The sequence below is a fragment of the Pecten maximus genome, chromosome 18, assembly GCF_902652985.1.
Source record: "Pecten maximus chromosome 18, xPecMax1.1, whole genome shotgun sequence".
Taxonomy (NCBI): domain Eukaryota; kingdom Metazoa; phylum Mollusca; class Bivalvia; order Pectinida; family Pectinidae; genus Pecten; species Pecten maximus.
The window spans coordinates 7,403,221-7,475,309 of NC_047032.1; the positions used below are offsets into that span (position 1 = coordinate 7,403,221).

Here is a 72,089-nt window from a genome sequence, read left to right on the forward strand (position 1 = left end):
GGAGGCGACTCTCATACTTGACGGAACATGTTTTTATTCCCGAGCTCTTATCACATGTTCCAGAAAATCTCTTACCGTGCCGAGAAGAAGTGGTCATGGGCATAGCCCTACCTAATGGTTACATTCTTTGACTTTTGAATTATGAGCCCATAAAAAATCTGATGTTTTGATTAGTATACCATATGCAGCTGACCTTAAAGTGTCTTCATGTAAAATATTAGCCTAATCACTGATTGACCGAGGAAAGGCCAAAATTTGCACCCCTCCTTTTCAGAAGAAATTGGTCTAATTTCCAATGTCCAAGCTGGCTTTAGAAAAGGTTACTCTACAACTGAAAATATATTTATCTTACACGCTTCAATATCTATATATCTTTCAAAAATAATTATATATACATATATATTGTTCATTAATTGATTTCAAAAAAGCACTCAATAATGTTTTGAAGATAGATTTATGGAAGATATTGTTAAAAAGAAATATTACGGGGGGAATATTTAATGTTATAATTAGTCTTATGACAATACCAAATCGTGTGTAGGTGAAATAGCAATAGTATGACCGATTTCTTCACGTCATGTCGGGGTAAAAAACAAATTCTCCCTATTTTTATTTTCTATACATGTATATCTAAATGATTTAGAAGAATTTTAATGCATAGTAATGTTGAACAATTACAGCATATCGATATCTTATTTCAAGAAAGCATGGGTATATTTGTTAAATTATTTATATTATTTATGCAGACGATAGTGTGGTAATGTCAGAATCAGCTGAAGGTCTACAGAAGGCATTGTATGAATTTGAAATTTGTTGTTAAACCGGGAAACTTAAAGTTAGCATTTTAAGAAAAAACCCGTTTTATGTTTGGTAAATAATTAGAAACATAGGAAAGTTATTCATTTCTAAGATTAGTGTTTCATTACAATGGTAGTTTCTGCAAAATCAGGAAAAACACTTTATGCCTTACATAGAAAGATAAGAAATGTTATTTTACCAAGTGATTTACAATTAAAATTATTTCATGTATTGAATACTCCAAAACTTTTGTATTCCTCAGAAATCTAGGGATTTGAAGATATCAATATGATTGAAAAGTTACATGTACAGTTCTGTAAAAAGTTCTACACAAACGTAATTCCACAGCACATGTCCTAGTGTATGGCCAAACGGGTAGATTTCCCCTAAATATTGAAATTCCATAATGATTATGTTCTGGTATTAATTAATTACAAATTCAAATTCAAATGTTTATTGAACCATAAAGTGGGCCAACGATTGGGCAAGTGGACAATATGATGTGCAACATGCATACTTATACAATACAAACATATTAGAAATTATACAATACAAACAAGTTTGAAGTAACAACATACAGTAAGGCCTTGCTAAGGGTAAAAACTGTGTGTACAGTACTTGCATACATTAGAAGACAATAAGTTATGAATTATAGTTTATTTTTGTGCCCAGGTGGGTCGGCTAAAAGTTTATTCTTTCAATTTACTCCTTTTTTCAAAGGCATTGATTATATACTTGGCAACATTTGTTAAAATAGTTTCGTCTTCATTTGTGACCAGCCATATAAATTTAGAATTATCCGGTAGAGCAACTAAGTTTGGATATCTTTTGAACAATGGCTGCATGGGTTCATTTCTTAGTTCATCATAAAGTATACAGTTGGTGAGAAAATGACTTTCATCTTCCAACTAGATTTGAAGAGCAGTACAAATTCGCTCTGATCTTTCCAATAAGGGCTTTGGGTGCCGCCCTGTTTCAACCCTTAGGCAATGTGCCGAAATCCTTAGTTTACATAATGCCTGTCTATGTCTGAAGTCTTTTATTTTCAGGTAAGGTTCCATTTTGAAACAGTTTTTAATGTTAAAGTAGGTATCAAGTTTGCCACTTTTGGACTCTATGTTATTTTATTTGGTGACATTACATGCAAGTAAAAAACTTTTTCGTAAATTGTTTTGAACATGGCATTTTAGCTTCATGACCGATAATGTAGTTTCCGGTACATTAAGCTGATTTAATAAATAATCAACAGAGGAATACCATGTTTGTATATGGTTATTGTGTAACTGTCTATTACAGGTATATGCATCATACAGAGCTCCTCAAGCCTTTTATAATAATAAATCATGGATAAGATTTTAGTGAAATAAAGGGGAAAGCGACCAGTTTCTGACATAACTGCAATATTACTTGTTGTTTTGTTCACTCCCGATATGTATTTCAGGTATTTTATATGCGATATCTCTGGTTTTATTTTTCCCATATACATTTTCACCAATAAAGTTATTTACTTTGTTACACGCAGCAGAATTTGTTTTGAACATCCCCCAGATTTCACACCCATACAAGAGAATCGGCTTGATTGTATGGTCATATAGGTGTAACAATGTATGTATACTAGGGCTTGAGGATGACATGCATTTTTGTAGATAGTATGTGGCCTTCGTAGCTTGTTTGAACAAATCATTCTGGGCCTCTGAAAAAAGACCACTGGGTGTGAATGTGATGCCAAGATATTTATTATTTTTGACACATTCAATAACTGAACCGTTAAATGAAAAATTATCCTGGAAATATTTACCCGTCTTGTTGAATATTATTATATTAGTTTTTGATATATTAAGGGGCATCTAAACAGCAAATCCAGTCAAAACATTGATATTTTACAGGCCTATAAATCCCTATTATGGTGCAATGTCACAGAAGTAACATGATGAACTTTTAGTATGTATCATGGCAAACCGCGGGACTTGCTGTTGACATGTAATTTGTTAAGCTGTTTGTAAATTTCAACAAAACGTAAGAAAAATGCATGTTTAAGGGGGACATAATTAACTCATTTGTATCCCATATATTACACAAACTTGCCATGTCGTTTTGCTCACAAGTGTCTAAAGCACAAAATAGGAGCATTGGTTTGACCATTTTTGACGTTATTATATGTATAAACGCTGTTTTTATTTTGACCTTGAATTGCAAATGGCGGTCGTGAATGATATCACACAAATACGGCATATAAGGAGGTATTCAAAACATCAAAAATGCTCTTATTAGACAATATAAAGTATTCTTGAAGTGGCAAGAAGACTACTTTTATGAAAAAATGTTCAACCGTTGAGTTTGGGGTAAAATATGCCTATTTCTGAAAAAGGCTGCAAACTCACCAGTTTAACAAATTGACTTTAAAATGTTCTTCTTACTATGATGAGATGTCTTAAATGTATGATATAGGAGTATTGTTATTAACTGAAATGCCCCCCTTTAAGCCATATTTGTGTAAAATTATTCACAGACGCCATTTGCATTCCAAGGTCCAAACAAAATAAGTGTTTATACGTACATACAGTCAAATCCGGTCAAACAAATGCTCCTACCCTGTGCTATAGACACTTGTGATCATAACAGCTTGGCTATTTTTCAGGTTTGGTCATTTGCGTGACTTAGAATTATTCCATGCTACATCTTACCACAAAGTTACTCTATAGAAGAAACTGGTAGCACCTACAGCAAATTATTGGTGATTGTAAGAAGCTACATGTCCAAACAAACATTTTGGTATATTACATGACATTTTTTTGTGCAAATCTTTAGGTATTTATTCGTGTTTGAAATTCAACATTATTCTGCTATATAGATGACCCTTAACATCCATGCACCATTGTTTGCAAATTTTTTTGTTTTAATAATCTTTTCTGTAGGCCTTCACAGGTATTGGATAGGATAACTATGTCATCTGCGTACATTAAATAGTCAATTCGGTGGTCATTGATACTTACATTTGGGTATTTGATAATAAATCAGGTATGTCATTCATAAACAATTTGAATAAGTTTGGACTAAGTACATTACCTTGTCTTACTCCTATGTTAGAGTGGAATGGTTCTGTTATACGACTGTTTACTTTAACACATAAATAATTTTTCCGGTACATGCTCTTTATAATGTCGTAAAATTTACCATTGATATCAAGACTTAGGAGTTTGTGTTTTATGCCAGAATGAATAACCCTGTCAAAGGCCTTCTTGAAATCAACGAAACAGGCATAAAGTTTGCCTTTTGGTATGTTTGTATATTAGTCAATGAGGGTTTTCAGGACAAAGATGTGGTCTGATGTCCTTGACTTCTGTGAGAATCCAATTTGAGATGGATGAATGGTTTTATTGGATTTACAGAAATTGTTAAGTCTGTTGTTTAGGATGGTATTAAACAGTTTCCCAAGCGTTGGGCTTATAGCAATTCCCCTGTAATTTTCTGGTTTTTCTGGGTCTTGGGACTTGAATATTGGGGTTATATATGAAGATGACCATTTAGTTGGATAGTACCCTGATGAAAGAACCAGATTAAATAGTTTTTTTATGGCTGGGTTCAGGTGGTTAATCCCTGCTTTTATCATTTCATTGGAGATTCCATCCAGACCAGGGGATTTGTTATTTTTCAAATTACATACGGCATTTGATATTTCATCTGTAGTGATTCTGAAGTCGAGTTCTCCAAAGGATCTGCTCAGTTCCATCGATTTCACCTGATCATTTATCATTTTTTCTCTTGCCAGGTGAGCCTTAGGTATAGTGTTTAAATTTGTAAAATATTCAGCCCACTTCTCTGGTGGGATTTTATTGGCGACAGAAGTGTTCTCATTATCTTCCTTTAAGGATTTTACCATGGACCAATATTTTTTTCGAATCATTTTCCCGCAAGTTATCAAACTTACTTAGTATCTCTTGTTTAGATGTTCTAAATTTGTATTTGCGTAGCTTATTCTATACTCGGTAACATTTATAGTATCGTCCTCGGATTATTGGGTCATTTGGGGATTTCGAAAGTAGCGCACCCTTGTTTATACGTTCCTTGCGTTTATTTTGAAGGTCCTGGTCAAACCATGTTTTATTTCTGTGCGTTGAGATTGTCCGCAATTGAGATTTCTTTTTTGATTTCACTGATTTAGATGCAGCGGATTTCATCATGTCGCTGAAGCTCCTAACTGCTGAATCAATACCAGAGTCATTGAGTTCAAAATTTGTATTTAGAAATGTGTTGGTCTGGGAGATACAAATGGGATGGATGAGTGCTTGTTGGAATTTCTCAGTAGAGTCATTATTCCATATCAATTTTTTCCGGAAATGGTGTCGTATTTGAGTCGCTTAACATGCTCTCAGAGGATCCACTGTATGCTAGGATACCAAATGTCAACATACAAGGACAGTCGGATAAAGTTGGGACAAAATCTGATACTTTAAAATACAGAGTCTTACATAATAATTCTTCTGACATAATAACATTTCCCCCTTGTATCTAGCTTTCCATCACAATTATTCCGTCTAGAATACGGTATCACTGACATATTGATCAAAGTCATCATTTGTGTCATTAACTATAAAGTCAGGTTCATTACCAGTTCTAGCATTAAGGTCCCCACATAGTATTATTAACGTCAGGGTGCCTTTGGCACCTGCCGTTATAGGCGTGGTGGGAAAATGTTGTTACTGACAGATCTCTTCCGGCTAACTATTCCTCTTTTCTGGCATACAAATGATATACATCCGCAGTCTAATATAGTTCCTATTTTGATAGCAATTATTGACACAATTTAAGTGATGTAAACCGTGTTTACTGCAATTATTTCAAATGAAATGTTAATGTTTGGTGTTCTAGACTATTTTAGAGTATAATTATTAACCTTTTTCCTCGTCAGTATATGCAATTTTGTTGGCGTCGGATTACGTAGTTCTGTCTCGATACTGCCTTGAAAACGAAAGTAGAAAAATCAGTTTGATCGCCGTGGAAATTTACATGCATTCACAGAGAAACTATCCACATATGTTCATCCTGAGTTCATATGCAGGAACATTTGATAGCTTAAAACCAATCTTATTTACGTAGTCAAATGCACCCGAGCATTCCACGAGATAACTTCAGCTGTCACGTGACTCTTCACTAGTCAGCCAAAATGGCGGTTATGTCTACTGTAACTAAACCAACGACCGTTCGCAGTTTCATATTCATTTGTAAGTCTCTAGAATACGCAAGAAATATGACCAGGAATTGAGGGCAAGTTGTAACAAACTACATTGCCGTTTTTCGTGAGGATTTTATTAAATAAGGTTATTATTTGTTGTTTGAAAAGAATCTAATGATTATGATCCGTGACTGATGTACTGGCGGTGTCAAAACTAGATATGTCTCGTCGGACAACGCGACCGCAATTTTCTATCAGAGTTAAAATGTGTTACTTAAGGGGTCATAAAATAGATGTTTGATAGGCCTTATTAATAACTTATAGTATAAATAAAATTAAAAAAAACTTCGGTTGTGTACATCTTGGATTTTATCTTTAGTTGTAGTACTGATTCAGGAGTATATCAATAATCTTCCACAAGCATTACAGAAATGGGGAAAGAACTATACTCAGCTATTGTAAAGTTGTCAGCTGATATATATATTATACATGTTTTCTTGAATATATATAGAATAGAAATACCAGGGCCAGATGAAGACATTTCATCTGATACAAACGTAACTGTCTGACTATAAAATCCAATTTTAAATTTCTTATAATATGACCTCAGACCCTGACGTTTCTCAGGGCCTTTGGCCCTTTGATGTTCCCTTTCCTTTTTATGCTAATCATATCTGTCTCGATTTGGTCCAATACTTCAGTATTAACCTGGTTAGTGTAAGTAGAGTTAGCTGGAATGATATAAGCTAGACATAAACAGATGTCCTGTGAGAAGTTGAAAAATGTCTTGTTTAAAATGACCCATTGATAATCTTTACTAGTGTTCTTTAGAATTTTCACACCACGTCTTATGTCGGTTCTAATTGGGATACCTAAACCTCCGTAGTGTCGGTTATTTGATGATTTTGGCCTGCATATTGGGTAATAGGAGAATCCTGGGATGTTGATATTTGTTTCATACCCAACATGGGTTTCAGTTAGTAGTACAATGTCATATTTACTTATGGTATTGATGAAAAGTTTATCTTTTGTTTTATTCATAGATTTTGAGATAAGGCCACCAACATTGTAACAGTAGGGGAATATGTACCAAGAGGATATATATATATATATATACATGTATATCAACACACTGAATCTCCGTTCAGTGATGGAAAAACACTTACAAATTGTAACAAAAATAAACTATTTAAAGTGAGAAATAACAGAGAGAGAGAGAGAGAGAGAGAGCAGTACATGTGCTATGTTAAGCAAAAGTAATGTAAATGACTACACAACCAGTGCAACACTCAAAGGAAGCTCGAGTTATACTTATCCGGAAGGAAAAAAGTATATATTGTATAAACTTATATACTGTATTACTTCATTAGCCCTTATCAAAACGCATTACCATCAAAAAAATTAATATTGACTAAATACTGTGAACTACAATTTTGTAATATCGAAGTTTAGCTGAGGACACAGGACCTGGGTTGTACAGGAATGTGTACATGTGTATATGGTCTGATAACTGATATAATATACGGCTTGCAACGAATATATCCAATTCAGATTTCATAGATTTGTTAGTTAGGCTTTCATTTTTGGCAATTCAAGGTCCTGTCTAGGTCTTACGTATTGGGTATTCAAATATAGATTTGAGTACTAGTTGTACATGTTGAGTAACTAATATTTTGTTTGCTAATCTTTGTTTAATATACATTAAGAGTGATTAATTAATGTTCAATAACGGTCGTGATATTTTCTTCAGTTCCCGTGAAAGCGATTATTCTGTCTGTATGGCCGTTCATAGGACCAACTGTTAGAGCTAAAGTTTGGCTTGTCCCTGACGCGAGCGTTCATATATGGCGAGGGTTTTGGAAGCCCCAGTTCTATGTCGATTCTGTCGCGGATGCTTGCTGCGAGTATGCTTACCCCGGTCTCTGACTGGTGGTAATTGTCTCTGTGGTCAAGGAATTTCATATTCGGCTCGCCTTTGTACGACAGGTTGCTGTTGTCGCATATTGATACATTATCAATGTTTCTAAGTTGGTCCTTCAACATAATGCCGATAAGCTGAGCCTTGGTGTTCAGACTGGGGCCATCTGCCCTTGGGGTTGGTAGAGATACAATTAACTTGGTCTGGGAGAATTTGGAGGTTGCTTTGTGCACAATTTCCTTCGTGTGATTCACGCAATCATCAGCTTCTCTGTCTTAAGGTCATTCGTCATGGAGTGAAAAACAATGATATCCGCTGGTAATGTTGTTTCTTCTATCACCTTTTCAGTTTCTTTCAAAGTATATGCAATTTGTTTTACACAGTGGAATCGAAATGAAATTTTGTTAGGGTCAATTCCCTTTGTGTTTGATGTACCAATTAGGGTTACTTTGGGTTTTTGTCTATCCTCTTCATCTCTGGAATGCTTTTCCATTCTCTTTGTGCACCTGTTGGTCTTTGATCGGTTTTCTGCCTACTTGCTGGAATTCGACGGTAGATTTTGAGTCATGACTGTACTCTAGTTTTAGATTTACGCTATCCTGTTGTTTTTTCTCAAAGTCCTTCTTTAAGTCAGAACACACTTTTTCGAGTCCTTCAATTTCCTTTTGCTTAGTTTTTAATTTATCTGATTGTTTGAGTCAGTAGTAAGACTTTTCAATGGCCTTTGATTGAAGTTTAACTTTATGCTCAATTTTGGCAGTTTTAGGTCATTTTGTGAGATTAGGCATTCCTTCTCGAGAGTTGCACAACGTTTCATTTCCTGCAGGGATGACTTAAGTTGGGTATTTTCCTTCTCTGTGCTTATTACAGTTGATGTCAAGGCTTCTAATTTGTTGAACATCTTTTCAAATTTCTCCTCGACTTTGTCAAGAGCTTTTGAAAAGTTTGATTCCAAACTTCTGATTACATCGTATGCCTGTATATTTGCATATTAAAAACAGGTGATCATGTCACTCTGAACTTCTTATTGACAGGTCAATTCATTTTGTGATAATTGATTTAAGGGTACATCACTTTGCCTATTCATAGATATACCGCATCCGCAACAATATAATTTCATCATTGAACATTTAAAAGGGACGGAGAAAACATTTTTGACACCGAAAAATATTTCATAAAAAAATTTCTCTAAAGAAAGAGTCCCCATTTTGGAAAAAAATGTTACATTTGTTATTTTCCTTATTTATGTATTCATGCCCCGACTGGCCAAACTGTACAGAGGTGTTTGAAATTACCATGCATTAAGGTCCATGACCAGACCTCCAGTAAATATTATTTGCTATTGAAATAATTTGTACAAACACCAGGGTGTTTGCGAGATTAGCTATGGTTTTACCCGTGTTTCTTTTGAAAATGGAACACTCTTGTATTCACAAATGCCTACCAACTCTTCCTAATAAACCAAATGGTTTGTTCGTTTATTGCGAGAATAAGTAGAAACTTCAAAAAAATCTATCTCAAAACAGGTAACAGGTACGAAATTATACTTTTCTATGGATAATCATATGGTATTTACAAAGGTACTCCTATGCTTGAATTCTAAAAATACATCTTAGATTTTGACTTTCAGTGTTGTAAACTCACCTACCCTATGTATCAACAGACCATTTCAGAGTGGTAGGTACATGTGTTAATGATTTTTTGGTATTTATAATCAATACTCAGGTAAAATATTGATAGCAGTACCTTTCAGATAAATTGATAAACAACTTGTTTTATTTTCGTAATGACGCTAGTTCCAGAAATGGCTCTGGATATTTTGGAAAGGAAATAAATTTTGCCATTGGATTTGCTAATGTTGGGCAATGTATAGGTGAAATACACAGATAGTATGTCCTTGGGTTGTAAAAGTGCAAGGTAACCTGGGGTCCATTGCACTTTTTCAATGGAACAATGTAACAACGTGTTTCAGTTTCGTTAAATACCCAATGCAGTACCTCACCAGCAAAACCTGTTTGGAAGTCGGAAAGGTGTCTGCGGTCAAGCATGACGGTGATACAATGGGATTCACTGAGAGCGTTGTCTCAGTAGCCCTGGGCATAGACGACCAGGTGTGATTACCGTAGTCGCTTCATAAAAAGCCCTGGGTTTACAGGTAAAATAAATCTGAACGGAGATGTTATGTCAGAAGTGTGGACATGTACCTTAATCAACCACATTCATGGACGTTAAAGATAACTGAAATATAGCTACGATCTGTGCAGCTATATTAAAAATAAATAACGATAGTATTTGGAGCGCAACGAACACTTTTCCTTACCTGACCTAATTTCTACCGTTTCCGAATTAACACCCCGTTTAGAAATCCCGAAGAGGAGCCTGGGCAGGAAGTGAGCCAAAGGAAATGTCCACCTAGTACGAAGCTAGAAGGTGACTGTTTCACTTCATTATACACTATTTACAATATGAAGACATGCCACACGAAGATATCTTATAAAAAAGGTATATCCTGAAAAATACAGAAGATATCTCATTTATTATATAGGATATACATATTTATTATATAAGATATATCAAACAGTATATTAGAGTATATAGTTATATTATGTAATTATACATGTAATATAATCATATCAGATATCTTACATAATTTGGTTAATTACTGGATCAAAATTGCTCCAAAAATAAATGACAAGGCTTGTCATTTGTTATAATATACTGCACAGTTGGTTGGGATCTTGCTATTTGTTATAACGTGTTCCAATGATTTGTAAGCCTCCGCTTGCATTGTTGATATCACGATTTGTTCAGCACCACACACAAATTAGTCACTATACACAATATCAGAGCTCAAACATTGTCACAACACTACATGAATTATTATTACAGTCAAAAGGCACCATCAGAGCTATAGGATTCCTCCTCCGATGAAGGAATGGGCTTGTCTGCCCTTGACAGGAAATACGTCACAAGCCTGCCTTTTCCTTTCACTTCTATTGAACCTCTTAACTTGAAATTGTAGTCCAGTCTCTGTAGTATCAGAGCTGTGCTCTTTAGTACCTATAACGATAATCAAAGTACTGAAAGTACTGCAATTGAAAATTGCATCGCAATCTGATATCACATATCATTTCAGTCCAAATAACGACAATATATGTTGTATACTTATGGGGTACTACTTTCCTAAATTTAGTGATAATAATTTAATGAAACCCCTTAGTTTAAACAGTATAACTTAGACAGCTTGCAAAAGGCGATATTACTTAATGAATAAAGTGGTATCACTTAAACAACTAAGTGATACTACTAAGTGGGAATTAAAAGTAAAACGGCGCCCCATACGTACAATGTACTTACTTGTCACTTGTCAACGAACTTATGTCAGGTGTGGAAGCATCTCCGAGCCATTTCGTAATACTTTTTTTCAGATCACATATACCTACCTTTAATTCATATACATAAATTGTACTTCCTATTACCTGTGTTTACCTGCTTATACGGTATTTCTCTATAATTGGTATTTTCTTAACCTGTATTACAATATGCGATGATGTAAATGCAATATGATCTTAATCACACGTGCGTACCTTTGTTTTGGAACCTGTATCTGAACTTTATCACTTGCATGATCTCTCGTTTAGGTAATAATGAAATGTATAGATCGTGAAATTGTTCATATGTGACCGTTCGCTGACAGTCCGATATGTGATCACTTTAATTGTCATTGTTCTGTGAGTATATTTCGAAATCCACACAAGAATCACTAGTTATTTTCCATGAAGCTGTATCCAAATATTTACTTCTTGCGACATGGACGTGAACTAATTCTATCTAATTCGGTCTTTACTGATGCTTTATACCTGTATTTTCCCTATGAAGCCAGTGCTCTCCATACGACTGGCCACATTGACAGTGTTACCGAAGATGTCGTAGTGCGGTTTGTGGGCACCTATCACCCCCGCTATAACTGGGCCATGGTTGATACCTGTAGAAGAATAGAGGGGATTACTAAAACACGGAAAGGTATTTGTTCTCTGAAAACATACGACCGAGTATCCTATATCATTAGAAGTATCACGAATCGTGCATGCAGGTAATTTTGCAATATTCATTTGGATAACGTAACCTCTCCCCATTCTATGTTTGAGCATTTATTATGACCCGTGCCTGATTTTCTAGACTTGCCTTTTAAATTTCCGCAATTTTGGTTACTAACATCACTAATGAGTATCAGAGGAATGAAACAACCGTACGATGTCCCTAACATCAACGACGAATAGCAGAGAAACGAAACAGCTGTATGATGTCCCTACCATCAACGACGAATACCAGAGAAACGAAACAGCTGTATGATGTCCCTAACATCAACGACGAATACCAGAGAAACGAAACAGCTGTATGACGTTTCCTACACCACCAACGAATACTAGAGGAATGAAACAGCTGTATGATGTCCGTAACATCACAGACGAGCCCTAAAAGGACGAAGTAGCTGTATGATGTCCCTAACATCACAGACGAGTCCTAGAAGGACGAAGCAGCCGTATGATGTCATGTACCTAACATCACTGATGAGTACCAGAGGAACAAAAATGCTGTTTAAATCAAATTTATTTTATATTCATTTGATTCCGCATATAATGTATGACGACTATATTGCAAAATATTAGTAAAGTGAGCAGGGCCTCATATAAATATACCCACTCTCTCATCAATAAAAATAGTGTGTCCTTGGGGTTAATGAGATATCTTTAAGTGTTATTTGATATTTAACCTTGATCGATGATCATCAAAATCTAATCAGTAAGTACCAATAAGTATATTTTTCTTGTTATGATATATCTTTGTAGGGGTTCATGTCCACGAGCTATGTAGGTTAAATGAGACGAAGTATAAGGGGCGAGGAAAAAGGATGTCAAATTGAATTAAACATCAAAAATCTTCTCAGGACCCAGATGTGGTAGAATCAAATACTCCTCATAGATGGAAGGGTCTTCGGGTGCTTTTCGAAAATTGTGAATTTCATGACCCTGGAATGTCATGTTTCCCCAGGAGATGAGGTCTGATGAGGGGAATTTTACTGTAGGTTAAGCAGAGAAATCACATACTGTATTTAAGCATTTTTGTTTGATTTCAATTGGAATTAATTCAATATTGGTTTAACATACCGGTATTCATTGACATATCAGCCCTGACTGACCCAAGGGGCTGATGGGCGGAGCTAAAAAGGGTCAAATTAGCCAGATACAGATAAGCTTGATAGATGGAAGGGTCTTCACAAAGTTGTTTATTTTCGGACCTGGGGGTCTTGCGTTTCTACATGGGGAGAGGGTAAAGTTTAGTTTAGTTTATATAAGAAAGCCTCATTTTGACTATCATTTGTTGACTTTCCATTGTCATTAATTAAGGCTTGGTTAGAATTATCAGTATGGGATGACATTTTGATAGTATGCACATATAGGCCCTGACCGACTCGAAAGCAACTGAGGTTCAGGGACCAATGCTAGATATGTGCTAGCATTTTTATTATATCCCAGTTCAGACCACGATTTGATAGCATCAACTACTTAACAATCTCTGTATGATGGATATCAATAGATAAGAATCTGATGCTGTAAATCTGTACAAGGGTTCACGAAAAATCCTGTAAACACACACAAAGTCATTACTGTATACAATTTGACTAATTTCTGGTATTGACAATATGGATATGCGACCAAAGAAAACCAATTTCAGAGATCAAACCCAGCGTAAAAATGAAGAAAAAAACGGCAAAAAGCACTGGGCCAACAGTTACTTCAAACCGCCACGACTAAAGGTTTCCTAGTTGAAATGTTCATATTGATGAAAACTTGGCAGACGTAAATGTTAATTAGAAATAGTATGTATGTGCTTGAGTTTAAAATATGCTCGGACAGTAAATATGAAAAATTAATATTTTCGACGAAGAAAACGAGATTTTTTATGTAATCTGAGAGAACTCATCAGCGGCCTAATTATAGTTAGTGTTATGTTATGGCCAAGAAAAAATATTCCTTATCCGTAATCCTAGCTCAGTCCTTATCGAGGAACTTTGTTGTATTACAGCGGTGCTTTCATCTTTAATTACAAATTAGTCTCGTTATTTTCATATCAAACGACATTACGATGACGCACATAGGCAAAACAGAAACCTCTCATTCCCCAGATATCAATGTCAATATACGACTTTGAAGACGGTTTGGCTCATTAGACAGATAAAATCTATACAGTAAATCAGTTTTTAAGTTAAAATCTTTCATAAACTTAAATAATGGAATCGCCTGAAGCCTTGTTTTATATGTTTCCAGGGAGATGGGCTGATGTTAAGTTATATGATCTACAATAACGACAGTCAGAAACGTCCCTATGGTGACATCACATGTATAAACAGTTACCTATTCTAAGCTGAAAGTTGGTAAAAGATTCTTTGGATATATCCTTTAACACATCCATCATTTTCAACGCAAATTTTACAAGTGTTCCAAGATGCTCCTTTCGTCTGCAGTTTCCACTTTCCTAAATACAAATTAAAAAATATTACAGAGAGAATTATTACATATTTTAATTGCAAATTTCAAATGCATACACAAACATTAAATACAATATATAGTACATACATAATATATAACATACACAATCTATTACATATACAATGTATTACATATCCGATATATATTACATACACCATATGCATGTATTGCATACTTAACATATTACATACGAAATAAAATTAAATATGTAACATGTTTCATACTGTTCATACATAATCCATCAAATTCAGGTCGTAAATAAAGCACAGAATATCGTCGGATTCTGTTGTTTTCTGGCATTGCATAATTACACTTTCAAAAGTAACAGACATGATATTTCATAAACATCAGACATTACATACAATGGTTATTACACATTATTCTACATACAAAAACACTTTCATTAATAGTACTCTATATATATATACTGAAACGAAAAAGAAACGCAACATGGAAAATTGTGATTAATTTTGTATTAAATATACATATCTGTATAAAAATCGCGGAAATAAACATGCACCCTGCCTAACACCCATACCAATCTTCAAAATCACCCAAGTGTGACTAGAGACCTATGCACTTCCGGCGCGGTAAAAACATCAAAAACCGTGCCTGTACAAACATATGCGTTCTTTTTTCATTCAAACCAGTATCAATTCATCACTAACATTGAGCCACATCATCGCCAATACTTTTGCAAACAATAATTCCTTTTACAATTATGCCACGGTTATCAAAGGTTGATAGAGGACGTGCTATAGCGATGCTTCTGGCAGGGAACACGCAACTTCACGTCGCTCGACAATTCAGAGTTCACAAATCGACTATTAGTCGATCAGTTTCACGTCTTAACGCAACAGGAAGAGTCGATGACCAGCCGAGATCAGGACGTCCACGCGTAACGTCGCGACGTCAAGACCGGGTTCTTAGGTTGGCACACCTGCGTAACAGGAGATTAACGGCCGCTGAAACGGCAAGGAATACGATTGGTAATCATAACCGTCGAATTCATCCCCAAACAGTGATCAACAGACTGCGTGAGGCTAATTTGCGTGCAAGGCGACAGTACGTTGGTTTACCACTAACACCGCAACGTCGAGCACGTCGTATGCAATGGGCAACGGCACATATGCCCAGACGTTTTCCTATGAGACGTTGGAGGTCTATGCTCTTCACCGATGAATCTCGATTCACGTTATTTCGAGCAGATGGCCGTCAACGTGTGTACCGGCGTCGAGGCGAACGTTTTGCTGACGCCTGTGTTTTGGAACACGACCGATTTGGGGGTGGATCAGTTATGGTTTGGGCGGGAATCTCCCATGGTTTGAAGACGCCTTTGGTGATAGTCAATGGGAATTTAACGGCCGTACGCTATCGGGATGAGATCCTTAGGCCCCATGTTGTGCCGTTTGTTAGGCAGCATCATCTAACCTTTCAGCAAGATAACGCGAGACCACACGTTGCAAGAGTCTGTAGAGACTTTCTTGCGACACAGAACATTGTTCCTATAGATTGGCCTCCATATAGCCCCGACCTGTCCCCAATCGAGCATTTGTGGGATGAATTAGACAGAAGAATTCGAAATCGCCGTAACCCCCCAAATACCCTCCCTCAGTTAGCAAATGCACTCGTCCAAGAATGGAACGGAAAGTCAATGCCCTGATGAACTCAATGCAACAAAGAATTAGAGATGTGATAACTGTTCGAGGAGGACACACACGATATTAGGGCACGGTTTCAAAACTGCTGCCATTTCAACTTGGATTCACGTAGGGTACTACCAATCATGACCTTCTAGCAAAGTGACCTGTTCTTAAAAATCTCTAAACATTTAAAGGATGTTACATCAATATTCAATATTAACTATTACATATGAAATTTAAACATAATGCTCACAAGTATTATTTTATTAAACCTACAATTTGAAGTTGCGTTTCTTTTTCGTTTCAAAATATATATATATATATATATATATATATATGCATAGCATGTACATAAAAAGTATAACATACAAAATATTACATATATAATACGAATAGCATAAAATAGTACATATATAATACGTATAACATACAAAATATTACATACATAATACGTATAACAAACAAAATATTACATTCATAATACGTATAACATACAAAATATTACATAAATAATACGTATAACATACAACATATTACATACATATTAAATATAACATACAAAATATTACATACATAATACGTATAACATACAACATATTACATATATAATACGAATAGCATAACAATATTACATACATAATACGTATAACATACAAAATATTACATACATAATACGTATAATATACAAAATATTACATATATAATACGTATAACATACAACATATTACATATATAATACGTATAACATACAACATATAACATATATAATACGTATAACATACAAAATATTACATACACAATACGTATAACATACAACATATAACATATATAATACGAATAGCATAAACAATATTACATATATAATACGTATAACATACAAAATATTACATACATATTACGTATAACATACAAAATATTACATACATTTTACGTATAACATACAAAATATTACATACATAATACGTATAACATACAACATATTACATACATAATACGTATAACATACAAAATATTACATACACAATACGTATAACATACAACATATAACATATATTATACGAATAGCATAAACAATATTACATATATAATACGTTTATCATCAAAAATATTAATGCATAATTCGTATAATCAACTGAATATTACATACACAATACATATAGCATACAAAATATTACATACATAACAAGCATCACATACCTAATAGTTGAAATGTATACATGCAATAATCAAAATATTATATATATACATATTTATTATCATCATGATGTCCCCGGAGACCAGTCACAACTATACTTACCTCCATTGAATTTTCACCGTTATGTCTGCGGAACCACTCACAACCATACTTACCTCCATGCAGTTATCACCGATATGTCCCCGAAGTCAAGTCACAACCGTACTTACCTCCATGGAGCTGTCACCGAGATGTCTCCGGAGACTAGTCACAACCATACTTACCTCTATGGAGCTGTCACCCAGATGTATCCGGAGACCACTCACAACCCAACATACCCCAATGGAATTATCACCAAGATGCCTGCAGAGACAACCCGCAACCCTATTAACCACCATGGAATTATCACCGAGATTTCCCCGGAGACCAGTCAAAATCCCATATACCTCCATGGAGTCGTCACCGAGCTGTCCGCGGAGACCACTTACAATCCTACTTACCTTCATGGAGCCGTCACCGAGATGTCCGCGGAGACCACTTACAACCCTACTTACCTCCATGGAGCTGTCACCGAGATGTCTCCGGAGACCACTCACAACCCAACATACCTGCATGGAGCCGTCACCAAGATGTCTCCGGAGACCACTTACAATCCTACTTACCTCCATGGAGCCGTCACCGAGATGTCTCCGGAGACCACTTACAATCCTACTTACCTCCATGGAGCTGTCACCGAGATGTCCGCGGAGACCACTTACAACCCTACTTACCTCCATGGAGCTGTCACCGAGATGTGCGCGGAGACCACTCACAACCCAACATACCTCCATGGAGCTGTCACTGAAATGTCCCCGGAGACCACTCACAACCCAACATACCTCCATGGGGCTGTCACTGAAATGTCCCCGGAGACCACTTATAACCCTACTTACCTCCATGGGGCTGTCACTGAAATGTCCCCGGAGACCACTTATAACCCTACTTACCTCCATGGAGCTATCGCCGAGATGTCTGCGGAGACCACTTGCAACCATGTAGGTAGACCCAATAGTTTTTATCTTACAGAGCGAGACGAATTCCGGCTCCTGCATTAACTGACAAACACAAAAAAATAAAGATGTACAAGAAGGACAACCGATGTATCAAATCAATGTTGAATAACAACATTGTGCACACGTTTTTCCATGATACAATATTGCGTATAAGGTATAAGCAAACACAAATGACCTCACTATAGGTAGCACAAAATCAAAATTAAAGAAAACCTACATAACGGAAATATACAATATTCTAGGATTACATAAAATTAATGGAACGTCGGAGGGAACCCATGATGTTATCTGCTTTCAGAACGAGTGAATATCAAGGAGTATCGTCTTTGAGGCTGAATGAATATGAAAGAACCCGTGAAATTATCTCTTGTCAAACAAAGTTATTGCAAGGAAATTCGTGAAGGGATCTATTCCAAATCGAGTAGTTCTGAAGGAATATGTGAATTTATCTCGAGTCACAAACACACGTGTCCAGAGAAACCCGCTAGTCTTTAAACAGAACCCACCGGAGATATACGCTTATCTACTACGTTATCGTGTAACTTTGAATAAACGTGATAATTTCAATCGTTAATTTTCCATTTCTGGATAGTTATACCCTTGCTTCTAATATAATATCCACTGTGTTTACAATTCCCAGTTGATTCTATATCCAACGACTAACCATTACTATTTCCGTGACAAATATAAACTACTGACGAAAAAATAACAACACAATCTTTCGAGAGATGGGGGTTGATTAAGAACACGTGAAAATTGTATGGTCGACATCGGGATCTCATTTTGAAATATTCTGTTCCCTGATGCGATATGACGTCAGCAGTGTGAGCTGTTTGCTGATATGCCTGGTGGTTCCATTGTCACCTCCCTTGCTCCTATTTTGTGGTCCGTATTTTACCTAGATTAGTATGACGGGTGTTGTCAGACGACTCTTTGTTTTATTTTCCTTGAATTTTTTAATGGTTTCCATGACAATGTATTTTTTGTTCATGTTTTGCCTCACTTTCAGCGAGTTTGAGGTTTTTAGGTTACGTGGTTATTATATTGTTATTGAGTTTTTTTAAGTTATCGTCCCAGGTGACGTTGACCTGCTGAAGAACGGGACAAATTGTTCAAGGGGTGAAAGTAGATCTGAAGTTAGTTAAGCACTGAACACATGATTATGGAAATTAGTGAAAACAGGACCCAACGTCATAAGAATATCTAAAAGCAGTTATCAACAAATGCAGGTGGCATCATTATAAACCTTCCTACCTCGTCGTAGTCCGAAATGATTTCGTTGAGAAAGCGCAGACATCCCAAACCGTCTTCATAGTTACAATTTTCTGTGTAGAATTCTTCAAAATGGGGGCACGCAGCGAACATTACTCCGACATCATCATGGGTCCTACTAAGGGCATACTGAGAATTCAAAATAATGGAATATTATCAACAACACACTTTTATTGACTGATTCCTTATTCAGTTAAGGAAGAAAATGGAAAGGAAGTTTATTGTATCTAAACATTCTATTTATAGTATTGAATACAGTAAGCATCAAAAAGGTACAATAATGTATTGAATCAGACTAATTATTGAATTCCAATGTATTTATTAGGTAAGTGAATTTACTCCTCATGTAGGATTATGTATTTAATCAGACTAAGTAATGAATTAGACATTAGTAGTGTATTCATCAGGCAAGGAAATATATTCGTGGGATAATTTAAAGAGGGAAACTTTAAAAATAAAAATATTTATCAGATAAGATAAAGTATTTATCAGTTAACGTAAAATATTTGTCCGGTAGGATAATGTATTTATCCTGTAAGGTAATGTATTTTTCGGGCAGGATAGGATACTGTATTGGATCTGATATTGTAATTATCTAAGAATTGATAATTTGGAATGTAGCCTAAGACATGGTAGCTGGAATTAATGTGTTTTTATTATACTAAAACAAAGGTCTAGTGATCACATCCGGCTTTGTATGGTTAGGTGAGACAATCAACAATTGTAATTATGTGAACAATTATGCAAAATGTACACACTACAAGCAGCTGTTAAAAGGACATATAGACATTTTATTAACAATAATATAAATATTTAAAGGAAATATAAAGCTCTATCATAACAACCGTTATATATCCGCAAGCATATATATTTCATTACCATTTTTTCTTATACATAGGCGGATCAAGGAAGGGGGGAGGGACGCAGCCAGCACGTGCCGAAAGTAAAAATTGGCAAGTGACCTTTTTGCAAGAGTTAAATCTAAGAAGTTCCTCAGAACACCCTATAGACCCACACAGAAGTTCATTCCGGAAAAAATGTTCTCTTACGTTAAAGCATCTGATAATGCATTATATTACATACATAGATAGCATTATAACAATAAAACTTTATTATTGATATCATTGTTTCATAACTAAGAAATGAATTACAGAAAACAATAGTTTATAGTTGTTCCGCCTTAATTGATATGATACATTGTATAGTTTATGTACAATTCATACCGTTTTGTCGTGATCGTAAAGAAGGTCTCTCGCTATATCAGGTAGTACCAAATTATACAGCAATGTCTTGTTTTTTCTCCTTAGTTTTCTCAGTTTTGCATGGCTATTTATCGTTTCGGATCTACGGAGAAACGTCTTCCTCTTCAGCATTTCAACCTTGAATACAAACAGTTTATTTAAGGATCAACTTTGAAAAACTTGAAATTATATTATTTAGGATTTTCTTTAATTCCTAACTTGCATTATTTAATGCATTTGTTAGCGTTTGAGACACACATCTTCCAAAATCATATTTATAGCAAACTGGTGATTCTCACTAGCTACAGGGCTACGACACGTCGCAATCTTCGGGAAACTGTTCAGCGGGTTGTTTCAAACACCGACGGGGGAAAGTTTTGACTGTTGAATGATATTAAAGGCATGAAATAAGTATGTGTTACCCGATGAACTAAAAATAATCAGATATAAGCCATTCAAATATATGATCCAGAAGACCTTTGTCTGTGTCATCAAACTGTCCTGTAGCAGAGATCGGCAATCACGATCAGAAAAACGCTTCATCATAATTATTTGGATGCTTCAGTGCGGTTCAAATATTCTACGTTAGTGAACTTTTCGAACTGTTAACTGGCTCGAGTTCTAGCAATTTTCCTTGTAAACAGCCGAATACTTCATTCACATTTACAGTTAGGTAACAAAAGAAATGTACTGTAACTGGATCAACAAGGGTAGTTCATCAAAATCATTTTTGTTGTATGACTACCATTTGCCATTCAATAAAGCCAATTCATACGTATGTTTATTACACACGTGTAATATTACCTAACTCTGCTGTGATTGGTTCATTGTGTGGATTGTATTCCTACACTTGGAAATGACCTCCTTTATTTACTACGAAACGTAACTACTTATTTGCGATCCAAAATGGCGCCTAACATTCAAAACGGGAAGAAATAAATGTAGATGCGAATCATATGAAGAATATTTTGAAAATAAAATTCTTCTTACAAGCATGATTAAATAAAGTTACAGCAACAGAATATCAACAGAAATGAACACTCAACGTTATACTGCTTTACTTACCTTTCTATCCAACAAAATGATGAAGATGAGCAGGCTCGTCACAGTGATGGCAGGGAGTGACATGTCTATCGCTGTGCTGTAAAGTGGTATCAGTTATAGGTATGCTATAGTATCATGATGTAACATTTACTGTACATGCGTTTACCCTTCTGGAACGTCTGGTCGGGTTCTCCCTGTACGTGTTTGAGGGTCGCCACGCAAATATCTATATACATTTATATATATTCATGTTTGTGCTCTTTTTCGATATTGCGGAGTTAGAACTAATATTTCGTTATTCTCTGTGTTGATTGGTGCTTGTGTTTTCATTGTCTTTTGTAGAGTACTTTGCATGATGCTACACATGAAAAGGACAATATTGATGCAATTCCAAAGTAAAAGGTTATAAATTCTGCTCTTTCTGGCTTGGTTTCCTATATAGCAAATTATAACTGTATGCTTAAATTCAAATTAAACTGATAAACTAAAACCAGCCATTCTAATAAATCAAGATTTAATCTATCTCCCTCAATAATTTGGATCTAAAAATAGCCACAAATCAAACAAGTATTTTTGAAGGCTTTTTTTCTGAAATCTAAAATTAAATATCTCTTTCCCAAAGAGAGAATTAATCTTATTTAGACAAATGCTCATCAATAAGTTTTTCTACTATCTTACCTCGTCTACTACGTCCCACTTTTTTTTTCTGAAGGCAAAACAAACTTTCCGGTCAAAAGGGCTCAAACAACTAAATATTTTATTATATGTTATTACAAGGGACTCCATCCCTGTGTCTCGTTCATTTGAAGTTCAAATGATGTGAATTTTGTATCATATTAAAGTGTGAAGTTTTCGATTTCTGATTAATGACGTTATTGTATAGGGTTGATGGCAAATAAGACCACACGGGTACTCAAAAGAGAGTAGCCCTGGCATTTGCAGTGTACTGGGGGAACCCCAACCTGGGGAATCCCCGACTTTTTACACATGGAATCCACATTTCTTCTAAGTGGGAACAGTTTAAAGTGTTACTTTTACATTTCTGAGTAACAGCAACATCAGCGCATTGATTTCACCTAAGTCTACTTTCAGAAATGATCACTATGACTATAGTCATGCCTGACAAGACATGATTGGCTAAAATGGCATCATAATAAATGACTTACTCTATACCATTTTCACGCGGATGAGAATATAAAAGCAGGGCAAGGAGACTTAGGGCGAAGAAAACCATGATGACACACTTGACAGTGTGCCTAAATGTCAACGCTTCGTTGATACCAATAATCAGCAACAAGAACTGTAAAAGCACATATTCTGGCATGAAGTATGTCACCGGTGATGTCATATCCGGTTGGAGATCAACTGTAGCATTGCAAAGAGGTGTCGTTTCATTTTGAGATGTCCACACATCCTGGAATATGCATTATTATTAGTCAAAGTTATATGAAGTCTTGTCAGATTATCAACAAAGCATATATCGTTCACAGTTAACCAGAATATATATGCAAATGATATCGTAATGAATAGGAACAGTGAAAGAGGATAACTTGTCCACATGTTTCAGCACAATTTTATTTGACATATGTTAACACAAATGTACCATGATTTTCTAACAAATATACAGGGAATGTTAACACACATTAATTGAATGGATTTCTTTTATCATTTTCGTTACGGCTATGAATTACAGTTGCTATCTACATATCACGTGGTAAGCGTTACATAATGATTATTTGGAATAAAAACATGTAACAGAGCGCAGGAATTATATAAATTTAAATCACTGCCTCCGCTAGGGATCGAACCCGGCACCTCTGGCTTACTAGTCTTACGCCCAACCGATCGAGCTAAAGAGAAGATCTCTCTAGCCGAGCGGTATATTGCTGCTAGTTTTTACCAGGGTTACAAATATAAAGAACGAAGTCATTTTTTTATTCCTCTTGGTAGTGATATACGAAAGATGCAAGATAACGGAACAGCCAGTAATCCCGCAAAACAAAACGACATCAAATAACATTTAATAACATCAAAATACAATAATTCGTATTAAAGTAGAATTAGTTCATGTAAACATTAGTGTATTGTGGTATTTTGACCTATGTTGATATATATAAACACGTGTGTATTGTGGTATATTGACCTATGTTGACATATAAACACGTGTATTGTGTTATATTGACCAATGTTGACATATATAAACACGTGTATTGTGGTATATTGACCGATGTTGACATTTGTCACTCCATGTGTATAGTGGTATATAGATCCATGTTGACATATATAAAGACGTGTATATTGTGGTATATTGACCCATGTTGACATATATAAACACGTGTGTATTGTGGTATATTGACCCATGTTGACATATGTAAACACGTTTTTATTGTGGTATATTGATCCATGTTGACATATATAAACACGTGTGTATTGTGGTATATTGACCCATGTTGACATATGTAAACACGTGTATATTGTGGTATATTGACCCATGTTGACATATATAAACACGTTTTTATTGTGGTATATTGATCCATGTTGACATATATAAACACATTTTTATTGTGGTATTGACCCATGTTGACATATAAAGACGTGTATATTGTGGTATATAGATCCATGTTGACGTATTTAAACACGTGTGTATTGTGGTATATTGACCCATGTTGACATATGTAAACACGTGTATATTGTGGTATATTGACCCATGTTGACATATATAAACACGTGTGTATTGTGGTATATTGACCCATGTTGACATATGTAAACACGTGTATATTGTGGTATATTGACCCATGTTGACATATATAAACACGTGTGTACCGTGGTATATTGACCCGTGTTGACATATATAAACACATTTTTATTGTGGTATTGACCCATGTTGACATATAAAGACGTGTATATTGTGGTATATAGATCCATGTTGACGTATTTAAACACGTGTGTACCGTGGTATATTGACCCATGTTGACATATGTAAACACGTGTATATTGTGGTATATTGACCCATGTTGACATATGTAAACACGTTTTTATTGTGGTATATTGATCCATGTTGACATATATAAACACGTGTATATTGTGGTATATTGACCTATGTTGACATATATAAGCACGTGTGTATTTTGGTATATTGACCCATGTTGACATATATAAACACGTGCGTATTGTGGTATATTGACCCATGTTGACATATTTAAACACGTTTTTATTGTGGTATATTGACCCATGTTGACATATATAAACACGTTTTTATTGTGGTATATTGATCCATGTTGACATCTATAAACACGTTTTTATTGTGGTATATAGATCCATGTTGACATATATAAACACGTTTTTATTGTGGTATATAGATCCATGTAGACATATGTCTCTTCATATGTATTGTGGTATATTGACACATGTTGACATATGTAAACACATGTGTACTGTGATATATTTGCACACGTACGAGGAGATATTTCACTCGTGTGTTGTGTTGTGTTAAACATATATACAGTGTCATATGTTCACATATCAGTATTGTATCTGTATACTGTGACATATGTTGTCGCCTGTATTGTGACACATTTAACACTTGTGTATTGTGATACACAATAGATATACTCACTTTGCCTACACAGACGACAAGTAGAATCATGCCAGATATACATATTAATATGTTTTCTAATAGATGGACCATCAGTGTCTTCTCAACGAGACCGTCTATACCCTATAATGGTAAATCAGGAAAATTGATAAAATATATGACCAAGAAAACATACTTCTCTAATCTGTTAACCCCGATACAAAACTGTCAAACCAGGAAAACATAAGTATATAATCTATTCACCCCGATACAAAACTTTTAAATAAGAAATTTATAACAGAGACAACTCACGATGAATAGAAGGAAATATCATAATCTGGATGTTTAGAAGGAAATTAATTTAAGAGACCGGGACGTTGGAAGATTTTCTTGGAGGTTACCCTAAAATGACGTCACATGATCCATAATTCTTACCTCGGTCATTGTTAATATGTTAAACAACAGTATTGTTGATCCAAGGACTATCGAAAGTATACTCTTCCAACAACTGAAACAAGAACATTTTAGCTGCCAACAACATTAAGATAATGATAAACTTTACATTTCATTAAATGTGTATCTATGGTAGCTCACCACTCATCAGTCGTCACGTGAGTGGTTGTTGAAAGGACTTTGAATTCAAATTTAGCTAATGACACTGACATAAACAAAACTAGTCTGCAAAGCATACATGCCTGAGGTTCAAAGTACATGAGTCTTTCATTTAAGGATTGAATCTTGATTTGGTCGATTTCATGGGGTCATGAATTGAGTTGCTCTTGAGACAAATTTAATGAACTGCGAAGAGCAGTTCATTAAATTTGTCTCAAGAGCAACTCAATTCATGACCCCATGAAATCGACCAAATCAAGATTCAATCCTTATATTTCAATTGGTTTTTTTTTTTTCGAATAAAAAAGGCGGTCTAGATATTAATGTCTCGAAGCTTGTGTAAGTCCAAATGCGGAAAAGCCCGAGGAGTTCCGGATTGTGCATGTCTAGTCGGTCGAGTCAAATAGTCCGCAATTTTAGGATAAAAAACTGCATTATTTTGTCAAAATAGAAGTATCAAGCATATCTGGTCTTTCATAAAATACAAGAATACATTATCAATTTGATAATTTTAATAATTAATCCATGTTTATAACAACAATGTAGAAAAAGTGAAACTCGTTCCGCGGAAGGATTTAACCATGTATTCATACGCACTGATCAGTGTTAATCTGGTCAAATTCATGAGAAAATGAAACAGATTAACTTTGGTAGTTTCATCGAGTCCAACTTGAGTAGAAATTGAAATATTATGGTTTAGAGATGTTTTATATTATTACAAATGGGTTGATATTGCATCTACGAGCGTCTACTTGTGGCAATAATATTACCAATAAATTTGAAATCATCTTATCAGAATCAATTATGTTATCTCCTGGTATACAATCTACATACATATTGATTAATTATTGTTGTACGGAAAAAAGATATGTCATTTTGGTATTGATTAAGATGTTTATCTGAAACACGAAGAACTTTCGAAAGCCTCTTTTTTCCTTTTTCAGGTAAAGAGTGCAACCAGATATTATGGTTGTATTTTACTAAATACCTTTTAGATTACTGTACTACTTACGTGAAGGATGAAAAGGAGTTATTAGCGAAGAAAACCATCATTGCAAACACGTAGGCGTAAGGCTGAAGGGAAAGAAACTGACGACGAAACTGAAACATGTCCTCCATATCGATGTCTCTGAACCTCAGAGATAATGGATTCCAGTCAATCGGCTCACTATTAATTGAACAAATACCAGGAGGACAATGGATACCGGTCGATCTATGTCATATTTGATAAACATCTCCGAGTATACAGATACTACAGAGACAATGGGTAACAGTAAATCGGCTCACTACATCAATGGCTTGTCTCATTGTATACATAGATTACCTATTTAGCTTTGCCAACATCAATGACTTGTCTCGTTGTCTAGATAACCTGTTTAGCTTTGAAAACATCAATGACCCGTCTCGTTGTCTAGATTACTTGTTTAGCTTAGCCAACATCAATGACTTGTCTCGTTGTATACATAGATTACCCATATAGCTTAGCCACCATCAATGACTTGTCTCGTTGTACATATTACCTATTTAGCTTTGCCAACATCAATCACTTGTCTCGTTATAAAGATCACCTTTTTAGCTTAGCCACCATCAATGACTTGTCCCGTTTTATAGACCACCTATTTAGCTTTGAAAACATCAATGACCCGTCTCGTTGTCTAGATAACCTGTTTAGCTTAGCCAACATCAATGACTTGTCTCGTTGTATACATAGATTACCCATTTAGCTTAGCCAACATCAATGACTTGTCTCGTTGTCTAGATAACCTTTTTAGCTTTGAAAACATCAATGACCTGTCTCGTTGTCTAGATTACTTGTTTAGCTTAGCCAACATCAATGACTTGTCTCGTTGTATGTATAACCTATTTAGCTTAGCCAACATCAATGGCTTGTCTCGTTGTATACATAGATTACCCATTTAGCTTAGACAACATCAATGACTTGTCTCGTTGTATATATTACCTATTTAGCTTAGCCAGCATCAATGACTTGTCTCGTTGTATATATTACCTATTTAGCTTAGCCAGCATCAATGACTTGTCTCGTTGTATATATTACCTATTTAGCTTAGCCAACATCAATGGCTTGTCTCGTTGTATGCATTACCTATTTAGCTTAGCCAGCATCAATGACTTGTCTCGTTGTATGCATTACCTATTTAGCTTAGCCAACATCAATGGCTTGTCTCGTTGTATATATTACCTATTTAGCTTAGCCAACATCAATTACTTGTCTCGTTGTATGTATAACCTATTTAGCTTAGCCAACATCAATGGCTTGTCTCGTTGTATACATAGATTACCCATTTAGCTTAGACAACATCAATGACTTGTCTCGTTGTATATATTACCTATTTAGCTTAGCCAACATCAATTACTTGTCTCGTTGTATATATTACCTATTTAGCTTAGCCAGCATCAATGGCTTGTCTCGTTGTATACATAGATTACCCATTTAGCTTAGACAACATCAATGGCTTGTCTCGTTGTATATATTACCTATTTAGCTTAGCCAACATCAATTACTTGTCTCGTTGTATATATTACCTATTTAGCTTAGCCAGCATCAATGACTTGTCTCGTTGTATACATAGATTACCCATTTAGCTTAGACAACATCAATGACTTGTCTCGTTGTATGCATTACTTATTTAGCTTAGCCAACATCAATTACTTGTCTCGTTGTATATATTACCTATTTAGCTTAGCCAGCATCAATGACTTGTCTCGTTGTATACATAGATTACCTATTTAGCTTAGCCAACATCAATGACTTGTCTCGTTGTATATATTACCTATTTAGCTTAGCCAACATCAATGGCTTGTCTCGTTTTAAAGATTGCTTATTTAGGTTAGCCAACCCGACCTCAACAGACCCTATCTATTGTGTTCTATAAATCTGCGTCATTGATTCTATATCTCGTCTGCTGTGACTGACGGGTTCACATCTTTCACTGGTGCTTCGTGAATAGTTGTAATGTATGACTAATATAAACAAAGTGTACTGACATAAAAGCGATACCCTTGCTCATTAAAAAAGGTAGCCATCCGGCTCGTTAACATATTTCTGTCATCGCATTTATGACTAAATGTTAATTATTAAGACGTGTGTATCATTCATGAACGTTTTAAGTAACAAATGATTGTCATTGTCCAACTGATACACCAAGATGTAGATTTTTATATCTAATGAGTTTGATAGATGTTGATATTTTTCAGGAAATACTAAGCAGGAGCTGCAAAGCATGAGCGAAGCATGAGTGGGACAAAAACCCAGTATATTCTGTCATGTGATTGAAAAATGTGTCATCAGGATACCATACAACTTTCTAATTATGTTATTTTAATAAATAAAAACAAATTACTGACAAACCTGTTATCAAATGAGTATCTGATTAAAAACATATAATTATATTACAAATATATAGATTAATAACCATCAACCTCGCCATTGCTTCAAGCGGAACTGATAAATCCACAAATGTCAGTACGGTGATATTGGAAATCGACGCTCTGATTGGTCAAAACCAAAAGACATTGTTAGTGATGAGATATGTTAACCAGTCTATTAGGCTAATAAAGTTCTTATAATTGTTTTCCATATTGTTGAAGTAAACAAACCTAGAAACCGACTAATTCTCGTTTATTTTGTTTGGTTTTTGTTTGTGTGTTTTTTTTTTGTTTTTTTTTTTGAGGGGGAGTGGGTTATTTCATCAACCGCTTTCACACGCGTCAACGATTTTTTTCAGAAATTTGGGCGCTTTTACCCAACATTGGTCGTCGTATTGAAAAAGATTTCGAAAGGTTTATTCTAGAAGAAATATTTCCAAATCGGTTCAACATCCTGACAAATTTCGTAAAAAAATCAAATTCGCCAATTTGAAGAAAAATACTCGAAACTGAACTCATCGCCATGTATTATATATGGTTAGAGTGTGGCACAGGTTCTGCTGCAAAAGGAATGCCATGAATTGTGCGCTTTGCATGATATAGTATCCCTTTGGCTTTATTTATGTCCCAAATACCGTGTCTGTGGTCTGTGAGATTTCTAGTAAAATATTCGAAATGATGTAACGAAAATGGTTTGGAATACCCACTGAAATTATGAAAATGTTTTATTTTCAAAGTGGAAACAAAATAGCCAATACATAAAGATACTACTTGATCCTTTTAAAGATTATTAAGGAATAAGACTTACTTAGAAGAAGAACGTATATCGGAGATCGTCGATCTATCCTTGTCTTTGTCTTGTACAACAGCACTGGTCTCCTCTTCGGTCTCGGTTTCCTAGCATATATAAAATAACTCATCATTTAGTTGTAAACTTGGTCCAATCACAATAAATTGTTTCCGCAATGAAATATAAGCCCCACTTCAATTGATCTACAGCGAAATAGAAACGACGGAATTTTTACACGGCCGATTGATAAAGCAAAGAATAAGACAATGGAGGATGTGTGGGCACGATTTCATCAAGGACACCTACAATTCTAACACGGTATAAACATAGAGGGGTTGTCGCAAAGAAAGAAAATAGACCATTAATTTGTTTTCTCCGACAATTCACTGAAATGCTTGAATGAAAAAGTCTCAAAACATTTAATTGCATGTTCGGATGTATTTAAGCAAATTTAATGAAGCGCGCGCTAAATTAGCCTTTGTCCAGTTGGCATTACCAGCCTATAACTGCCCACTGGAAGCAGTGTAATGCTTATATTTAAAACTTGTGATTTTAACAAAAAAAAATTCCTATAACTAACGGAGTTCAAGTTTCCCCGTGATTCCCGGCTGTGAGCCGTTAACAGATCCACCATGTTGTTCCGCGTAAAAAAATAGTGCGTAAGATAATAGAAAACTAGACAAGACAAATCAATGTAATACAAACATTTAATGTAAACTAAGATTATGAAAATACTAAATATAAACTGTCCGTATAGTTTGTCAAGAGGAAAATGTGTATTCAATATTTTTCTGCATCTGCGTTGTGCTTCACTTTGCACATTATTAATGCGCCGGTTGGCAGTTTATGAGATGGTAATGCTCAACTTCTACTGGTAAGGTTATATCGTGACAATGTCATACAGTGGTACATATATCACTATAAACGCCATCTTAAGCCATTGAAAGACTTCAGGCTATACATACCTGATGATTGTGGGTTTGTGCGATGAAGTACGTACGAATACCAACACGCTTTAGGAATTCCACTTTCTCCCCGGCTTTACTAGGGGTTATGACGTAGTCGTTGCTAAGCAACGCAAGTGTCACGTGTGTAACATGAACCTTCCTGCAAAAAACATTCAGTCGAAACCTAATTAATGCATTTAAAGGCATATATAAATAGTATTAAAACCATGTGGGTTGAACAATCTCATTGATGCTCGAGACTTCCACTAAACAATACAATTATACCTAAAACATGTCATGATGTTATACAAGACAGTTACCGCAGTACGTGTTCCGGAATCATTTCAGATATATTTTATCGATTCTGGTCGTATGGAAATATTTCTGTATATTTGTTAGATAACATATATATGTTCATTATCAATTTGTATGTATGAAGTTATATAGACATATAATTCTATATAGCAATGTTCTCACCCGGGAATTCCGGAACTCTCCATCAAATTAGCTATTTTAACATCCTGTCCGAGAACATCGAACTGCCATTGGGTGAGGCCAAGGATACCACTTAATACACTCCCGCTATGTATTCCTACCCGCATGGAGACTTTTGTGGAAATTGTTCTTTTTAAAAAACGAACACTAACGTGTAAATAACACCATAAATAAAACAGAAATTGGACGATATTACACACAGATAGCCTTAAAATCAATCACATCACAAGCACAAAACGTCAAAATCGACGACTTACCAACACTAAACCTCAGTATTCATGACATCACACACAAAACCTCAAAATTGATGACTCACAAACACACACAAAAATCAGAATCCATGACATCACACACACAAGACCTCAAAACTGATGACTCACAAACACAAAAACATTAGAATCCATGACATCGCACAAAAACCTCAAAACTGATGACTCACAAACACAAAACCTAACAATCCATGATATCACACACAAAACTTCTAAACTGATGACTCACAAACACAAAACCTAAGAATCCATGACATCACACACAAAACCTCAAAACCGATGACTCACAAACACAAAACCTAAGAATCCATGATATCACACACAAAACCTCCAAATTGATGACTTGCAAGCACAAAACCTCTAAATCGAAGAAATCATATGCACAATACCTCAAAATGGATGACATCATACGCACAAACGTCAAAATTGGTGACTCACAAACGAAAAACTTTACAATCCATGACACCACACACACTGCCTCAAAATCGATGACGTCCTTATATGAGCCTGACTGTTGCGAGGACGTTGAACCTTATAAAAAAACAACCCAAAATCAAAGACATCATGAAAAACAAGAGGCCCATGGGCCTTAACGGTCATCTAACTCTGCACTTCCATTGTAATTTTGTAGCATACAGTAGCATACATACTCAGTAGCAAGTATAGCGGCGCACTGTTGGCCATGGCACATGTTACAAAATGGCTGTCGTGGCTGCCGTATCAAAGTTTTTACGAGGCTAAAAAATAACAACACTTTGTTGGCTCCTTTTCCTTAACATAATGCCCAATTTCCAGCTCAATGGCACCAGTGGAACAGGAGAAGACGTTAAAGGTGTGTTTTTTTCAAGATAACAGCCATAGCGGCCAGCTTGGATATCGGGCGGACCCGAAAAATAACAGCACTTGGCCAGAACCATCACAGGATCATTTCAGGTAAGTTCGAGCTGAATCCTACTGGGATAACTTGAGAAGAACTTTGATATAAGTATTGTTCAGGAAAACCATGATTGTGCAACGATGTTACAAAATGGATGCCGTGGCTGCCATATGAAAGATTTTATAAGTCTGCAAAAATCACTTTGAAGGCTCAATTGGCTCAATTTTTCAAAATGGCTCCCATGGTGGCCATCTTGGATTTTGGACATACCCAGCGCACGCCGCAAGGCGAACGACATCGGACGAAGCACGATGGCTATAGGTCATCCGGACCCTCTTGATCAGATGACCTAAAAACCTTAAAATCGATGACATCACACGCACAAACGTCACAAACACAAAACCTCAAAATTCACGACATCACACCAACAACCTCAAAATCGATGACTTAACGCACCCAAAACCTCAAAATGGATTACGTCACACATACATATATCGACAAAGACAAAGTACACACAGAATAATACCAGGTAAATGAGACTTGGTTCTCCTACTTCTGCTTTATTTAAGAAAGACGTCAAACAAAATAATGCCATGCCCTTAAAAGGAGTGACGGAGAATGACAATGAAAGCACAAAAACATTTTACCAAAGACATAATCATGTATTATTACAAACTCCATTTTACTTCTTTTTCTGAGTATTTGCTTGCAAGAAATGTTTTCAATGCCAAAATTGAGAAGGCTAGCTTAGCATATTTTTTTTTCTGATCTATAGGTTTCTGTTCTAATCCTTACCATTGTAGAAATAATAGGTGTATCAACTGATTAAATTTCATCAAGTTTACCAGAAACAAAATAAAAATGTCCCCCAACGGATTTGAAGTTATATGCTAAGAATGCAGAAATGATGAATTCATGAACTAATGATAATACTACAAGTCAGAATGACCTCTTTTGTAACAGAACATGCTGTCTTGTCAATGTCAACCATGCCTCTAGGATGAAGTTTCTGTGACAAATATTGTGGGAGATAATGCCCCGAGAAACGTTTTCTTGATGTAGTTCAAAGGTGTAAATGTAGGTCAAAGTGACCTACTATTGAGACACGTAGCCTCACCAAGGTGAATCCATTCTACAAATATCAATTACCAATGACAAGTAATGTAGGAGATGGGGCCTGGACAATATAACGGAAGGACGTACGGACAGAATGCAAAACCATAATCCCCGCCCCCGAGTCCCGGTAAGTCACTAATTATGTGAAGTTTTTTTTCTTTTTCTTTTTTTAATCTTTTTCAACACTCAGAAAATGGGAGTTTTTGCCAACGATTTGAATTAAAAAAGTGTGAATTGCCAATAATTATAAAAAAGGACATTTTTGGGGATTCTAATATATAGTATAGTTAATATGCTTAATTACTTCTGGTGAACAACAATCTGGTTATAAAATTATACAGAAAGGACAGCAAGAACCTATGAGAGTATGTGAAGTTGTGTCTTCACAGCTTCCAATCATTGACAATGCATCGATTTTTTATATAATGATATTCTTTTGTTCCTTGTTTTATAGGTGATCATTACAAACAGCTAGAGTCATTGAACTTTTTTCTGACCTGTATCGTACCTGATAGCGTTGACAATGCCGAAACCCATGCACACAGATAGATAGGCGTGGTCCTCCTGGGGCTCTGGTATTCCGCAAATGTAATAGTAGCAATCACCAAGGATCTTCAGTCTAAGCTGGTGATATTTCTAAAGAAAACAAACTTTGTCTATTATTATATCGTTGAATTACTGTATCCATGGTGACGTTCCGAGACCTGCAGATAGCGTATAAGTATTGAACTTTTCGAATCTGTAAAAGTAAGTATACAAAATCTTACGTCTGCGATCCTATCAAAGGCGACAAAAATGTCGTTTAATATGTTGACAAGTCGTTCAGCAGTGTAGAATGATGAAATTGTCGTGAATCCAACTATATCCGCAAACACAATTCTAAAAATAGAAAAACGATAAAAATAAAACACTAAAATTAGAAATACGATACTAAAAATGAAAACACTAAAAATAGAAACACGATGCTAAATATAATAACATGATACTAAAAATAGAACAACAAAACTAAAAATAGAAACACGATATAAAAGTAGTAACAAAACACATAAAAGAAACACAACATTAAAATTAGAAATTCTGCACTAAGGTAGAAATAAACCACTAAAGTAGAGACAAGGAACTAAAAATAGAAACAGAATATTAAAGATGGAAGCATAATACCAAAAAAATAGTTATAATCAACAGTATGATACTAAAAAGCAATACATTTGATATTAATATTGTTTCATATATAGAGATGTTTATAAAACAGCAGGTTAAAAGAGCAAAATATGAATATATTTGAATGTTGGCCCTTATCAAACTGCTGTATGAGCACCTTTAAGGTATAGTTGCTACACTCTTCACTATGGTACAACACGGTATATAGATACGGGTATGCTTACGTGACGTTGTCACTCTTCGAGATGTACATCTTCCGAAAGGCGCCAATGGTGTTGCTATCGAACGCCCGAGTTATTTCCTCGGCGATGTGTCTTGGAAACGATGCTTCCATTATTTTATTCTGAAATGTTAGGTACACATGTAAACCACATTAAATGACACCATTATACAAAGGTCAACCCAATTAAATATAGAACTATACAATGATAAACCCAATTAAATATAGAATTATACAAGTTAATCTCAATTAAAAACGGCATTATACACAGCAAAAATATCCAATTTAGCATTATACACAGGTAAACTCAGTTAAATATAGAATTTTACACTGGTACGCCAAGTTGAATCTACCATTATACACAGGAATATCAAGTTTTAACATTGAACACAGGAAAATAATTTTTGAAATAACATTGTACACAGGTAAATCTAGTTTAATATATCATAATACACAGGTAAATCAAGTTAAACATGGTTTTATACACTGGTAAACCAAGATAAACATAGTATTATACACAGGTAAACTAAGTTAAGCATAGCATAATACACAGGTAATCCAAGTTAAATATAGTATTATACACAGGTAAACCAAGTTAAACATAGTATTATGCACAGGTAAACTAAGTTAAACATAGTATTATACACATGTAAACCAAGTTAAACATAGTATTATACACAGGTAACTAAGTTAAATAAAGCATTATACACAGGTAAACAAAGTTAAACATAGTATCATAAACAGGTAAACCAAGTTGAACATAGTATCATACACAGGTAAACTAAGTTAAATAAAGCATTATACACAGGTAAACCAAGTTAAATAAAGCATTATACACAAATAAACCAAGTTAAACATAGTACTATACACAGGTAAACCAAGTTAAATATAGTATTATACACAGCTAAACCAAGTTAAACATAGTATTATACACAGGTAAATCAAATTAAATATAGCATTATACACAGGTAAACAAAGTTAAACATAGTATCATACACAGGTAAACCAAGTTAAACATAGTATCATACACAGGTAAACCAAGTTAAACATAGTATTATACACATGTAAACCAAGTTAAACATAGTATCATACACAGCTAAACCAAGTTAAACATAGCATTATACACAGGTAAACCAAGTGAAATAAAGCATTATACACAGGTAAACTAAGTTAAACATAGTATTTTACACAGGTAAACCAAGTTAAACATAGCATTTCAAACAGGTAAACCAAGTTAAACATAGTATTATACACAGGTAAACCAAGTTAAATAAAGCATTATACACAAATAAACCAAGTTAAACATAGTACTCTACACAGGTAAACCAAGTTAAACATAGTATTATACACAGGTAAACCAAGATAAACATAGTATTATACACAGGTAAACAAAGTTAAACATAGTATCATACACAGGTAAACTAAGTTAAATAAAGCATTGTACACAGGTAAACCATGTTAAATAAAGCATTATACACAGATAAATCAAGTTAAATAAAGCATTATACACAGGTAAACCAAGTTAAACATAGTATCATACACAGGTAAACTAAGTTAAACATAGTTTTATACACAGGTAAACCAAGTTAAACATAGTATCATACACAGGTAAACCAAGTTAAACATAGCATTTCAAACAGGTAAACTAAGTTAAACATAGTATTATACACAGGTAAACTAAGTTAAATAAAGCATTATACACAGGTAAACTAAGTTAAACATAGTATTATACACAGGTAAACTAAGTTAAATAAAGCATTATACACAGGTAAACTAAGTTAAATAAAGCATTATACACAGGTAAACAAAGTTAAACATAGTATCATAAACAGGTAAACCAAGTTAAACATAGTTTTATACACAGGTAAACCAAGTTAAACATAGTTTTATACACAGGTAAACCAAGTCAAACATAGCATTATATACAGGTAAATCAGATTAAATATAGCTTAATACACATACCATACCATATATTATTAAGAATTAAGCTGTATACGTTTGGGAATTGTCTGTTCTGTCGTAGGAGGGGGACCTTTATGGAACATGGTTACTCCCACTTACCGTGTAAAGTTGTTTAAGGGTCACAATGATCCTATTCATTTTTTTTTTCTGATGGCATCACTGTCTTTCCTGTAAACATTTTTACGTTTATTCATTTCATGAACTTTCATGAGCACAAGCTACTGTTAAATAGGGTTGGTTTGATGTTCTGGTGGATCGGTGATTCATACGGTTGCGGTTTGATTGATATACTTCTGATATACTTCTGCTTAATTACGAAGATAACTTTGTGTTTGTTTTTCGTGACACCACAATAAACTACCAGCACGCGGACACAAAACAGAGGAAAACACTTCAATTGATTTACAGAAATAGTGCTTATAATGACCCCTCCCCCCAAAGTATTCCGCAACTCATTTAACAGAGGTACAGTTTTTGTAAAGAGAATATAATAGATGAAGTTATATTACACTGGAAGACAATAATATTCCACTGCCTTGATATATCACCCCATCGGACATTGATGCACAAAAAAAAACGGTTGCATTATAAACAAACTACTTCTCATAATTATGTATGCATCGGTTTTCTTTTCAGTAGCTGTCACCTTCGGTGATGAACGAGGTCATCACATCTTATATGTTAATGAAGATGGACATGTCTGTGACATTTATAATTTGTGTCCAATAATTTAAAACCCGTCAAAATGGTACGCAGGGTTAATGAGAAGAACATAGTAACATCGTAATAAGGTAATATTATAGTAATATAGTAAAATAGTAATAAAGTTATGAAGAAGCATAGTAACATAGTATTGAGTAACATAGAAACATAGTAACAATGTAAGATAGTAATCATTGAAGTGTTTTTGTATGGTATGTATGATCTATTTGAATGCCAGAGCTTTGCAAGCAAACAACATAATGTACTTTTTAATTTTTTAAATGCTATAATTCATATTGAAAATTGGTAATTCCCGCCTTGCCGACAGTCAGCAGATTTTTTTGTCAGCCGTTGGAACAGCCGGAAAATGGTCGCGTGCTTTTTGGCAAACAAAACAGTACATGGAAATTAAAAAAAAAAATTGTTAATCATTTTATTATCAACGTAATGCGCAAATGGCTTATTTTTATAACAAATAATGTAGACAAATAATTAGTCGTTAAACTTAATTATCCTGGATATTGTAGTTCCGGTTTGTGTTGTATTAATACGCTGATAAGTGTAACGCGTGATGGATGGCATTTAAACTTACATCAATGCCAGAGCACTCAAACAGACTATATAGTGACAATGTCGGACAAATGTAAATATATCAATATAACAGCATAGTAACACAGTAGCATATAGTAACATTGTAATATAGTAATAAAATAGCATAGTATACATTACGTATAGTAACATTAGAATAACGTAATATATTTACATTTGCTCCTCATTATCCCATTGACACAATGCTAAGAGGCAGTTGCCACCATACGCCTATAACACTCAGTGCCTCAGGCTATAACACCTAATCGGTCGTGTGACATTAAAAAAGGCGGGATTTTTTGTGTTGGTTTATTTTGTTCAAAGTTGACGAAATGGTAAGACAATGTAAATATATATACAATACTTAAATACCGCATAGTAACACAGTAACATAGTAACACAGTAACATAGTAACATAGTAACACAGTAACACAGTAGCATAGTAACATAGTAACACAGTAACATAGTAACAAAGTAGCATATAGTAACACAGTAACATATAGTAATATAGTAACACAGTAACATAGTAACACAGTAGCATAGTAACAAAGTAGCATATAGTAATATAGTAACACAGTAGCATAGTAACACAGTAACACAGTAACATAGTAACACAGTAGCATAGTAACACAGTAGCATATAGTAACATAGTAGCATATAGTAACACAGTAACATATAGTAATATTGTAATATAGTAACATACTAGCATAGTAACATTGTAATATAGTAACACAGTAGCATATAGTAATATTGTAATATAGTAACACAGTAACATAGTAACAATGAATATAGTAACACAGTAGCATATAGTAATATTGTAATATAGTAACACAGTAGCATAGTAACAATGAATATAGTAACACAGTAGCATATAGTAATATTGTAATATAGTAACACAGTAACATAGTAACACAGTAGCATATAGTAATATTGTAATATAGTAACACAGTAGCATATAGTAATATTGTAATATAGTAACACAGTAGCATATAGTAATATTGTAATATAGTAACACAGAAGCATAGTAACAATGAATATAGTAACACAGTAGCATATAGTAATATTGTAATATAGTAACACAGTAGCATAGTAACAATGAATATAGTAACACAGTAGCATATAGTAATATTGTAATATAGTAACACAGTAGCATAGTAACATAGTAACACAGTAGCATAGTAACACAGTAGCATATAGTAACATAGTAGCATATAGTAACACAGTAGCATATAGTAACACAGTAGCATATAGTAATATTGTAATATAGTAACACAGTAGCATATAGTAATATTGTAATTTATCACATACCTATGTTATCTTACAATAGTAATACAACAATTTTCGAGGCGCGTTTTCTGGTGGCGTGTATCACACATGTGTGATACAAAAAAGTTGTATCACCATACTAGCCGGAACTACTTTTTAGGGGAATTCCCTTTTTCCATCTTCTCGATGGAAACTAAAAATAGACAGTTCATTGGATGAAATAAAATATGGCTGGATGTTCAACATTGATTTAAAAAATATTAAAATATTTTTTTTAAAACACATGCAAATAAATAAATAATTACTACTGGGATATTTTTGAATATGTCAACTTTATAAAAAAAGAAATAAAATTTTCCTCTGTTCCGTCGTCTGCTACCGTCTGATTTGACAAGTTTGACAGTTCTTTCCAGCATGGAACTTTCCGATGTGAATTTCGAAATCCTACATGATCTGGTATTTGATGAAGAAGATGACATGGATGGGTTTGTAAATAATGAAAATGATACCATGCTCTCAAAACAGCCTTTACAAACTAATGAAACCCTCCTCGATGTACCCGTGTCTGCTTCCCAGTTTATGCCTGTCCCCCACCCGTACCCCCACCAATGCCTGTCCCCGAAACAACAATCCCAATACAACAAACTTCGGAATCTACTGGAATATCTTCCGAGAGAACATTCACGTCTGGAATCTCAGATTTAAGGGATTATATAATGAGTAAGAGAAACCCCAACACTGTTCGGAAAACTGAAGGTTGTATCAGGAAATTTGTTGACTGGATAGCACAACCACCCCGCTCTGACGTAAGGCCATTGTGCGATATTTTGCCATTTGAAATGGACACTTATATAGGAGGGTTTCTTTTATTTGCCCAGAAGGATGACGGATCCCATTATGAACCCGACACTTTGACAAGCTTCCATCGCGGAATTGACCGTCATTTACGCGAAATAAACTATGCACACAACATCATGACGTCAGAGTTTTTCAGCACGAGCCGCCAGGTGTTGCAGTCGCGAAGGAAAGAACTTAAACAACGGGGGTTAGGCAACAAACCAAATAGGGCCGAGCCGGTCAGTGAAAATGAGGAAAACGCGTTGTGGGAAAGTGGGCAGTTAGGGTTGGACAATCCAAAGTCTCTTCTTAATACCATTTGGTACCATAACACGAAATTGTTGGGGTTCAGGGGGTGTGACGAAAACAGGCAATTAAAATGGGGAGATCTTGAACTGAAAACAGATGAAAACGGCCAAGAATATTTGGAATTCAATGAAAGATCGACTAAAACCCGTGGAGGAAATTCTACTCACCAAAGATCGTTTAATCCAAAACTTTTTGCAAATCCACAGAATTTATCCAGGTGTCCAATCGAATCTTATAAACTTTACGCAAAACACAGACCAGTTGAAATGAACACTGGCGAATCCCCTTTCTATCTTGCTGTTAACCACAACGAGAACGGTAAAAAGTGGTTCAAAAATCAGCCAGTTGGGAAAAATAAACTTTCCGTAATGATGAAAACAATGGCTAATAATGCTGGTCTTGTTGGAAAAAAGACCAACCAATCTCTCCGAAAAACTCTGTGCACAAAACTTTTGCATTCTGGCGTTGCACCGACGACGATTATGCAGTTGAGTGGCCATAAAAATGTAAACAGTGTGAACAATTACGCAGTTGCGTCTATGGATCAGCAGCGTGAAATGTGTGAACTTTTACAAAATGTCCCCAAAACATCTTTGTCATCAAAGTGTACATCATCAACACTGTCTCGCCGTGACGTAGTAGGTTCCAAAGAGATCGCACCTGTTCAAAATTCTACGGTCCCACGGTCATCTGGAGACTGTCAAAATCTTGCTACCGGGATGTTTTCTGGAGCGAATATTACTGGCGGCACATTTAACATTTCCTTTCAAATATCTTCCCAATCTTCCTCTCAAGTTATATCTCCTCCTAGGAAATATCGTAGAATCCTACGAATCACTGACGATGACGATGACTCGGTGTGACATGTCACTTGTTTTTGTGAATGAATTGCACGCGCTGTGACGTAGTCGCTCAACGACAGCCCATCAGCTATATGTCTAGGTATGGAGAATGTGTTTGATGCCATCGATATATAGGTTTAATTTGATTTTTTTACTATATCCATGCTTAACTAATGCTAAATCAAATTAAATTAAACAGTATTTGTAAAGTTTGCTGCTTGAAGTAAACGATGTTGTATTTTAAATCATAATTAAATGCCGAACACTTTCACTGACAGTTGGGAGAATTTATTAAAATATATCTGATTGAAAATAAATGATTTCGCATCAATTAGTGCTGTGATTTTCCTTTACATTTTCATTTTGAAAACAGAAGGGAGTTAATCAGTACAAAAATATTGATCAAGTGTAAACTGCCTTTTAATCAGTTGACGAACTCGATCATGATGACGAGATCACGATTTTTTTTCTTCATTGAAAACGAAAATAATACATAGTGATGTGACGCCACTTGAAACCGCAAATGGATTCCATAATTAAGGAAAGTTGTAATTAATAAAGGTATGTGATAAAAGCAAAACCACCCATATGTGTTGATCTGTCGAGTCGGATCGCCCTCGTTTCTTGCGCGGAGGAAAAATATCACTCGTGTGCTCCGCACACTCGTGATATTTTCCTCCGCGCAAGAAACTCGGGCGATCCGACTCGACAGATCAACACATATGGGTGGTTTTGCTTATATAGTAACACAGTAGCATAGTAACAATGAATATAGTAACACAGTAGCATATAGTAATATTGTTATATAGTAACATAGTAGCATAGTAACATTGTAATATAGTAACACAGTAGCATATAGTAATATTGTAATATAGTTACACAGTAGCATAGTAACACAGTAGCATAGTAAAATTGTAATATAGTAATAAAATAGCATTGTATATAGTAACATTAGAATACAGTAATATAGTAACAAAAGAAAAATAACAACAGAGTGATATAATAACATAATAAAATAGTAACATGTTAATATAGGCACACAGTGACAAAATAATGTAGTAACATAGAATTAAACGATCGATACCATGCATTTAAAACCTTTTTTTCATTAAGGGAATCGAGCCCCGGCCGTCTTACGGAAATATCGGGTCTCTAACCACTGCGCCATGTGCACTCTACCAGACTTACTATCAGCGTATTTGCTTCTGCTGTGACTGCACATAATAATAAATGATAATAATGTTAAATGCTATGTTACAAATATTATTTCAGAATATCTAAAAGCAGAAAATATGAAATAATTCTATTTATTACATTTTTACCAGTGAAATATCAAAAATTATTCATTCTATAAAAGTGATATTTTTCACTAGTGAAAAATATCATATTTATCACTAGTGAAAAATATCACTTTTGCTGATTTGACCAATCAAATTAATGATTAGAAAATACCAAAATAATTGACCAATCAGAAAGCCCGACATATATCTCAGCACCTGGACAGGGGGAACTACATTTTTCGTTTACAAATTATCGTTGTAGGCCTAGTTAGCATACGGGGTAGGGTTTTTCGTTGATAAAAAATGTAATAAACAGAATATCTAACAGTGTCTTCAGTAATACCAAATATATTTCACTCGTGTGGCTAATATTTTGATATTTTTCACTCGTGCTGCGCACTCGTGAAAAATATCAAAATATTAGCCCCACTCGTGAAATATATTTGGTATTACTAAAAACACTGTTAGATATCCTCTATATAACAATTAAATTCTGGTAACTAGAGTTTACCTTGACTGCCTGTTCTTCAGAAACAATCTTTTCGTATTTGGAAAATCGTAGGTTCTCGAGAAAATCCATAAGATATTCATTTTCCAATGAAAAATGCGCGGCAAATCCATGGCACATCATACTCAGAAAAACTATTACACTCGTAGTAATCTGTAATAAAAGAAAACAGCCATCTGATAATTATTACATAAAATAGAATTAAACTAAAACAAGCTGCATTCAATAGAATCAAAATCATTTAGCACTTTTTCATAGAAACACGCCAATTAAAATTTCTGCCACCAAACAAATGTGAGTTTGCAGTATATTTGACTCGCTTTTAGTTCATGATGGTAACCGTGGATGCTAACGTGATCACAAATTATCATCCTTGGTTAATGGGCTTTTAGCGACCAGCAATGTCTTTCTCAACCCAGTGCACAGCTACCATTTATATCATTTAGAAATAAAATTCAAAGACTCTCTTATAAGTTCTTAACTCCACAGCTTTCTCACAAAATATGTATGACTGTCTCAGTTACAGAGTTTTTTAGAGTACAAAGAGGAGAATAACAAGATGTGATTTGGAAAAAAAAAAGTTTGTGGTTAAGATGTGATGAATGACGTTGTACTGAAACCACTGAAGTTTGGTGTTTTTGTAACACTGAAGGGACATCTGAATATCCAAGTCCATGTTGTATCATTAAGTCGAAAAATTCATTCCAATTCTTTTGAACTGTAGGCATGGTGTTACTTTTTATAAAAACAGGAATATTTCGAGTCTTTTCTGTTTCATGAATAACTCTATGTTCATTGGTAAATAAGGATATGGGATTTGTTAACTTAGGGAATTCATTTGAAGATAAGATCTGCTGACAAAAGACTATTAAACCGAAGAAAAATTTGCCCGATATGTTAATATTTCGTGGAGAAACTTCCAGCAATATGATCTGATGTCAAGTCATTTATCATAAAAAAATATTTTTGTTATAAAAATTCTTTAAAAATACTGATTTTTGGCCAACAGCTATATTTTTGTTAAAATCATAATGACACTTGAACAATAATAAATTACAACAAACAGAATGTGAACAGCGATAACATATACCTGCTTCCATTGTTGATTTTGAGCGTATGGATTAATTCCGTGTATTGTGAGGAAGCACGTCATCAAAATCAGACAAATAGATAAAGAGAGTATAAACGGCCCAGGGAAAGTCATCATAGCAAGGAAAAACAGCAGCTGTATCCAGAGAAGTGCGTATCCGGTGAGATAGGTGGATCCATCCCATAATATAACAACGACCAGGATCGTGATAGGAAACAGAGGGTAAATTAACGGAAGTTTGCTCCTGATGTTTCCAATCACAAGGAGACCGAGCAGGATACAATGCAGAATAGCTGCAATTAAGTGTATACTGAGGAATATATCTTTAAAACACGAATCACATCGCAGATATATATCAGCCAGGATACAGATGTTATAGAATATCCCCATCACCGGTAATATGTCGAGTAAAACAACTATATTGGATTGCACAAACCTCTGGAACGTAATGCTGTCTCTTTGGAATCTGCAAACATTGTAATATTTGGTTAGATCAAATCTGAAGGGGCGTTCACTCTCGATTGAGTGATCTAGAGTATCTAACGATCTGAACCTAGTCGTGGGGACACCCACACTCGTCAACTCCACGTTCATCATACAGCAGTCCCCTTGCCTTGCCTTGGTATGACAACCGCTATATAAAACCGTTCTCGTGAGTTTTGTTCTTGCTATTAAAACCACTGATTACGAACAGTAGTCTTTGTCAATCCTATTCTCTCACAGTGAAATCCGCGTTTTGCAACTTTTCAGTGCGTTTTTCTTGACCTTTTCATTACTTTCGTTATGCCCACGATGTTCACAACTCTCCTCATTTTATGTCAGATTTTGGTCTGACGTAACCCAAGAGTAGAAAATCTGAAATATAAAACCAGGAATGATGTCAAATGGCATAAATATGATTAGCATCATTGGTATATATATATCGAAAGTAGTCCATGCTTATACTATAGTGCCTTATGGGGCTGTGTTTGTTGGTACACTTCTCAAATGAACCTTATATCTAACTATCGAGCGAGATACAGGTAAATATGATTACGTATCAACCGAAGGGTTCATTTAATAACATGGCAGTTCAGTTTGCCAGTCCTAAAAGCAGTGATCACACCACCTGACGTGGTTTCTAACACCTATCCATAACGCGACGCGATCTGTAATCAAATACCACCACGCATTCGTTGTGAGCGAGTATTAATTAACTGGCGGATATGCGCGTGTATATACGTGCCAACCGACTGATTAGGTATCACCATCCGAGCCCCAGTGACAGTTGTTTATTCTCGTAAACAGTACAGTGCAGACAATATGACAAATGGATAACAATAATTCATGGTAAAAATAGGATGGACATCACTATTGAGAAATGATTATATCATTTATATCAATAATACATTTAGCAAATGAAATAAGTTCATTTTGAGTTACGTTATTGAATAATGTGCGAAATTTAAATGTATAATTTGCTCTTTTATAATACAATGCCATATCAAGACACATATTTCCGCCCTATATAATTTGTTTGCTAAATGCAGGATGTCAGACTATCCAATGGTATTGAAATCGTCATAAACAATACACACTGATCGTGATTGTTGTCATGACAACAATGTATTATTTTTTTATCTGTTATCTCGTTCGACTATCGATGTAACTTTTACTACATAATAATTGATCTACGTCTCAAAATACATCATAGACATAATAGCAAAAGTAGGCGGTATGTATGGTTGTAGCTTACGATATTTTTGAGTATCGTTGACTAATGATATAGGTTATTAAGCTTAAGTTTTAATGATTTCGTATAATTCTTGTGGGTCATGCTTGACCAACACAACAGCTAACCTCCGGCTGATCAAACCTCGTATCCCCATGTTTTATATGGGCCTTTTGAAAATCTCAGATGAGCGTTAGACGGTTAGTATCAGATTGTCAAAATGCCCATAAAACATCAGAAAGCTCCGGATTTACATTGAGGTAGGGTCTCCTTGTAGTAGTTGGTGAACACCTCACTGGACAACATACGGGAGGCCCGTCTCATGCCATCCAGAGCAATTAGAGTAAAGTGTCTTGCCCAAGGAAACAACCATAACACATAAAACTCAGATGAAAGGTAAATTTAATAATTTAAGGTCTATAAACGCAAACAAATATTAGAAAATACTGAATGAAAGAAGTTCCATTGAAAACATATGTAAGGCAGGCATCGATGATCTTTACGATTATTTTAGTACATATTTTAATAAAGAAGTTGAGGGAAGTGACGAGCGTATGTTGTCTATTGAAGAACGCGAAGAGTTGTCGAACCTGGAAACAAATGTTTGCTTGAATGTACCTATATCTTCGTCTGAAATATTGAAATGTGTCAATAGATTAAATTTATAACAAATCTACTTTTTTACATTATGACCCCTGTATATATCAAAATGTTTAATTGTATATGTGTTACTGGCAATATACCAGGCGCATGCCTGATGGACAACATAATACCCGTTTTAAAGAACAAAAGAGATGTACATATATAGACCAATCACACTTATTAGCTGTCTAGCTAAATCGTTCACGACTATTATTAATTATGCAGATAATATTGAACTCATACTTAAAAGCCAAGCTGGGTTTAGAAAACAACATTCCACTATTAGTAGTATGCTGTCAAATTATTTTTGATTTAACTTTCTAACCAGTTTAAAAGTCGTACGGCTTGTGCTTTCATCGATGTTGAGAAAACATTCGACAGTGTCTGAAGAAAAGGGTTGTGAAACAAGTTAATTTCAAGCAATATATGTATAGATTGGAAATGTTTAAAATAATTATTAACTTGTACACCGTAATTATTAAGGCTAAAGTAATTAGAGGTGGCTCAGTCTCTAATATTTCTAATTGTATTTCCGGAGTAAGACAAGGGGAAAACTTACCTCCATTTTTGTTTTCATATTTTAAAATTATTTATAACATTTTTTGATATCACATGATTGTAGAGGCCTATCCAATTTGACGGGGAAACTTGAATCGAGTTTCAAGTTTATCTCAAGTTGTATGTAATGCTATATGCCAATGATACCATTCTATTAGCAGAGTCTGTCAAAGATTTACAAAGCAACTTAATGCATTCCACACTTATTCAAATTTATGGCGGATTAAAGTAAATATTGATAAAACTAAAGTAATAGGTTTCGGTAGAGGGACGGCGTCTCAATAATTTAAGATACAAATTTCACCTATTATGGTAATATCATACAAATATAGAAAAAGTTGAAGTATGGGGTTTATTTCGCCCGTAACAGTTTTAGTCATTTAAACACCAAGCAATTATATGAAAGGGGTCTTAAGGCCATGCATTGTGCTTCAGCAAAATGAAGAAATCATAATCTCTGCCGATAGTAAATGAGATAACTTTATCATGTTTGATAAAGCTCTCAAGCCTATTTCATGACTGTAACGCGATGTTTTCAATTCCCCGCAAGGGACCTACTACATAATTTATAAACAAGATATAATTTCAGAGAAATATCTACTAGATCTCCCTCGAGGATAACATTTTTTCTTTCGTAAATTTCGAAAGGTTACTATCAAATTACCAATTGAATTCGGTAGATGGAACAACTTTCCAAGGTAAAATAGAGTGTGTAACCTTTCCAGCTAGAGAGATATTGGAGTCGAGTTTCAGTATTTATTTAATTGCAGTGATCGACAACCATTCACAAGTAGAAACCCCTTTTTGCATCTCAATACTATTATGAAAGACCCAGTGATTTTCAATTCAGTATTCTTTTTAATTTTGTAGTAGACGAAGAATAAGTTTCACTTCAAGTTCATTAAGCAAATAAGTAATCGACTTAACTCTATGTAAGTAGTGTCACTGTTTATAAAACGTACCAATATATATATATATTATATATATATAAAATAAAAAGTCAAACACAGATCTGCTGTCTCCCTAGTACTTTCGCGGCTACATCGTGCCGCTCTTCAGGGGATTATGATGTAGCCGTGAAAGTACTAGGGAGACAGCAGATCTGTGTTTGACTTTTTATTTTATTATTGTTTACCGTCACATGGACACACTAACTTTCTCTACACTTTAAGTTTATTCGAATACATCATTATCATTGCCATAAACCAACTGAGCTATCGCGGCCCACGAGGCATTACAAGTTGTTAAAGAACATTTCAAATAGATAAGCTTATCTCATATTTATATTTACGAATTATGTAATACAAGAAATATCTTTAAAAAAAGATAAACGGCATAGTTTTAATGCTGGTGGTTATAATGTAAAACTGCTGGTGAAATAAATCAACGAACTAATGCGTTTCAGCACGGATAACAAAATTAGATCAGTTTGAATCATTTTTGATGATAATAAGACTGCATTTGAATCAGGAATATAATTTTATTAATGTGTCATTTGAAAAGATAATCCACTTATTCAGCTAGCGTTCTTAACTTTGTTTCGTGTTTAACTGCATATCTGCATTTTGCATTTACGGCTACATTGACCAATCACATACTTCATTTTGACCAGTAACGCCACCTGTCGCGTCATATCCGGGGCCAAAAGAATAGTATACGGCTATGCCGAAAAAACAGGCCCTGTTTCATTATTATATTCCTTAACCTTCCAAAACAACTTGACTCAATTTTTTCGTAAGAAATATCACATAATTTAAGAGAAATTCATTAGCGAAAACTTTTCTTAATTCAATTAACGTATTTCTATGAAATGTTTTTAGATAAGGATTTGCATTAGTCAAGGAACAATGACGAGATCGGGGGCCTGCTTTCATGGAGATATAATTATTTTTTCTTTGTTTTCATGGTAAATACTCAAATGTGATTGGTCGAAAAATTCTTTTCATTCTTCTATGAAAGAAATTCCGAGAAAGGCGCGAAAAATGTGACGTCACAATACGCGGATTCATACAGTTTGCAAACAAAATTTGTTTCATACCCCTGTAATGAAAATAGATAACACATACCGATCAGGCATCGTTGTGTATTGTTTACATGTGTTCATCCGGGTCATGAGCTATTCTCGTGCATTCTCCCGCACGCTTGATTGTGTAATTCTACCCTTACATGTAAAACACTTGAATGACTCAGATGGTCTATATCGGAGGGTATAAAAGCCGGCTCTGACAGACCAACTCTCTGATTTCGGCATCCAAACTGTGCAGACAGAAGCGGAGAGACCCTAAGAAAGGTACATAGTTATGGAAAGATAGATGTGACCACGGTCTTCTCCTTGATCCATCAACTAGTCGTTTTAACACAGAGTGTTTGGCAGAGGCTGATAGGTTAGCGACTACAAATTAGTTGGCGACTACAAGCAGGTAGTCGACGGTCAAGTCAGCAACTACAAGGTAGTCGGCGGGCATGTCAGCGACCATACTATAAGTTGTGTTGGTGGTCAGCAGCAAACACCAGGGGTTAGGTGGCCGTTGAAAATACATAGGAACAGTCAGAGCGTCATATCATGTTCGATTATACATATTGCTAGTCACTGACTCCCCGTAGCCGTATAGTCAGCGGTCACACACAGACCGGCGACCAGTAATTATAACTAGCCATTGTGAGTGGTACGGGACGAGTCATAGTCAAGTACTAGTTATAGTATTAAGATTAGGTGTCAGCGGTCAGACAGACCACTGTATATACACTGTATATATAAAACTTATATGTTATGTGTTATATGTTCTCGTTAAATGTTAAAGGCTACCAAATAGTAGTAATATTTGTATATAGTTGCATCTGTAGACTAGTCACTAACCAGGATCTATTAGAGGTAGTGACGAACCCATTTGTAAACGTCACAAATTGTGGTGGCAGCGGCGGGATCCTGGTTATTTGATAACTTGTTTGTGACATTTTAGTAGTCTACAGTTTATAAACTGTTGTTGATGTAATAATAAAAAAATAATAAAACTTAAAAATAATTGTTTGTTACTTATATTCTCTCTGTGATTTAATGGCAGAAGGCTATACCAGTGACCAGTCTGACAGGGAATCAGATAATGGTCTTGACTTTAACAACACCGGTCATATTCATTTTGATTTCTCAACCCCTATCACACAACCCAATACATGTATACCGATGCGGAAGCACGCTCTGGGTTTGGAACAAAAGAAAAAGATACTCGTCCAAAACCGGAGAAGTTCTCTCCAGACTATAGTCTTGGATTAAGGGACGAAAGTATACAAAAGTTTGAGCAAGAGATTAAAGAGCTCGGAGAACAAATGAAACAGATGCAGGCTAGCAGTCACAATCTATTGTCTCGCACTAAACCAATGACATCTGTACCGTGTCCGCGGGGTGTGGATAATGATCACAGACTAGATGGTCACAAATATGACAATGTAACCACCAGAAAAAAAAGAATGAGTAGAGTTGCCAGCAGGAGGGATGCTGAAGAAACAGATGATGAAGTCAGGGACATGTCGACAAAATATAAAAGTAAAATGGTTACCGTGAAAGCGGCAACATATGACGGCACATCTCCATGGGTTGACTTCAAATCACATTTTGATGCTTGTTCTAGAATAAACCGATGGACTGATAATGAGAAAGGTCTCCACTTAGCAGTAGCATTGCGGGGCCAAGCTCAAGGGATAATGAATGACTTTGACATTCCTAAGCAGCAGGGTTATGAGTCGCTAGTCAAAGCCTTGGAGGAGAGGTTTGCTCCCCCAAACCAGACTGAGCTTTATAGGGTTCAGTTAATGGAGAGGCGTCAAAAAGCATCGGAAAGTCTACCAGAACTGGGACAAGCGATTAGACGGCTTGTGAACTTGGCATATCGCACAGTGCCAAATGATGTTAGGGAGACATTGGCTATGCAACAGTTCATTGAAGCACTTGCAGACTCCGAGATGCGCATAAGAATCAAACAGTCGAGGCCTAAGATTTTGACTGAGGCCATACAACTATCGGTTGAATTAGAGGCATACAACCACTGTGAGAAGAAATCAAAGGAAGGCCAATCGTATCTTAGAAATACTAATAATGAAACATCTGGGGGGTCAGAGATGTTAAAACTGCTCCAGGACATGCAGAAAAAGCTAGAGTCTTTGGAAAAGGACGTTGGAAAGATGAAGTCTAGAAGTAGGTTTAATGTGGTCAGGAACAAGAACTGCTTTAACTGTGGTGAGGAGAGACATTTTCGTAGAAATTATCCCAAGCTTGACAAAAAGAATGACCCTAATAAAATTCAGAAACAACCAGGGGCCCAGCAGGTGAACACCCATCGTCGACAGAGACGAAAGAAACCAAGAGCTGGCATTGGGTTGTCTACAGCCGTGCAGGAAGCAGGCATGTATATAACTGCCGAAGTTCATGGAACTAAAGTAAACCTATTGGTTGACACAGGGGCAACAGTCACCATCATATCAGAGCGAGTGTTTGATAGAATTTCAGAATCGGCTAAACCTCGCTTGAGTAGAGTTCACCAAGATGTTTTAACAGCTAGTGGTGAGAAACTTGAGGTCAAGGGCAAAGGGAGTTTTGTCATCCGGCTTAATGGCACAAAAGACATTTATGTGTAAACAATTATTGCTAAGATTAATACCGATGGTATTCTGGGTCTAGACATAATGCAGGAGAGAAATGGTTCTCTTGATTTCAAGAAAGGTGTTCTCACACTTGATGATGTAACGGTACCGACGTTCTACGAGGGTGCTATGGGTTGCTACCGACTTTCACTTACAGAGAAGGTAACCATTCCTGCCAACAGTGAGGTCGTGGTCCAAGGGAAGGTATGTTTACCAGAGGGTGAAACAGCCAGCAAACTACTTTTAGTTGAGAAACCGGCAACTTTTCTTAAGACAGAGAGAGCATTAGTCGCTAGGGCACTTGTGCAGTATGATACTACGGTGCCTGTAAGATTAATGAATCTGGGCAACGAGAGTCAACAATTTTACCCAGTGACAACTATTGCTCAGGTCAGCACTATTGATGGTGTAATGGGAACCGTTGACGCACCGACACCTAATAAAGTAGCTGGACTTAGGGCAGATATCCTAGCATTGTTGAATGACTCCAAAAGCAATCTTACAACAGATCAATACAACGCTGGGTATGAGTTGCTGCTCAAACATCATAACCTGTTTGCCGTTACCGACGACGATCTGGGTAGAACAGACTTGATTAAACATAAGATCAACACTGGGGGTGCCAAACCCATATAACAGCCAGTAAGAAGAGTGCCAGGCAATCTTGGTCCCGAGATTGATAGACAAGTAAAAGATATGCTTGACAGAGGGATCATACAGAAATCCTCCAGTCCATGGAGTTCTGGGATCGTCCTTGTGAAAAAGAAGGACGGGAGCTTACGATTTTGCTTGGATTATCGACAGCTAAATGCTGTTAGCATTCCGGATGCGTATCCACTTCCACGTATTTTGACGAGGCTCTTGATCAGATGTCAGGTTGCTCGTGGTTCTCAACACTCGACCTAAACTCCGGTTATTAGCAGTTTGAATTGGCTCCTGAAGATCGCCAGAAGACTGCATTCGCGACAAGAACAGGTCTTTATGAGTTCACGGCCGTGCCTTTTGGTCTAGCGTCAGCTCCTGCGACATTCGAGTGACTGATGGAAACGGTACTAGCAGGTTTACAGTGGCAGACCCGTTTAATTTACCTAGATGATATAATCGTAACCGGGAAGACATTTGAAGACATGATTGAGAATCTGCAACAAGTTTTCAAACGCTTACAAGAAGCTGGATTAAAGCTAAAGGCGAGAAAATGTTGTCTGTTTGCCAAAGAAGTCATTTACCTTGGCCACAAGATCTCGGAGGAAGGTATCTCCACCGACCCAGATAAGGTGAAGAAAGTTGCGGAGTGGCCAGTCCCAGTCAACATCATACAACTGCGGTCATTCCTGGGGTTCTGTAGTTATTACAGAAAGTTTGTCAGGAACTTTTCTGTGATTGCGAAATGCCTACACAAGCTGACAGAAAAGGGACGGAAATTTGATTGGACACCTCAGTGTCAGGAAGCGTATCAGATTCTGAAAAGAGAATTGACAAGTGCAAAAACTCTGGCCCACCCTGATTTTAGTAAAGAGTTCATACTCGACACAGATGCGAGTCATGAAGCTATTGGGGCTGCACTATCACAGGAAATTGATGGCATAGAGAGACCCATAGCATTTGCAGGACGAACATTGACCAAGGCAGAGAGGAAGTATTGCGTAACGTGTAAAGAATTACTGGCTGTCGTCAATTTCAAAAAATACTTCCGGCATTATCTGTATGCCAGAAAGTTTACTGTCAGAACAGACCACAGTTCGCTCAGATGGTCGCTGAATTTCAAAGACCCAGAGGGCCAGATGACAAGATGGCTTCAGGTGTTAAGAGAAGCAACATCAGAATGCCGATGGACTGAGCAGGATCCCTTGTCGTCAATGCAACTTTGACCCAGACTGGGAACTGAAGGCAGACAATAAAGCAACTGAATCTACAGCTCAGATAGTGAGGAGCGTAGACCCTTGTAAATCTGATGAAAAAGAAAAGCGTGAGAAAACCCTGAGCGGAAAAACAAGAGGAAGATGATGACTTAGGTCTGGTTATTGACTGGGTCAAGAAAGGGGGAAAACCTGGGTATAAGTCCATAGGTGGCAGAAACAAAACAGTGAAATCCCTATGGTCACAGTTTGAAATACTGTCCATTCAAGATGATCTATTGGTGAGAAAAACACAAAAAGGAGTAGTTCATATCATAGTTCCTAGAAACGAACGTCGCACAATCCTTGGTCATGCCCATGATAACAAGGCAGCTGCTCATCTTGGAACAAGAAAGACTCTCGCCAAGATCCGCCAACAGTATTACTGGCCTGGGATACAAGATGATATCAAACGATATGTCACTGGTTGCACGATGTGTGCTAAGAGCAAGAACATGACAAAAACCAAGAGAGCACCTATGCAGATAACTGAATCGGGATACCCAATGGAGCGCATAGCTATGGACATTCTGTGCGAATTGCCGGAGACCGATGATGGCAACAGGCACATCTTGGTTATCTCCGACTACTACACAAAGTGAACAGAAAGTTTTCCTAATGCAAAACATGAACGCAGAGACCGTAGCACGCATACTGGTAAAAGAAGTCGTCTGTCGATTCGGAGTCCCCAGTATTATCCATTCAGATCAGGGCTCTCAGTTTGAGAGTGCATTGTTTCGGGAAATGTGTCGTATACTGCAAATTCAAAAGACCCGTACCACTCCCTACCACCCGCAGTCAGATGGTATGGTTGAGCGGTTCAATAAGACATTGGTTACCATGTTGAGGGCATTTGTGAATGAGCGACACACTGACTGGGACAGACACTTGCCATATGTCATGATGGCATATCGGTCAACCGAACATGAGACCACTTCCAATTCCCCCAACTTTATGATGCTTGGAAGAGAAACTTCTACTCCACTAGATCTACAATACTCAATGCCACGAAATCTGAAAGCATTACCACAGAATACATGGGCGTGGGAGCTACAGGAAAAGATGGAAGACGCACATCAGTTGGTCAGAGAAAGTGTAAAGGGACGAATGCTTAGACAAAAGAAGCTTCATGATCAGAAACTCTCCTGGCAACCATTCAAAGCTGGTGATGATGTATTCGTTTTCTTTCCCAACGTCAAGACAGGACAAAGTTCAAAGCTAGCCTGTCGCTGGAAGGGTCCATTACGAGTGATATCAAAGCTCACTGACGTCACATATCGCGTACGCTGTGGGCGAAAAGGGAAGCTACAAGTAATTCATGTAGACCGCATGAAACCAAAAAAAAGTTCAGATGCTCAGGAATGAGAATGCAGAGGATTTTGCAAAAGTTAAAGAGCAACAGACTCGGGTTGACGAGAGTTGTTTCGAGAGCAAGCAAAACAGAGTTGATGACAGTAGAAGTGATTGGTGTGAGGAGAGTGCTACTTTCAAAGAGAGTGAAAAAGAGTCTGAGAGAGACCTTAAGAATATTAGTTCTAAGAATATAGAAACTAACCCAAAACAAGGTCGCAGACATAGGAAAGCACCTGCCAAACACTATATTTTGTACTAGTCTATGTCTTGAGATGTTTTATCATAAAATACCTGTATCACATGAAGAAGATATACCACTAATCAAAGCTTTTGGTACTTTCAGAGAATGGTAAACACAAAGACGACCCCAATGAAGGCCTGTCCTATGTGCAAGTTCAGAACCGCTGGAACAGAAGAGCTCAGGGAGCATCTTGTGATGTGTGGTCTGAAACACTCTGAAAAGAATGCATTTACCTGTACTCATTGTAACTTCACGACTACAAAGCAAGTATACCTTACCCGTCATGAGAAAAGACATATCGAAGAGAAGGGTATGGACAAAAACAGCCAACATGAGACCGTCCATGTGTCTAATCTACCAGAGAATAAGCAGACCGCAGGGTCCAGTGACAGCTGAAGCAGCTCCAGTAGTGATAGTGACGATGGGTCGGATGATGATTCCAATCCTTCGCCTAAGGAAACAGAAGATTGGCAAAAGCAGGACCCTGGAAGCTTACTGTCCGAGGAGTCGGAGGAAGAAACTACTGAGCCAGTTGTCCCATCTGACAACAGACCTTCAACCTCAGCTACAGCAGTGGCCACAAATCCTGTACCCCCGGATGATTCTTTGATGGGTCGGGTGTTCAGGAAATCAACGAAACCTACACTGCCATTTCATAAGAAGAGAATAGCAGAACAAAGTGGTGAACCAGGCAAAAGACTACGTGCCACAGATCTGCGACATGTCATCCTGAAACCAGTAACTCTGGATCATCCCACGAAGCGACATACGAGTATGGTTAGTCGACGTTTTGTTAGTGTTGAAGTCCAGACGGAGCCTGCTATGAACAAAACTAAGCGGACAGTCACGACCACTTGTCGATATCATGAGGCAGGCAAGCAAGTGAAACAAACCACGGTAGATGAAACCTACTTTCATTTGGATACCTTCACTGGAAATAGAGAATAGGCTAGATGCCCACAACATTTGGACGGACCTCACTAAAACGAAGTGTCCATACACTAGTGTTTCAACACTGCTGGATTAATAAAGAAAGTTTATTTGTTTTTTAAATAATTGTTTTCCTTTGGTTCTTATGATTTCGTTCTAACATAATTAAGAAGCATGGAAGCTTCAACCTTGAAGGCGTGGGTAGTGTAATGAAAATAGATAACACATACCGATCAGGCATCGTTGTGTATTGTTTACATGTGTTCATCCGGGTCATGAGCTATTATCGTGCATTCTCCCGCACGCTTGATTGTGTAATGCTACCCTTACATGTAAAACACTTGAATGACTCAGATGGTCTATATCGGAGGGTATAAAAGCCGGCTCTGACAGAACACAACTCTCTGATTTCGGCATCCAAACTGTGCAGACAGAAGCGGAGAGACCCTAAGAAAGGTACATAGTTATGGAAAGATAGATGTGACCACGGTCTTCTCCTTGATCCATCAACTAGTCGTTTTAACACAGAGTGTTTGGCAGAGGCTGATAGGTTAGCGACTACAAATTAGTTGGCGACTACAAGCAGGTAGTCGACGGTCAAGTCAGCAACTACAAGGTAGTCGGCGGGCATGTCAGCGACCATACTATAAGTTGTGTTGGTGGTCAGCAGCAAACACCAGGGCTTAGGTGGCCGTTGAAAATACATAGGAACAGTCAGAGCGTCATATCATGTTCGATTATACATATTGCTAGTCACTGACTCCCCGTAGCCGTATAGTCAGCGGTCACACACAGACCGGCGACCAGTAATTATAACTAGCCGTTGTGAGTGGTACGGGACGAGTCATAGTCAAGTACTAGTTATAGTATTAAGATTAGGTGTCAGCGGTCAGACAGACCACTGTATATACACTGTATATATAAAACTTATATGTTATGTGTTATATGTTCTCGTTAAATGTTAAAGGCTACCAAATAGTAGTAATATTTGTATATATTTGCATCTGTAGACTAGTCACTAACCAGGATCTATTAGAGGTAGTGACGAACCCATTTGTAAACGTCACACCCCGATGAAACTAAAAACAAGAGATCCCAGAGGGATCTTGGCGCCCACCATTGAATGATCTTTATAGGTTCCATGTCAGATTGATCTTTTCTCTACTTTTCCCTTCCTCTAAGTCTTACTAATCTGTGTAAATTCAGAAACAGCCCTCTAGTACTTTTCAAACAAGGGGAACCTATATATAAAATTTAAGATTTAGCGATAATGGCTGTCTGTCGGCCATGTTGTTTTCGGATTGGTCCCAAAATACAACACCAGGGACCAAGGGGAACCTACATATGAAATTTGAGAAAGATTCCTTCAGGGACCTTCTGTAAAATAGCGATAACAAACTTCAATTGTCAAAATACAAGATGGCTGCCTGTCGGCCAGGTTGTTTTCTGACTGGTCTCATAACTAGGCACAGAGGACAACCTACAAATGAAATTTCAGAAAGATCCCTTCAGCCATTTCTGATAAATAGCGATAACAAAATTCAATTGTCAAAATCCAAGATGGCTGGCTGTCGGCCATGTTGTTTTCCTTTTGGTCTCAAAATGCAATATGCATAACTAGGCACCAAGGGGAACATATATATGAAATTTGAGAAAGATCCCTTCTGTACTTTCTGAGAAATAGCGATAACAAACTTCAATTGTCAAAATCCAAGATGGCTGCCTGTCGGCCATATTGTTTTCCGATAGGTCTCAAAATGTTTTATGCATAACTAGGCACCAAGGGGAACCTACATATGAAATTTGAGAAAGATCTCTTCAGTACATTCTGAGAAATAGCGATAACAAACTTCAATTGTCAAAATCCAAGATGGCTGGCTGTCGGCCATGTTGTTTTCCTTTTGGTCTCAAAATACAATATGCATAACTAGGCACCAAGGGGAACATATATATGAAATTTGAGAAAGATCCCTTCTGTACTTTCTGAGAAATAGCGATAACAAACTTCAATTGTCAAAATCCAAGATGGCTGCCTGTCGGCCATATTGTTTTCCGATAGGTCTCAAAATGCTTTATGCATAACTAGGCACCAAGGGAAACCTACATATGAAATTTGAGAAAGATCTCTTCAGTACATTCTGAGAAATAGCGATAACAAACTTCAATTGTCAAAATCCAAGATGGCTGCCTGTCGGCCATGTTGTTTTCCGATAGGTCTTAAAATGCAATATGCATAATTAGGCACCAAGGGGAACCTACATATGATATTTGAGAAAGATCCCTTCAGTACTTTCTGAGAAATAGCGATAACAAACTTCAATTGTCAAAATCCAAGATGGCTGCCTGTCGGCCATGTTGTTTTCCTTTTGGTCTCAAAATGCGATATGCATAACTAGGCACCAAGGGGAACCTACATATAAAATTTGAGAAGATCCCTTCAGTACTTTCTGAGAAATAGCGATAACAAGAATTGTTTACGGACGGACGGACGGCCGGACGGACGGACGGACGACGGACCACGGACGCAGGGCGATTTGAATAGCCCACCATCTGATGATGGTGGGCTAAAAATGACATCAATGCTTAATTGTTTATATCGATTATTTAGATAGTTTTTATCAATGCGTGGTAGTAAATATACACCTATCTTATGTCAGACTACCGCGGAGTATCACATCCTACAATGTGTTAAATATTTAACAATACATATCGCTGTTCTCGTGGTATACCATTGTTGTAATCATAGAAATTCTATCATTTCTACAGAATAAACGGATCGAATCATTTGTCAAAGACGACAGAGTTGGCGACGAGAGTCGTGGCATTATATTCAAGTCAGGACTGAAGCTGTTAAATTGTGACATTTGACCGAATCTGCTTTGTCGCCAGTGATTAAAATAAATGTATCTGGATCTATGTAGATGTTCAGTATTTATCTCATTCTAGCCATATATGTAACGAATCACGGTTCATCAACACTAAATCTGTACCTAATCCACGTGTCGTTATAACTAAATATGTACTTAATCCACGTGTCGTTATGACTGAATCTGTACTTAATCCACGTGTCGTTATAACTAAATCTGTACATAATCCACGTGTCGTTATAACTAAATCTGTTCCTAATCCACGTGTCGTTATAACTAAATCTGTACCTTATCCACGTGTCGTTATAACTAAATCTGTACCTTATCCACGTGTCGTTATAACTAAATCTGTACCTTGTCCGCGTGTCGTCATAACTAAATCTATACCTTATCCACGTGTCATTATAACTCAATCTGTACCTAATCCACGTGTCGTTATAACTAAATCTGTACCTTGTCCACGTGTCGTTATAACTAAATCTGTACCTAATCCACGTGTCGTTATAACTAAATCTGAACATAATCCATGTGTCGCTATAACTAAATCTGAACAGAATCTACGTGTCGTTATAACTAAATCTGAACATAATCCATGTGTCGCTATAACTAAATCTGAACAGAATCCACGTGTCGTTATAACTAAATATGTACCTAATCCACGTGTCGTTAAAACTAAATCTGTACTTAATCCACGTGTCGTTATAACTAAATCTGTACCTAATCCAAGTGTCGTTATAACTAAATCTGAACATAATCCCCGTGTCGTTATAACTAAATCTGTACCTAATCCAAGTGTCGTTATAACTAAATCTGTACATAATCCACGTGTCGTTATAACTAAATCTGAACCTAATCCACGTGTCGTTATAACTAAATCTGTACTTAATCCACGTGTCGTTATAACTAAATCTGTACGTAATCCAAGTGTCGTTATAACTAAATCTGAACATAATCCACGTGTCGTTATAACTAAATCTGTACCTAATCCGCGTGTCGTTATAACTAAATCTGTACCTAATCCACGTGTCGTTATAACTACATCTGTACTTAATCCACGTGTCGTTATAACTAAATCTGTACCTAATCCAAGTGTCGTTATAACTAAATCTGAACATAATCCACGTGTCGTTATAACTAAATCTGTACCTAATCCACGTGTCGTTATAACTAAATATGTACTTAATCCAAGTGTCGTTATAACTAAATCTGTACTAAATCCACGTGTCGTTAAAACCAAATCTGAACATAATCCACGTGTCGTTATATATAATCTGTACCTTATTCACGTGTCGTTATAACTAAATCTTTACCTTATCCACGTGTCGTTATAACTAAATCTGTACCTTATCCACGTGTCGTTATAAATAATCTGTACCTTATTCACGTGTCGTTATAACTAAATCTTTACTTAATCCACGTGTCGTTATAACTAAATCTGTACCTTATCCACGTGTCGTTATAACTAAATCTGTACTTAATCCACGTGTCGTTATAAATAAATCTGTACCTTATCCACGTGTCGTTATAACTAAATCTGTACTTAATCCACGTGTCGTTATAACCAAATCTGAACATAATTCACGTGTCGTTATATCTAAATCTGTACCTTGTCCGCGTGTCGTTATAATTAAATCTGTACCTTGTCCACGTGTCGTTATAACGAAATCTGTGCCTAATCAACGTGTCGTTATAACTAAATCTGTACCTAATCCACGTGTCGTTATAACTAAATCTGTACCTAATCCACGTGTCGTTATAACTAAATCTGAACATAATCAACGTGTCGTTATAACTAAATCTGTACTTAATCCACGTGCCGTTATAATTACATATGAACTTAATCTACGTGTCGTTATAACTAAAGCTGTACCTAATCTACGTGTCGTTATAACTAAATCTGTACCTAATCCACGTGTCGTTATAACTAAATCTGAACAGAATCCACGTGTCTTTATGACTAAATCTGTACCTAATCCACATGTCGTTATAACTAAATCTGTACCTAATCCATGTGTCTTTATGACTAAATCTGTACCTAATCCACATGTCGTTATAACTAAATCTGTACCTAATCCACGTGTCGTTATAAATAAATCTGTACCTAATCGACGTGTCGTTATAACTAAATATGTACATAATCCACGTGTCGTTATAACTAAATCTGTACCTAATCCACGTGTCGTTATAACTAAATCTGAACATAACCCATTTGTTGTTAGAACTAAATCTGTACCTAATCCACCTGTCGTTATAACTAAATCTGAATAGAATCCACTTGTCGTTATATCTAAATCTGTAGCTTGTCCGCGTGTCGTTATAACTAAATCTATACCTTGTCCACGTGTCGTTATAACTCAATCTGTGCCTAATCCACGTGTCATTATAACTAAATCTGTACCTTGTCCACGTGTCGTTATAACTAAATCTGAACATAATCCACGTGTCGTTATAACTAAATCTGTACCTAATCCACGTGTCGTTATAACTAAATATGAACAGAATCCACGTGTCGTTATATCTAAATCTGTATTTAATCCACGTGTCGTTATAACTAAATCTGTACATAATCCACGTGTCGTTATAACTAAATCTGAACAGAATCCATGTGTCGTTCTAACTAAATTTGTATCTAATCCACGTATCGTCATAACTAAATCTGTACCTAATCCACGTGTCGTTATAACTAAATCTGTACCTAATCCATGTGTCGTAATAACTAAATCTGTACTTAATCCACGTGTCGTTATAACTGAATCTGTACCATGTCCACGTGTCGTTATAACTAAATCTGTACCTAATCCTCGTGTCGTCATAACTAAATCTGTACCTAATTCACGTGTCGTTATAACTAAATCTGTACCTAATCCACGTGTCGTTATAACTAAATCTGAACCTAATCCACGTGTCGTTATAACTAAATCTGAACATAATCAACGTGTCGTTATAGCTAAATCTGTACTTAATCCACGTGTCGTTATAACTAAATATGTAGTTAATCCACGTGTCGTTATAACTAAATATGTACTTAATCCACGTGTCGTTATAACTAAATATGTACCTTATCCACGTGTCGTTATAACTAAATCTGTACCTAATCCACGTGTCGTTATAACTAAATATGTACATAATCCACGTGTCGTTATAACTAAATCTGTACCTAATCCATGTGTCGTTATAACTAAATCTGTACCTAATCCACGTGTCTTTATAACTAAATCTGTACCTAATCCACGTGTCGTTATAACTAAATCTGTACCTAATCCACGTGTCGTTATAACTAAATCTGAACATAACCCATTTGTCGTTATAACTAAATCTGTACCTAATCCAAGTGTCGTTATAACTAAATCTGTACATAATCCACGTGTCGTTATAACTAAATCTGAACCTAATCCACGTGTCGTTATAACTAAATCTGTACTTAATCCACGTGTCGTTATAACTAAATCTGTACGTAATCCAAGTGTCGTTATAACTAAATCTGAACATAATCCACGTGTCGTTATAACTAAATCTGTACCTAATCCGCGTGTCGTTATAACTAAATCTGTACCTAATCCACGTGTCGTTATAACTACATCTGTACTTAATCCACGTGTCGTTATAACTAAATCTGTACCTAATCCAAGTGTCGTTATAACTAAATCTAAACATAATCCACGTGTCGTTATAACTAAATCTGTACCTAATCCACGTGTCGTTATAACTAAATCTGTACTTAATCCACGTGTCGTTAAAACCAAATCTGAACATAATCCACGTGTCGTTATATCTAATCTGTACCTTGTCCGCGTGTCGTTATAAATAAATCTGTACCTTATCCACGTGTTATTATAACTCAATCTGTACTTAATCCACGTGTTGTTATAAATAATCTGTACCTTATTCACGTGTCGTTATAACTAAATCTTTACTTAATCCACGTGTCGTTATAACTAAATCTGTACCTTATCCACGTGTCGTTATAACTAAATCTGTACTTAATCCACGTGTCGTTATAAATAAATATGTACCTTATCCACGTGTCGTTATAACTAAATCTGTACTTAATCCACGTGTCGTTATAACCAAATCTGAACATAATTCACGTGTCGTTATATCTAAATCTGTACCTTGTCCGCGTGTCGTTATAATTAAATCTGTACCTTGTCCACGTGTCGTTATAACGAAATCTGTGCCTAATCAACGTGTCGTTATAACTAAATCTGTACCTAATCCACGTGTCGTTATAACTAAATCTGTACCTAATCCACGTGTCGTTATAACTAAATCTGAACATAATCAACGTGTCGTTATAACTAAATCTGTACTTAATCCACGTGCCGTTATAATTAAATATGAACTTAATCTACGTGTCGTTATAACTAAAGCTGTACCTAATCTACGTGTCGTTATAACTAAATCTGTACCTAATCCACGTGTCGTTATAACTAAATCTGAACAGAATCCACGTGTCTTTATGACTAAATCTGTACCTAATCCACATGTCGTTATAACTAAATCTGTACCTAATCCATGTGTCTTTATGACTAAATCTGTACCTAATCCACATGTCGTTATAACTAAATCTGTACCTAATCCACGTGTCGTTATAAATAAATCTGTACCTAATCGACGTGTCGTTATAACTAAATATGTACATAATCCACGTGTCGTTATAACTAAATCTGTACCTAATCCACGTGTCGTTATAACTAAATCTGAACATAACCCATTTGTTGTTATAACTAAATCTGTACCTAATCCACCTGTCGTTATAACTAAATCTGAATAGAATCCACTTGTCGTTATATCTAAATCTGTAGCTTGTCCGCGTGTCGTTATAACTAAATCTATACCTTGTCCACGTGTCGTTATAACTCAATCTGTGCCTAATCCACGTGTCATTATAACTAAATCTGTACCTTGTCCACGTGTCGTTATAACTAAATCTGAACATAATCCACGTGTCGTTATAACTAAATCTGTACCTAATCCACGTGTCGTTATAACTAAATATGTACTTAATCCACGTGTCGTTATAACTAAATATGTACCTTATCCACGTGTCGTTATAACTAAATCTGTACCTAATCCACGTGTCGTTATAACTAAATATGTACATAATCCACGTGTCGTTATAACTAAATCTGTACCTAATCCATGTGTCGTTATAACTAAATCTGTACCTAATCCACGTGTCTTTATAACTAAATCTGTACCTAATCCACGTGTCGTTATAACTAAATCTGTACCTAATCCACGTGTCGTTATAACTAAATCTGAACATAACCCATTTGTCGTTAGAACTAAATCTGTACCTAATCCACCTGTCGTTATAACTAAATCTGAACAGAATCCACTTGTCGTTATATCTAAATCTGTACCTTGTCCGCGTGTCGTTATAACTAAATCTATACCTTGTCCACGTGTCGTTATAACTCAATCTGTACCTAATCCACGTGTCGTTATAACTAAATCTGTACCTTGTCCACGTGTCGTTATAACTAAATCTGAACATAATCCACGTGTCGTTATAACTAAATCTGTACATAATCCATGTGTCGTTATAACTAAATCTGAACATAATCCACGTGTCGTTATATCTAAATCTGTACTTAATCCACGTGTCGTTATAACTAAATCTGTACATAATCCACGTGTCGTTATAACTAAATCTGAACAGAATCCACGTGTCGTTATAACTAAATCTGTAACAGAATCCATGTGTCGTTATAACTAAATCTGTATCTAATCTACGTGTCGTTATAACTAAATCTGTACCTAATCCACGTGTCGTTATAACTAAATCTGTACCTAATCCATGTGTCGTTATAACTAAATCTGTACCTAATCCACGTGTCGTTATAACGAAATCTGAACGTAATACACCTGTCGTTAAAACTAAATCTGTACCTAATCCACGTGTCGTTATAACTAAATCTGTACCTAATCCACGTGTCGTTATAACTAAATCTGAACATAATCCACTTGTCGTTAGAACTAAATCTGTACCTAATCCACGTGTCGTTATAACTAAATCTGAACAGAATCCACTTGTCGTTATATCTAAATCTGTACCTTGTCCGCGTGTCGTTATAACTAAATCTATACCTTGTCCACGTGTCGTTATAACTCAATCTGTACCTAATCCACGTGTCGTTATAACTAAATCTGTACCTTGTCCACGTGTCGTTATAACTAAATCTGAACATAATCCATGTGTCGTTATAACTAAATCTGTACATAATCCATGTGTCGTTATAACTAAATCTGAACAGAATCCACGTATCGTTATATCTAAATCTGTATTTAATCCACGTGTCGTTATAACTAAATCTGTACATAATCCACGTGTCGTTATAACTAAATCTGAACAGAATCCACGTGTCGTTATAACTAAATCTGAACAGAATCCACGTGTCGTTCTAACTAAATTTGTATCTAATCCACGTGTCGTTATAACTAAATCTGTACCTAATCCACGTGTCGTTATAATTAAATCTGTACCTAATCCATGTGTCGTTATAACTAAATCTGTACCTAATCCACGTGTCGTTATAACTAAATCTATACCTAATCAACGTGTCATTATAACGAAATATGAACCTAATCCACGTGTCGTTATAACGAAATCTGAACCTAATCCACGTGTCGTTATAACGAAATCTGAACGTAATACACCTGTCGTTAAAACTAAATCTGAACAGAATCCACGTGTCGTTATATCTAAATCTGTATTTAATCCATGTGTCGTTATAACTAAATCTGTACATAATCCACGTGTCGTTATAACTAAATCTGAACAGAATCCACGTGTCGTTATAACTAAATCTGAACAGAATACATGTGTCGTTATAAATAAATTTGTATCTAATCCACGTGTCGTTATAATTAAATCTGTACCTAATCCACGTGTCGTTATAACTAAATCTGTACCTAATCCATGTGTCGTTATAACTAAATCCGTACTTAATCCACGTGTCGTTATAACTAAATCTGTACCTTGTCCACGTGTCGTTATAACTAAATCTGTACCTAATCCACGTGTCGTTATAACTAAATCTGTACCTAATCCACGTGTCGTTATAACTAAATCTGTACCTAATCCACTTGTCACTATAACGAAATCTGAACGTAATACACCTGTCGTTATAACTAAATCTGATCAGAATCGACGTGTCATTATAACTAAATCTGTACTTAGTCCACGTGTCGTTATAAATAATTATGTACCTTATCCACGTGTCGTTATAACTAAATCTGTACTTAATCCACGTGTCGTTATAAATAAATCTGTACCTTATCCACGTGTCGTTATAACTAAATCTGTACTTAATCCACGTGTCGTTATAACTAAATCTGTACCTAATCCACGTGTCGTTATAACTAAATCTGTACCTTATCCACGTGTCGTTATAACTAAATCTGTACTTAATCCACGTGTCGTTATAACTAAATCTGTACCTTATCCACGTGTCGTTATAACTAAATCTGTACTTAATCCACGTGTCGTTATAACTAAATCTGTACTTAATCCAGGTGTCGTTATAACTAAATCTGAACCGAATCCATGTATCGTTATATTTTATAGATATGGTAAACGAAAATTACTTACCTGGATAAACAGCTCATCAGAACTTGACGTATATAACACTGATGAAGTTATGTCAGATACAGTCTTCCTTTTCCGCTACATACATCAATATATATTCTGATGGATAACACACACTGTCAGTATTGCATAGGTACACACGGCGTCGTTTCCATGGCGACTGACAGGTAATTGGAAACGATTCGTATTGCTTGGAATTCTTAAATGCCATGTTTATTGTATCATCTGTCCGTCCATACTCATTAAAGCATCATGAAAGAAAGTATTTGATTGGTTAAAGGTTTTTTTCGGACAGCTCCTCCTTCTTGGTCGATTTCAAAAGTTAGTAGCTATGATTGGTATGTTATTATCATCATGTACTTTACCCAGACTGTTGCCATGGATACTACAGGGTCGAAGCCCTTCTGTATATGAAATTTGTGATAATCAACCGATCTCATTAAGACAGCTTTAGAGCGGAATGACGTACACATATAGGCCTTAATTGGACATACGTATCCGTTGTCATGTTATATAAGAACAAACATTGTTATTTAAATTTGAACATCGGGTTCAGAAATTATGGGATAACGAGTAGGAATGTTCCGTTAACTATCGTTGACAAAATGGAAGCTTCCGATTGGTTAAAAGGTTTTAGGATTAGCGCATGTTGGGTATTAGCATTTTTCCCCTTCCTCCTTCACCTAAATATTGTCCAAAACTGCTTTCTGAAATGTATTGCATTTTCGGCAAAATCATTGCTCCTTTTATTCAATTGTATTTTTATGATGGCCGAAACGCCCTCTGATTGGCTATGACCTTCATTGTTATCAATCTGCTCTACTTGTTACAGTTATTCGTAAATACGTACACGCAACATCCAAGATGGCCGCCATATGATCACGGTGTATTTCGTAGAATTCGGGGTATTGATCATTTGTGCTACGAAAGATAATGCTGACTATCGGTTAGCAATTACACAAATGGCCTCCGTGGAGAGAACAGATAATCAGGCATTGTACGATCTCGATCATAGTTGGTACCACGGTATTTTGGCGTATTAAAAAAAATACGCAACTTCCATTGCCAGATCGAACAACATAGTCGGCAATTTCATACTTCGAGTTGATGGAAAAGATTTTTTCAATATTTGGAGCATACGTTTTTCCCACGAAGTATGGTTCATAACAGCTATTCATATCGGTATCATGCAGGAAAACTCTTGTATCACAGGAACGATGTCATTTCATCAGTTAAGAATGAGGCAAATGTATAGCACTTTACAGGGTGGGAAAATGTTATTAAAGAAGAAAAGAAGAAACGGATATTCACGGTTGATTAACGAATGTTTGGAGTACTTAATCGCAGATGCAAATGAATCTCTGGGACATACAAATACAGTAATGCTGTGGGACCTATTGTCGCCCCTACAACGGCAGGGAAAATAAACTTTCACGCTCAGGTCAATGGGTTTGTGCGAAAGACAAACAAAATGGTATAACACCTTTCCCTAAAAATATTAATACAGCAGAGCCAAAACATAATAATCATATCACACGACTTTGGTATTCTTCTAGGACTCGTCAGTGATGTTAGGGACATCATACAGCTGTTTCGTCCTTTTAGAACTCGTCAGTGATGTTAGGGACGTCATACAGCTGTTTCGTCCTTTTAGAACTCGTCAGTGATGTTAGGGACATCATACAGCTGTTTCGTTCTTCTAGGACTCGTCATTGATGTTAGGGACATCCTACAGCTGTTTCGTCCTTTTAGAACTCGTCGGTGATGTTAGGGACATCATACAGCTGTTTCGTCCTTTTAGAACTCATCAGTGATGTTAGGGGCATCATACAGCTGTTTCGTTCTTCTAGGACTCGTCAGTGATGTTAAGGACATCATACAGCTGTTTCGTCCTTCTAGGACTCGTCATTGATGTTAGGGACATCATACAGCTGTTCCGTCCTTCTAGGACTCGTCAGTGATGTTAGGGACATCATACAGCTGTTTCGTTCTTCTAGGACTCGTCATTGATGTTAGGGACATCCTACAGCTGTTTCGTCCTTTTAGAACTCGTCGGTGATGTTAGGGGCATCATACAGCTGTTTCGTTCTTCTAGGACTCGTCATTGATGTTAGGGACATCATACAGCTGTTCCGTCCTTCTAGGACTCGTCAGTGATGTTAGGGACATCACACAGCTGTTTCATTCTTCTAGGACTCATCAGTGATGTAAGGGACATCATACAGCTGTTTCGTCCTTTTAGAACTCGTCAGTGATGTTAGGGACATGATACAGCTGTTTCGTTCTTCTAGGACTCGTCAGTGATGTTAGGGACATCATACAGCTGTTTCGTCCTTTTATAACTCGTCAGTGATGTTAGGGACATCATACAGCTGTTTCGTCCTTCTATAACTCGTCAGTGATGTTAGGGACATCATACAACTGTTTTCGTCCTTTTAGAACTCGTCAGTGATGTTAGGGACGTCATACAGCTGTTTCGTCCTTTAAGAAGTCGTCAGTGATGTTAGGGACATCATACAGCTGTTCCGGCCTTCTAGGACTCGTCGGTGATGTTAAGGACACCATACAGCTGTTTCGTCCTTTTAGAACTCGTCAGTGCTGTTAGGGAAGTCATACAGCTGTTTCGTCCTTTTAGAACTCATCAGTGATGTTAGGGGCATCATACAGCTGTTTCGTTCTTCTAGGACTCGTCAGTGATGTTAAGGACATCATACAGCTGTTTCGTCCTTCTAGAACTCGTCAGTGATGTTAGGGACATCATACAGCTGTTTCGTCCTTTTAGAACTCGTCAGTGATGTTAAGGACATCATACAGCTGTTTCGTCCTTCTAGAACTCGTCAGTGATGTTAGGGACATCATACAGCTGTTTCGTCCTTTTAGAACTCGTCAGTGATGTTAGGGGCATCATACAGCTGTTTCGTTCTTCTAGGACTCGTCAGTGATGTTAAGGACATCATACAGCTGTTTCGTCCTTTTAGAACTCGTCAGTGCTGTTAGGGAAGTCATACAGCTGTTTCGTCCTTTTAGAAGTCGTCAGTGATGTTAGGGACATCATGCAGCTGTTTCGTTCTTCTAGGACTCGTCAGTGATGTTAAGGACATCATACAGCTGCTTCGTCCTTCTAGAACTCGTCAGTGATGTTAGGGACATCATACAGCTGTTTCGTCCTTCTAGAACTCGTCAGTGATGTTAGGGACATCATACAGCTGTTTCGTTCTTCTAGGACTCGTCAGTGATGTTAGGGACATCATACAGCTGTTTCGTCCTTTTATAACTCGTCAGTGATGTTAGGGACGTCATACAGCTGTTTCGTCCTTCTTTAACTCGTCAGTGATGTTAGGGACATCATACAACTGTTTTCGTCCTTCTAGAACTTGTCAGTGATGTTAGGGACATCATACAGCTGTTTCGTCCTTTTAGAACTCATCAGTGATGTTAGGGGCATCATACAGCTGTTTCGTTCTTCTAGGACTCGTCAGTGATGTTAAGGACATCATACAGCTGTTTCGTCCTTCTAGAACTCGTCAGTGATGTTAGGGACATCATACAGCTGTTTCGTCCTTTTAGAACTCGTCAGTGATGTTAGGGACATCACACAGCTGTTTCGTCCTTCTATGACTCGTCAGTGTTGTTAAGGACATCATACAGCTGTTTCGTCCTTTTAGAACTCGTCAGTGATGTTAGGGACACCATACAGCTTTTCGTTCATCAAGGACTCGTCAGTGATGTTAAGGACATCATACAGCTGTTTCGTCCTTTTAGAACTCGTCAGTGCTGTTAGGGACATCCTACAGCTGTTTCGTCCTTTTAGAACTCGTCAGTGATGTTAGGGACCTCATACAGCTGTTTCGTCCTTTTAGAACTCGTCAGTGATGTTAGGGACGTCATACAGCTGTTTCGTCCTTTTAGAACTCGTCAGTGCTGTTAGGGAAGTCATACAGCTGTTTCGTCCTTTTAGAAGTCGTCAGTGATGTTAGGGAAGTCATACAGCTGTTTCGTCCTTTTAGGACTCGTCAGTGATGTTAAGGACATCATACAGCTGTTTCGTCCTTTTAGAACTCGTCAGTGATGTTAGGGACATCATACAGCTGTTTCGTCCTTCTAGAACTCGTCATTGATGTTAGGGACATCATACAGCTGTTTCGTCCTTTTAGAACTCGTCGGTGATGTTAGGGACATCATACAGCTTTTCCTTCATCTAGGACTCGTCAGTGATGTTAGGGACATCATACAGCTGTTTCTATGGCGATCGTTCCCTGGGGAGTTGTCATGCACAAAGCAGCATAGTAAATATAGGTACCACCCGGGGTTCATGTACTTTAGTAACATTGGAAATGACCCTGGACCAGACTGGGATTATATCGGATTTTAGATTATCACGAATGACCATGCAGGTCTGGTATGGAATATGACAGAGCGATTAGAGCAGTATCGTGATCAGAGGTAACTGACAGGCCTGCATTCTCCGAGATTCACAGGAACTTGGCTTAGAATCCCATCCCACGGCCAATATCCTGTATATAAACGGACCGTGGATTGTGACAATATAGAAGTCCCTTGCCATAGAACTGGAGGGTAGATATGTCATTTAAGCAATGAACAGTGGTTTAATGTTGTTATAGTCGATATGGCAGCAAGATGTATGGTGGGCTAATGGCACGGGAACTCGTGACCCGTTAGGGTTCCCATGCTACATTTGCCCATCATACATCTTGCTGCCATACTGACATTAATAACATTAAAACCACTGTTCAATACTGATATTTACATTGTCTTACCATTTTCGTCAACTTTGAAAAAAACTGAATCTTCCCTTTTTTTAATGTCACATGACCCACTTGGTGTTATAGGCTCAGGCACTGGGTGTTATAGGCGTATGGTGGCAACTGCCTCTTAGCATTGTGTCAATGGGGAAATGCGGAGTAAATGTAAATATATATAGTATGATATAGAGTTAGACCAGCT

The 72,089-nt window shown here is 36.4% G+C and overlaps 1 protein-coding gene across 1 annotated transcript; it reads right to left on the bottom strand.

Moving 5' to 3' along the window:
- Positions 1-10,473: 10,473 nt before the first annotated feature.
- LOC117316821 (adenylate cyclase type 8-like) lies at positions 10,474-45,704 on the bottom strand. The gene is made up of 19 exons (XM_033871597.1): positions 44,699-45,704; positions 43,612-43,761; positions 35,319-35,437; positions 34,701-34,812; positions 34,442-34,569; positions 31,654-31,800; positions 31,195-31,336; positions 30,248-30,336; positions 27,065-27,220; positions 25,876-25,948; positions 25,483-25,584; positions 23,033-23,280; positions 21,888-21,963; positions 20,805-20,960; positions 19,564-19,710; positions 18,244-18,351; positions 14,306-14,426; positions 11,750-11,874; positions 10,474-10,949 (listed from the first exon to the last, which is right to left on the bottom strand). Exons 1-19 carry the CDS (start codon positions 45,293-45,295, stop codon positions 10,779-10,781), a joined length of 2,967 nt encoding a protein of 988 aa, XP_033727488.1. The 5' UTR covers positions 45,296-45,704; the 3' UTR covers positions 10,474-10,778.
- Positions 45,705-72,089: the final 26,385 nt, after the last annotated feature.

Bases quoted from the DNA above. Each gene is read 5' to 3' on its own strand.
- LOC117316821 (XM_033871597.1), bottom strand. From the start codon at position 45,295: ATGATGAACGTGGAGTTGACGAGTGTGGGTGTCCCCACGACTAGGTTC. The intron at 35,438-43,611 runs GTAAACTCTAGT...CTAACATTTCAG, and splicing joins CTGAAGAACAGGCAGTCAAG to AATAAAATAATGGAAGCATC. The intron at 31,337-31,653 runs GTGAGAACATTG...TGTTTTTTGCAG, and splicing joins GAGAGTTCCGGAATTCCCGG to GAAGGTTCATGTTACACACG.